Here is a 52,090-nt window from a genome sequence, read left to right as displayed (position 1 = left end):
CCAATATGTATTAGACAAATGACCAGTCAGTTCTTGAAATTGATTTGTTGGAAGCAGGAAAAATGAACAAATGTAAGGATCTGAGCGATTTTGACAAGGGGCAAATTGTGATGGCGAGACAACTGGGTCAGAGCATCTCCAAAACTGCAGGTATTGTGGAGTGTTCCCAGTATGCACTGGTCAGTACCAACCGAAAGCGACCCAAGGAAGGGCAAACAGTTAAACGGCAATGAGGTCATGGGCGCCCAAAGGCTCATCGATGCTTGTGGGGAGGGAAGGTTATCTGTCTGGTCTGATCCCACAGGAGAGCTGCTGTAGCACAAATTGCTGAAAAAGTTAATGTGGGCTGTGATAGAAAGGCGTCAGGGCAGAAAGGTCACAGTTCCTGTTGTGCTTTGGGAAAGCGACACACAAAGGTATACAGGAACTAGAAGAGTTCCAGACAAGATGGCGCACAAACTCGGAACCAGGAACTAGATTCGTGAAATTCAGTGGGAAAGCAACATATTCTTCTATTCATGTTTGTTAGTTAACCGTGTTAAGGAAGCTGTCCAGTGCCGCCAACAGGAAAAAGGACACATGACGCTGAAGGAAAAAAAACAGGCATGCGATGGAAAAATGTCTTTCTCCTGTCACGGTGGAATCATGCAGTAATTACACTCAGGGTCGGCTCTAGCCGCAGGCAGGAACGGGGCCGGCTCTAGCCGCAGGCAGGAACGGGGCCGGCTCTAGCCGCAGGCAGGAACGGGGCCGGCTCTAGCCGCAGGCAGGAACGGGGCCGGCTCTAGCCGCAGGCAGGAACGGGGTCGGCTCTAGCCGTAGGCAGGAACAGGGCCAGCTCTAGCCATAGGCAGAGTAGGCAGTTGTCTGGGCCCCCAAATTACATGCATTTCAGAGGAATCAATTTTCTAGGCAGGCGGGCCTCCCAAGTAAAGCTTTACCTATGTCCCCTGAAGAGGTAGATCCGGTACCATCCATGTTATTGGTTGCACTTCAAGCACTGTTATATGCACACAGCGGCCATGCCAAAGCTCTTGGTGGGAGTATGACCCTCCTTGGTCACAGGAGAATGTCCGAGCCACTGAAGGCGGCGTCTGAATGACACTCCACCGGTCCCTCCGTTTAATTCCACCCTGAGCTTAGAAGAACACGGATCGGCCTGCTGGTTTAGCACCGTGCCGCTCCACTAGCTGGATGAACTGGCACTGCAAAGAAGATGCAAGCATCCAAAGTTTGAAGCCAAACAGATGCTATCGTTGCTAAAAATGTGCCGCATAATTTTCAGTACAAGTGGACTAGGTTAACCTTTTTAAAGACACATAAGGTGATGCAACGGATGAGATCTTTTGTACCATTTCAGACCCGTGTAAACAAGTCTGATGACCCAGTTCTGCATCTTGTCAAGGTTATACCGTCTGTTAGTGTTTCTGGCTTGCAAATTCATGCACATAACTAGAGCTCGACTGAATAGTGTATGAGATTTTTTTTCCCCAAAATTGTATTAAATCATTCCCCGTTTAAGTGATACAGCTGTTTTTTTTTTTTAAACCTGAAGTAGGCCATACATTTCTTGCCCATTTTAAGAAAACTTTTGCTGTAAGGTACAAAACACATAGTGATGCCAAGCATGTAGAGAAATAGTCACTGGATGTTCGCTATTTCATTTCTGCTGGGAGGGAGGTGTCCAGGTGTTCAGTTAATAAACCATATATTACCCTAATGGTAACAGGCGGCTGAAGCTTTTCTCCTAAATTATTGTCTCACTCTCGCTTCCTCTAACCCCACACAGACACACATTCACACAAATTTACAGGGTCTGTTACCCTTACAATGAAAGATGAATAATGTTTTTTTAAACGCCTCCTTTTCGGAATAGTTCCCCTTCTCCTACACCTTCTTTATGCACAAATAGTCACATCTGTGCCATTTATAAGCACTCATTTTATCGACACTCATTGAAAATATTCAGATGCACAATGTCTGTTTTTCTTTAGTTCCTCACTCGTAACTGTATGGACTGCTAGCTGGGCGGGTAGGTGGGCTGCAAATGGTAGCTGTTGCAGACACATCAGTATTTCCTGGGTAAATTTAGAAAATACCTGAATACGGGCCCATTGCCACGAGTTGTAAAGCCCAGCCAGGAGGGAAAAGAAACCTATACACAAATAATAATCAGTGACGGCGAGTTCTCAGCCATGACAGTGAAAGCCCACCATGTACGCAGTGATGCCATCCAGCAGCCAGCGGACCTTGTGTTTGTGTTGGCAGGGAGGAGGAAGCAAATCCAGAGGAGCCCACAGGAGGAAGAGTGAAGCGGCAGGAAACACAATATATACTAAACACTATACTTTCTGAATATATCTTGCATAGGGGTGAGTTTACTGTACATTGCATGGGGCTTTTATTTTTTTCTATTATTGCTTATTTATAGACTATTTTAAACATGAAAGGAAGCTTTATTTGGCATTTGCACAAGCACAGATATATTGGAATGCTTATTTTAGTGCAGTGTTTCTCAAGGGACCCGCAGACAGTTCACGTTTTTTTTTTGGAAACTGGGAGGGAGCAAGAATGTGGCCCATCTGCGGGTCCCCAAGGAGTGGATTGGGAAGCACTGCTTTAGCATATCCCATCATGAGACACATGCATACACACACAGTTGAGATTGAAGGGTAATATTACTCATTGCAGAAAAAAATTAATAGAAAGGGATTCTAAGAGGTCTTTACCTTTTAGAAAGAGTTCCAGGATGTCTGTGAATCGTAAGTGACTTGGATCTAATGGTGCTCTATATTCTACAGGGAGTATCTGCAGCCCATTGTAAGAGAGCTGTGTCTTGAAAGAGACTTTGTTTCTCAATTGAGACGATCAGTCAAGCAAACGCAGAGGGCAAAGTACATTTGTCAGTGCATGTCTGAGCAGTGGGCTGAGATCCTGTCTCTAAGTTGTCTTAGACAAGGTGCACTTCAGGAGACCACAACTGCAAACATCTATTAGTATGCACCATACAATGGGAACCAGATACCTCCATTTTTTAATCGTAGCTTACCCAGTGGAGAGAGTGAGTCTGGAGCATGTTCCAAGAATATACCATGGTATATATAACGGTATACCATGGACGGGATGCCAGCCCATCAGAGGGCACAGGGCTGGTGTACACACTGGACGGGATGCCAGCCCGTCACAGGGCACATGCACAAAAGGAAATTTAGAGACAATAATTCACCGAAACCACCTGAACCATGACCTAAAGACCGAAATCACATTTTTGGTTCTTAAGGAAACCCACAAAACTGAAAGGAGAATATGCTCCACAGACACATACAGATCCTGAGAGGAAATCCTGGACTACAAGCGTGCAGGTGTGAAGCCCACCATGCTTGCTGCTGAGGCGAAGTGCCTTCTTGCGGATTCCATTGCTACACATAAAACAGGTTTATTATGACAAAGGCATATATTTGGGTAATTAAGGTGACTTCTCTTGGCCACAAACAACACAAACAAGCTTCTACTGGTTAACAGTGCCAATGGCTCGCTCATAGTCTGTGGAAGCCTGTTCAGGGGTCTCTGTTCTCTGTTGAACCTCAGCAATGTTGAGCTGCCGATCTACTACAATGACAACAAGGGTGAGAAGACTTATGTGGCCAGCATTGAGGAGACGGTGTCTGTGGTAGGCGTGATGGCAAACTTTGTCAAAGACTCTGAGACCCTGCCTGTCTTTGTGGTGGGGAAAGGTTACGGAAGCCAGGACAGCTCCAAGCTGATCAGCACGCGCATCTTGCAGGACTATAATGACTGGGTCATCTTTGAAAACATCGTGGATGCTTCTGGTGTGCAGGCCACCCCCTTCATCACAAAGTACTTGCACAATTTTCGTTACTCCTTCAAGGAAAATTGGTTTTTGTACTTCTTCTTCACCCGTACAAGGGGAGAATCAGACAACAAGAATGACACCTTCATCTCACGGCTGTGCGAGAATGACCAAAACTACTATTCTTAGATTGAACTTCAGCTCAACTGTAGCCAAGACAACAAGTACAATAAGGCACAGACAGCCTACATTACCTCGGCTGGGGAGGAACTGGCCAGCAATTTGAGTGCGTCTGGTCAATATGGTGTCATATGGCCAAAACACAAGGTTCTGTTTGTGGTGTCCAGCACCGATGGGGACGAAAGCCGTTCAGCACTCTGCATGTACCCTCTGAATGCCATCAATGACCAATTCAAGGAGATCCTTCGTGCCTGCTATTTAAAGCAAGGATATGTAAATAACAAAATAGCTGATGATTCACCATACTCAGCTCGTCCATCTTCATTTTGTTCTTTAGTTATGATGAGGGGTCATTTCACTACGGGGTATTTCTATAGATTCTGAAATAAAATTATAGGCTGCTCTTTTATTCTAAGATTCAGTAAAAATCCAACAGTGAATCTGGCTCCCAAAAGTTTAATAGTGAGTGTTATGATTTTCAAATGACACGTCTTCATAACCATCTCCCTAAGTGTAGCTGTAAATGCTTATCTGCCGAAGTTTGTTTTAAAGACTCGGACATCAGCCAGACAGACTGTCACAATTCGAATGCGGTGCCGACTTCCTGCTGTCACCCTTGGTCAGCATGCAACCCTTCGTTTTGACCTCTGAAGCCGTCTATAAGAAAAGTGTCCTACTCGCGCCTGTAGGGGTTGCTGTGGAGAACCAGCATAGCGTGGCATTTCTGGGAAGGGTGAGCAGAGTAAGGTGCTCCATCACAGTCCTGTGCCAGGTGCACTGGGCGGTTTGCCGAATGGGGTCGATTTACAAGGTGAGGTCTTCAGTCCCTTCCTATTAAAAGTTCCCATTAAGAGATGAATAGAGAACAAACATCAGAATGTTTACCTCCTGGAGATTCTGGTTTTCCTGATCCACTTCTCTGCACCTTCCAGCTGCCCAGAGGTCTACCAGACTATTACTATATCCAACTCTGATGAAATGGTCAACAAACACCTCTTCTTTGACACAAGTCACACTCATCTGTACATCACCCCACAGAAAAAAAGGTACAGTTCCAGAAGACAGGTTAATCTTTTCGATTTTGGCTAGTTTTTCATTCATCCATACATTCATACATACTTCTACCTTCCAACTGCTTATACAGTACATGGTTCTGAATTAGTTTTCTGCAAGTATAATTAAGTATGCTACGGATTCATTTGGCAATTAAACAGATCTCCAAGGTGCCAGTGCAGGCATGCCATCAAAAGAAGGACTGCATGGCCTTGAGGGACTCATACTGTGGCTGGTGTGTGCTAGAGGGTAGGTAGGAACCAATTCCCCACTCATATTTACTACTTTCTATACTAATCAGTTTTTGCTTCTCTTTTTGCAGAGGAGTAACATATGTGTATTTTGGGTTGTGGGGGACCATCTGAACATTTTTCTTCAAGAAACTGCATCTTGGAATTTCACTGGTGCAACGTCTAGGTCATGATTTTATAAGAGGCCAATCTAACCTCCTGCATTGAGTTTGGGAGCAAAATAACTCCGAATGTGCCATGACCTGGAGTATCATAATCATATTTCACTGCTTCATTTGAATTTATAATGTGTAAATGTGTAAAAAAAAAAAAACATTTGCGAATTGACAGTAATTTTCTTGGAGCAGTATTTAGCTATTACAGTATCCAGTACATCATGATAGTATACCTGCAATTTGTAACAGAAACTTTTCTTTTTAAAATATTTTAATATTCTGGTTTATCACTGTCCTCTTGTGTTATATGGTTTAAAGCATTTAAAATGTCTTTACCATTTGCAGAACTTTCTTTTCTTGTAAATACTACTTTATACAAATAGTAACACCTACTTGAAAATATGAACTTTTTCATAGTTTTTAAATTAAGTGCTAATACATGCACTGTATACATGCTCATTAACTAGCAAGCAAACAAGACTGAACATGTTATTTGCAAAATCCATACTACTTTTCACTATAGTCATGTCTGCTGAAATGTTCTTATTCATGGTTAGCCCTTCTGGAAAATCTCCCAGAATTTTTGTGCAATATCATTCACTGCAGGTTACTATAGATGGCAGGGGATCATCTTCAAATGACTGCCAAAAATTTCCTTTTTTTTTTTTGGTGTGTTGTGTCTAAATTCCTATGTGTGTTGGTAGTATTTTTTATGTGGAAAGTGGTCAGGGTCTAGGCTGAGTACGAACACTGGATAAAAATGATGACTGTCCTGTCCTCTGCAGGTGCTCCCGGAAATCTGACTGCCAGAGGAGAAAGGAGGGAGATGCACACTGACACTAGGGCTCCGAACTGCAATGTTCAGTGTAGGAAACGGGATTATTCCAGGAGGAGCATGATAGCATGAGTCATCATAGGCTTCCAGACCCTGCTTCCCAGAGCAAAGTTATCATAATTGCTTAAAAGCATCAATTTTCATTCTTATTATGAAAAGCTATTCTTGGTTCAGTTTCTGAGATTTTTTTTCTTGGTTCTTATTCTGCTCTTTAGCTTAAAGGCAAAATCAAACAGATATTCAAACAACCAAGACATTATTTGATACTAGAATTAAAGGGCCAACTAATTTTCACTTTAACTTTTTAACTGATACTTTATCGATCCTCATGGGATCAATAAACAACATTATACCTATTCATAATTTTAGTTAAGGCTGACAGATACAATTGTTCCCAATACTAGTACATTAATACCTACAAAACATGGATATACCACTAATCTATTTACTATCTTACGTCATTGTAAGACGGCAATAAAAACAACACCTAACCAACACAGATAACACAATAACAGACACACACAGGAGTGGATATGTTTAGAATACGCCATTAATCTTTCTGTCTTTCTTCAGTGCGTTAGTTACCAGCTGAGGCTCTCATACCTTTCACACCTCAGTCAACTCATGGGTGGACACTTATCAAGTGGGCGGTCGCCGCATGGAATGATGGGAAGAGGCCGGCTCAGGCTTACCCAATCCCCTAGCTCCATGCGCACGAATGTTTTATGGTGTGGCAAATACAGGTGTACAGAAAAAATAACTGACGGGGGAGTGCTTAGGGCATAGGGTGATGGTAAAATTTGCCGATCTGGTGGGGCAGGGCTATGGCGGTCAAACTTTTTTCCGGTTAGCCTTACTGCCGCTGAACAGCTGAGCGACAGATTTCCGGGACACTGTGCATCATTCGCGAGTGTCATGGAGCTGCTTTCAGTTTGCGGGACTCCCTAAACTAGTTAATTGTAGTTAAATAGTATATTTTTTATTGCATGTATCTTTGCAGAAACTGATATAATCACACCCAGGATCTACCAGAAATATCCATCCTGATGACACTGAAAAGTACTCTAGTGAGTACTGTCATTAATGTTTTGAGTGAACTGCTGGCTGACAAATTTCCTTCTCCATCTACATACTGACTTCATAATTATAATTTTATCAGGATTGTAAGCAAACCTTACATTACTCCCTCCAAAACTTCAGGCAGCTTTTTATGTTTTTTTTTTTTTTTTTTTTAAAGTGACTGGGCCACCAGGGGGCAATATGGGGTTAGGGTTGGCTAGAAGGACCCACTTTTAGCACTGAATCTTACTGGTGCAGCACCAAAGACTTGGATACGGACGTCTATCTAAATAAACTCAAAGCTTTTCACTGGGGAAAGAGAAGAAGAGGACAAGAGAAGGTCACAGTGTGCTTCCAGGCCATGGCAAGGAGCGTTTTGTGTGTGTGTGTGTGTGGGGGGGGGGGGGTCCTTCTTCCTCACTACAACTCGGTAATCAAACACAGTGTTCTCACGCTGACAGCTGGGGTTCCCTGAGGCTCTGCTGAGTTAAGCTCTCCCCCAAGGGAGGTTGTAGACCTCACCTCGTGGCAGGGGGAGATTGGGTATGGATCCCAGCTGTTTAAAAGGGGGGGGGGGGGGGGGGGGGGGTTTGTTCAAACAGCAGACACCATCTCCAGTGTTATGTGTTCAAGTCTACTTTAAACATACCGTAGGCAGAGTTCTGCCAGGACATGTGTGACTTTTCTCCACAAGCACTAGGCCAGATGCAACTGAGGCTGATTGGTCGCTTTAGCTTTCCCCGAGTACTGCTGTGCGTGTTCGCCATTGCTGTACTTGCCATATTACAGAGGCATGCCCCGCCTTTCGCTTTCCTCGTCCCAGGATGAGCTCCCGGTCATCATGACCCTTACTGGGCTGTGATTGATGCCTGGAAGCTTTTCAGCTATTAGTGATTAAATCTTGCTCCATTAATATCTGCCTCTTGGCTCGTCACTTGCAGTTTCATCTCTCCCATCCGGCTCGCAGGCGATCTTATCACCTTTAATACACCGTGGCTCATCTCGTACAGGGTTTCCGATGCACATTGATGTGTGCTGTGCATGAGCGCCTTATCTCTTGGTATTTTTCCATCCTTCTCTCTTCTGACCATTTGCTGCCTGGACTGTATCCATGACAACAAGGGGTACCATAGTGGAGTACACCCTGAACACTATGCCAGTCCGTCACAGGGCACCTACACAGACTATAGGCAATTTCCATCCATTTATCCAAACTCTCTTGGCCTGTGTAGGGCCTTCGGGGGGGGGGGGGGGGGGTGCAAGGCAGGGAGCAACCCAGGATGGGGCACTGATACGTTGTTGTGCACACTCGCATACACCACTCATTCACACCTATTTGCTGACTCCAATTAATCTCAGCATGTTTTTGAACTGTGGGGGGAAATCGCCGTACCTGAAGGAAAGCTCATAATGACAGAGGGAGAACATGCAAACTCCCCACACGTGGAACCTCGAGGAATCAAGGAGGCTTGACCGCTGGTCCCAGAGGTCTGAGGCAATAGTGCTAATTCGCAAAGGGCCGGTGTGTATGCAAGGTGTTGGGATAAGCTTTAGGCAGATATGGGCAGTATTTCAATTGAATGTATTTAAAATATGTATTAAATTACTTTTGAGAAGTTCGTAATTTGTATTTTTTTCTGGACTGAAAAAATGTAATCTGTAACAAAATACTTTAACACATTGTATTATATGTTTTTAAACTATTTAAAATACTTAATAAAATATATCATTTTATTTATTTATTTTCTGTCACTTTAAGACCCTTCATCACCAGACTTACAGACTTTTAAACATAGCCCATCACCATCTTTGGCTAGATCGAAGTAAATCACGTGACTCATCCTGTTGGGCCCAACTTGCTCATTGTGAACTTCGTTTTCCCATGACTAGTAATGCAAGGAAAGAAGCTGATTTGAAGCTTGGTGCAAATTACCTAAAGGTAACATATGTACTAAAAACATACTGTCAGATCTTGCTGATTGAATGCCATTGACAGAAAAATAGGGCAATTAGCTGAATAGCAGTTCTGTGCTCTAGAACTTCCTGCTAGTGGCATTCTAGTTAATTCTAGTTCTAGTTCATTTCAACAGGTATACTCAGGCAGCGGCATCTTGTGGTTTGTCATATAAAGCTTCATTGACTGCGTTAAAATTAGGTAAAACATATGCAATATACGGTAACGCTTTACATAAAACGTTCAGCACACCTTCATAATGTATTCATAAAACATTCATAAACATCATGTATGTATACCTTAACATCCTAACATCCCTTAACAGCTGTAATATATATGAGTAACAAACATTATATAATAATAACAAACATTATAATTTTATAATCATGTAATGTTTGTTATTAATGTATATTAAGGCTGTTAAGGGATGTTAAGGTGTATTTGCATACTGCTTATGAATGTTCTATGAATGCATTATAAAGGTGCACTGAATGTTCTATGAATGCATAAAGAATGCATTATGAAGGTGCAGTTAACCTTGCGTTACCCAATATACTTTATTAACCCCATGGGGATTATTAAGTATGTACTTATGCTATTGGGATTTTCCAGGACTCCATCATTTTTGTTGCATAATGAGGAAACCCACAATCCCACAATCCCCAGCTCTAGAGGCTGATGCCTTAACCAATAGGCCACTGGGACTCCCTGCACAGAATGGGCCCATAAGCAGTCTTTGTTAATGCAGCTATGCTATTATGCAGCCAGGGATACACACCTCACTTCCTCGTTGAGATCATTGTGGTCCGGTCTAACCTCTATCTGATGGGAATTTGGATATTTCTCATAGTGCTGACTTTTCAGTCACTTGGTGTCCTACTTTTCCCCAGCGTCTGACTGGGGGAGCCTTCCCACGCCAGGAAACCTCATTCACCCCAGAGATGTGATCCTCTGCGCCCAGTCCACGCTCTCACTCTGGGCTTTTGTCGCATGGTAACCCTGGAGAACTGACATCACATGATAGCCATGTTGGGCCTGGTGCACAGACGTTGGTGTAGGTATCCTAATATGGTAAGATGGCAATAATGAAGCTGCAGTTAGAGTCAAAAGTCTTTATTGTCAATTCTGCCATATGTACAGGACACAGAGGACTGAAATTACGTTACTCTCAGACCCCATGGTCAGTGCACTAACCACGACAAGCAAGACAGACACGCATATCCACTCCTCAATTAACGGCCGACTTCCATTCCGATGGCCTGGTCATTAAGTGATAATCACGTTAGCCAGGGCCTGTACGGGACTGTGCTTGCCACTTTACTTCAGCCGTTCATGCTTGATTTCTTTGATCCTTCATAAAGTACATATTTTCAGCAACATTTTGTACATCCTGCTTCAAAGGTCTCTCTCACTCCACTTGTGCATGTTTGTCAGACATACAAATGTGGTCGTTAAATGAACCGTGTTCGTCTGAAAATGAATTGTTTTATTATTGTGGTATTTGTGAATGGTTGCTAACCAATATAGCCGCTAAATGAGCAGTGGGTGTGCACACTCCCAGTTACGCTCCCAGCATGTAAAGTCCCAACCCGTCCTGAAGCACGAGGCACCAGTTCAGCATCCTTTCTCTGTTGATTTTGTGAATGAGCGATCCATCCCTTGACCTTCTTTGTGGTTTGGTGCCAGTTTCCCCTACAATGTCATCAAAGGGTGCCTCTAACTACTAACTAAATGTCTTCGTATTCGATTAAGAGAACAAAGGCAGACCGGTTCCCTGGGGAACGGCCATATTGTCGGATATTAGCCTCTGTGGATAAAGAACAAAGTGTCTGTCTAATTCTCAAACGCCTTTTCAGGAGGGTTCCCCTTCTGTTTTCAGCACAGTAAGCAAACTACCCCAAAAGCAAACGGAAAGAGTTAAGGGCCTGAATTCAGTCCCCTCTGAGTCAGACAAACGGAGGGAGTGATAAATAAGTGTGCGATCCCGGCTGGACGTGTCGTTATGATGTTTCCCATGCTGGTCGGAGAAGGAACAGCTGAGGGAGAACAGGGCCCCAGTGAGGCCCAGGCCACAAATGTTTGTGAATGAGGGCATCCTGAACTTGGGAATTGTGTGTAACAGCTCAGGAATAGGCTGAAAAAAGGCTTCAGATTCAAAACCCAGGATGGAAATGGCCTAAAAAACATCAGCAAATACACGACTATAAGAGTGAAGAAAAGTATACCAGCCAGCATACTGGCTTGGGTAAAGGTGGGTCTGTCCAGTATATAAGCAAGTAATGTGATTCGCTATGTGACGAATTGCAGAGATGTAGTACTGCTAATGGATTTTGGATCTGGTGAAATATGAAAATTCATCCTTTTAAAAGCATTTGCTTTTTAATGAAATGGACCAGTGTCTTATTACACATTCAGAGAGTTTTAAAGCATATGGAGCAGGTTCTGTAGCCCCCTGACATAAACCTCTGATAAAAAGCAAAACGCGATGGAAAGCACTCTTTATACATTACAGGAGATTGATGCTGAAGCAGCGGTCACAGAGAATTGACTCTTTCATTGTTACATCATGAAAAAAAATGAGGGTAAGAGCAGCTCAGTCCCACAAAGTCCTCAGGAGTCACCAGCACAGACCAGTGACTATTACTGTTCTGCCTGTATCTGTCTCACCTGTGGGGATTCGAGCCCGGTGAGCTTCAGCTCACGTATGAACACAATGCTTACTGGTCGGTATCTGTAAATGTCTGGTCACCTGATTCAGTTCAGCCGGTTACTAGAGGTGCGCAAATTCTCCCCTACGCTGAACTAGCAGAAAGCAACAGAACAGAAGACCCTAGATCCAACTACAGGTGGAGCAATGTCCTCCAGTCCTACTGAAAACCTTGAAAAATGTATCCATCCATCCATCTCTCCATCCATCCCACTAATTCGCTACAGGGCTGCAATAAGCCTGAGGTCTATCCCAGGAATCTCAGAGCTGATGGCAGGGGTTGCAAGTCCATCACAGAACACTCACACACAATTACATGCTGTAACGGATTTAGATACGCCGATTTGCAATGTCACTGGAATTGCGGGGAACCAAAGTATCCGGAGAAATCCACATAAACACAGGGAGAACATGCAAAGGTCACTGGGATACATTTCTTATGGTTTTAATGTTAAGTATTGCTTTAACCTTGTAAAAATAAGGGCACCAGTTCCCAGGTATATATGGAACACCCCCCAAAAAGGTCATTCTACCCTGGTTATACAGTATTATAAGGGACCTGTGTGCATTACATAACAAATGTATTTTCTCACCACCATGAGAGAGACCACAAAGTGATCAATTAAATGTTAGGTGGTATTGCTTTGCGTTATTCTAGTCTATATCAATTGCGTTATTATTTACATTTCAATATAATACATATAAATAAATATGCATTATTCAGAGTTCCGTTTCTATTGGCCAAGAAAGTCATTTAAGTGTATTAGGCATTGTTAAACATTGCCCCCAACTCTTATGCCCTTACAGTCCGTATGACCTATATATGCACCGTCGGCGCTGTTACATCCCCGTCCCCCGAGCTCCGGAGGATCCTCCGCAGCTCAGGACTCGGCGGGATGCTGATGCAGGGCGGGTATGCAGTCTCTCAGCTTCAGCTACCTCGGAGCTACATTTATCTCGACAACGCGTGCAACATCACTGCACAGCGATGCAACGCCGAGACGCAACGACTGTGAAGGTGCCCGACCACGCTGAACACGCTAGATCGCTGATGCAGCAGACCAGGATGTAATTAAGTGAGTGCGATGGGGAATATGGCGATTTTTGGTGTTCCAATTCACTGTCGCTGAAAGTCACACAGCCCGATGCGGCGATGAATGGCCTTCGGTGTGATTCTCTGCTGTAAAAGCAGGAGATCCTGCAGTGCTTCATTCATCGAAATGGTTTAAACGCTTTCTTCCTTTCTGGTTAGAAATGCACCGCTTTTCATTCTTAAAACGCGGGTGACACTGGATGTAAACACAAATGCGCATGTGCGTTAAGCGACTCACCTTTATATGACATTACTCAATTTCTCAGTTTCTTATGATAAAAAAAACTGCCGTTTATTAATTATTTCATTAAGTATTACAATTTCTAAAGTGGGCCATTACGTGGTCTCTTACAATGTGTTGTCTAAGGATGGCGCAAGTACGAATGTCATTATTGCAACATGCCGCATCTATTACTGCAGAAATATATATGTCCTTTCTTCCCATGCCAGATAATGTAAGGTGTCTTTTCCCAAACAGAACCTCCCTGGTCGACTGAAAAGCTCCATGCTGTTGGAAACTTTGTCCCAGTAGACTTGGACAAGTTTGGAAACCCGATAGGAGACGGCAGTGTGAGCAGCTGATTCGCCTGGGCTAAAAATACCCCGCGTCCGATACACCGACTCCGCTAGTCTGCACTCGCTAAAAATCCCAAAGAAATTATGGAATACTGTCCAAAGGTACACAAGGTAAGATTCATTTAACATTTACATTGCCCTGGATATCGTTACTTCACTTAGGCTAACTTTGTCCACTAGTTCACTTTCAGTGTAGCTGTTACTGGAGTTTTCATTTTGTGTCGTATACAGAATCGTATATTGAATGAATGTCTTATAGTATCCATGTAAATATTAGTTTCATATATGTATGTCCTGAAAATAATATGGCAATAATCAAAACGAAAAAAACAGTTAAAAAATAAATAATAATATTAATGTACATTAATAAATATGTAATAAATTTAATGCTTGTACCGACCACAAAGAAATTGTTAAACTGTGCATTATGAACTGGTATTGTTTTGATTTTTTAGTTTTAGTTTTTAAATGAAGTTAATGTTAATTACATGCATACAAACATACGTACATAAAAATACAAACGCAATTTGCCTCTTATGCCTTAAAAATTCACAGCATCTCTCAATTAAGGTGAACTACTAATCTGCCAAAGGCAAAAATAAATAAATAACAGTTTAGGTTAACTAACGCCTTGTGTTATGAATGTGTGCATACCTTCCTTTTTTGGCCAATGTTTCTGTTGTAATAAAAATACAAGAGCAGTTAATTTCTATAACAGCTGGGGGTTTGGATAATGTTAATAATGTCGATGGCAGGAATCTCCAAAAGTGAAGGCAAAACACCATTCAGCCATCTTCTACGTTATACACAGCCTTGTGATTATGCTGATTATTATTATTATTATTAGTATTATTATTATTATTATTATTATTATTATTATTATTAGCGGCAGTAGTAGTAGTACTTGTGATATTAGTATATATTATATTGTTTCTACTATTCAAACACTTTCAAAAACAGTTATCTTTTATGAATTATGAGTGGTTTACTGAGATGTTTTATTCTTCATAGTTATTAATACAAGGATGACAAGATGTTGCCTCTCATTTGTACATCGGCTTGTTTGTGCCTTTTTCTTTAAATACCTGCTTAGTGTACATATCCTTTTGCATTTTTGGGGGCATTCAGAAAATATGTTAAGGGTTTCTGTTAAAGAGCATCATGCACATATTGGTAGGTGACACATGATGCTGATGTCACGCTTTGTTTTTTTGGCCCCGCCTCTGGGTTCCCTAGGACCAATCAGTCGCCTTGGCTCTCTCCTTCTGTGGTGACGACAGGAATGATTCCTACAGCGTGGACAACGGGGTCCTAAACAACGCCTGTTTTGTGGACGCTTTGAACCTGGTCCCGCATGTCTTCCTCCTCTTCATCACCTTCCCTATTCTCTTTATCGGTACGTCACTTAACCTTCCCTGCTACATCTTTCAGTACATGCATCCACCGTAATAGTGTAAGACTTTATTAGATAAGCAGCTGTAGGAGGGATGAATGTAGCTCCTCACCGAAGTCTCTGTACTACATTTGAGGTTTGCTTATAAATGCGCAGCTGCAGTCATTTGCTTTCCAAAGTACTGTCAGATAACTGTGGCAGTCTTTGGTTAAGCCACTTGCAATAGTGTAGCTCAGAGCTTGGCTCCACCCCTTTCTGATGTCACGCAGAATAGCATGGTTATGCAGTAATGAAGCATTTTTATTTTTAAAGAAACAATTAACTTGAAAGGTGTTCTGGTATTCTAAGGGCCTAAGCCATCATAGCACACAATGAAGTACATTAAGTCCTCCATGTCTGTGGAATCAGCAGAGTAGCCAGCTGGCTGTCAGTATAACCCGTCTCTGTTTCACCTGTCTACAAATGTGGTTGCTTCAACAAGAGTGTGTTCATGGGATTGCGGTCATTTTGCGTTCTCTCACTGTTGATGGCCTATGCATAGTCATGGTTTATGGAGGTTCAGGAAACGTCCTTTTCTTGAAAGCAGGGGTTCATTTATAGGCACTCAGTGGCCTGTCTGCTTTGCTCTCAGAACTTCTTAATTCACGATTCCAGGAAAAATCCTATCGTGATGTTGTTTTGATGAGCTCCGCGCATTCCGAAGGTCCCAGAGCTACTGCCTATTTGCGTAGCTATTTCTGTGTTATGCAAAGGGAAATTACTTTAAGTTAATATCAAAAAGTGACCAATTTTTTTCATTAAACGGAAACCGATATAATTTTGCAGCTTTTAAGCCATGTTGTCATGTTTTCGTTTAAGAATGACTGTATGTAGGCCTAGCGATGACCTATATATGTACCCAGAGAGACAGTGAATTTCTTTGCTGTCTCTCCCCCCCCCCATTTAGGTTGGGGCACCCAGAGCTCCAAGGTACAAATCCATCACAATACATGGTTGCACTTTCCCGGACACAACATTCGATGGGTTCTGACGTTCACCCTGCTGTTCGTGCATGTGTGCGAGATCGCCGAGGGAGTCGTCTCAAACGGGTGGGGCTTCAGCTGTCCTTACCGTCCCTGGATAGATGTTTTACAAGCTCTGTCATGCCCAGGAAGATGAGATGTTGGCCTGAGAGTCACAAATCATTCTATATGTTAAGCGTTTGTTTGAGTTATTCTAAGCCCCCTTATTTGTAATGCCACCAATTGCCATAGTTACTTCAGATAACTAAATCACTGCTTGATGGTTCATTATAGCAATTTATCAGTATATATTGTGTTGGCATTGACATGTTCTATTCATTAGTTTGAAGACAGTATTACTTAGTAGTTTGAAGAACAAAAAATGTGTTTGTCCAGATAAAACTGTCTCCCTGTAGTCAGACTCCAGGTCTTCTGTTACCATTGTTGAGGTTATGAAGTTTGAGAAATAGTCATAAAATAATTATGGCACTTATTAGTTTCCCATATATTGAAAAGGACAATGTGTAAGGAATATCTCCGTTTGCAGGATGGTCGGTTGTGTAATGACAAATGGTGTTTTTGTTCTTCTCACGGACTGTCAGGCACATGACCACGAACCACCTCCATCTCTTCATGCCCGCGTTCATAGGCTTCATAGCCGCCACCACGTCAGTGATTTACTACCACAACATTGAAACCTCGAACTTCCCCAAATTACTTCTAGGTAAGTCAACCATAGGCTGTATGTGAAAATTTGAGCTTTTCTTTTGAGAGATGCCAAACGGTGATGAGAAGAGTGAAGGCTGGGGCTATACATCACTCCATTATATAAAGTATTGCTTGATTCCTTTAGTGGTTGTTTTTTTTTTTCCCAGCCAGCTACTTGTTTCTACAGTTTGAGTCTTCAGTTCCTCGGATAGATAATGAATTGTAGTAATAAGTTAGAAAGCATCAGTGACATGTTTAAAACACTTCAGAACAAAGCTTTCAGTGGTGAAATAATGACCTCCTTCATGAATTCCATTTGCAAATGCTGTCCAGCACTCTTCATTTACTGGGTGCTGGCCTTCATCACCAAGTCCATCAAGCTGTGGAAGTACGCCGAGTACGAGCTGGGCATCCAGCATCTGAGGTTCTGCATCACAGCGCTGCTGGTCATTCTGTATGGGCTGCTGATGGGCGTGGAGATCAACGTCATCCGAGTGAGGGTAAGCCTGCCGTTCTCTGGCTGTCATCCACTCTCCCAGTGTCCTGGGCTGGATGCTGTAATTGTAATAATATGAAAGGTTTTATTCTCATAATCAGAGAACCTGCTACCTTATTTTATTGTTCATGCGATAAAATGACGATAAAGTTCACTTTGACTTTGATGTAGGTCCTTGAGTTGGGTTAACAGACAAAAGTCAAGCCTAGACATTTTCTTTCAAAGTGATTAAGTTACATGAATTGCATGAAACCACGTAGGACTCACTAAAACATTCAGCAGAACATATCACATCATTTGGGCTCGCCTTCAACCCTGTCTTGCAGAAGTACGTCTTCTTTACCAACCCCCAGAAGGTCAAGCCCCCCGAGGACCTGCAGGACCTGGGGGTGCGTTTTCTGCAGCCCTTTGTCAACCTCCTGTCCAAAGCCACCTACTGGTGGATGAATCCTCTCATCATTGGTGCCCACAAGAGACCTATTGAGCTGAAAAAGATTGGCAAGCTGCCTATCGCCATGCGAGCTCTGACCAACTACCTAAGTCTGAAGGACGCCTATGAGGAGCAGAGGGTGAGTGGCTCCCACTCATGGGACGGATGTAGCTTAGTAGTTCAAGCTTTTCCCTGGGAAACAGAAAGCTGCAAGTTCAAGCTCTGATTTTGAGCTCTGGTTCTTGACCTGAGTTGCTTCAGCATCCGGCTGAATCCAGTTATGCAAACTGACAGGAGCATGTTATTGTAAGCTTTGTATAGCTAAGTCATTGACGAGAAAAGCTTGCTATGTACAGGAAATTGCATGAAAACTGCTATGATATAAAAATCTGTTCTTTGAAGAACATTTTAAGCACCCTAGAAAGGGTCGGCAGCCATTATATCAAACAGATGCTCTTTCAGTAAAGTTTCTAATACAGAACATTGAGCAGCATCCATAAGAGCAGAGATACAGGCTTCTTCCCTTTATTTATCCTGACAGCAGAATTCCGATGATCCCGAGAAGGCCCCCTCCATCTGGAGGTCCATATACCGAGCCTTCGGCAGGGCCATCCTGCTTAGCAGCACCTTCCGCTACCTGGCTGACCTGCTGGGCTTCGCCGGCCCGCTGTGCATTCTGGGTATCGTCAAGGGCCTGAAGAATGAAACCGCGACCTTGGATGCGGATAAAGTGCGTATGTCTGATCCTTTCGGCCACTACACTCACGAATTCGCTCACATGTGGCAGATGTTAATTTCACTGCTTGCACAGTGATTTACCAAAGTTGTTTACCGTTAAGAGAATTGTAATGTGTAACTAAGGGAAGTGCTCAAGACATGACGAGCCTGTCTGGTAGCATTTTTCCCAGGATGTCACTTCTATTCAAATCAGCTATTTATTTCTGATGCCAATAGAACGAAGCAGGATTTGATTCTAGAGCAGTAAAGAAGGTTTTATGTACTCTGTATAAGTCGGGAAAACACGTGAGCAATCCAAGTTCAGCCAGTGTGGTGAGTGCAGTTCTGTGCTCATGCGGCCGGGCGCTGTCTCCATGTCTGGATTGGAGTGACCTCCAAGGCTGAGCACGGAGAAGCCAGACTGCTGAAAGGTAAACAGGCGCGGAGGCAGAGGCCGAGCAGACCCGCATACCTGTGTGACATGGAAAATTCCCCCATCAGGTCACACTCTCTCAGTGGTTCCCCGCCCTCCTCCTAGGGCCTCCATGGGAATGCCAGAGACAGAGTTTTATGGGCCCTTTTATGTGACACCTGTTCTGTCGACTCCGAGAAAGTGATGCATCTTCGCCTTTGCTTTTTTGCGTCAGGGTTGCTTTTTCGGGGTGTACTTCCTGTCAACCAGCGAGCTGCTTCAGAAGACGACGGTCCTTGCCGTGCTACTGTTCTTGGCCCTGATCCTGCAGAGGACCTTCCTGCAGGCCTCGTATTACGTCACTATCGAGACGGGCATCAACCTTCGGGGGGCGCTTCTGGTGAGCAGGACCCATTTTCCGTCACGTGAGACAGCCAAACTTCAGGGGAAACACGGCCAGAAACAGGCGCCCCACTTAAGAGCCTGGGATTCCAGTGGGCTAGAGTTGAAGAGACTGACATATTTCCATTGAAGTGGTCTTATGAATGCGGGTGTAGTATAAAGTCGCCAAATTTGACATACAATTAACTGAAGACTAAACAGCGTTTTTGCCGAGTCTGGGAATGCTTTGGAAGAAAACTGAAGTGAACTGTTTGGTAAAGTAGATGTTAAGTGTGGTTAATGAGTCACTCCAGTGATCCTGCTTTGTCTTAGGCCATGATCTACAACAAGATCCTGCGCTTGTCTACATCCAACATGTCCATGGGAGAGATGACCCTGGGCCAGATCAACAACCTGGTTGCTATAGAGACCAACCAGCTGATGTGGTTCCTGTTCCTGTGCCCCAACCTCTGGGCCATGCCAGTGCAGGTACCTGGACACATCCTGTACCTTTTCCTCCTGCGGTCCAGTATAGATCTTAAGAAGATATGTGCATAAAGCAACCAGATCAAATGAGCAACTTATCACATTTAGGAAATATTACTATGTTTAAAATGAATGTAGCGTCATATTAGTCAAACCTGGTGGTTCTTCGGCTGGTGCTGTGGATTTGAGCTGTGTTTGGTTCTCCGTGGTCCTCAGATCATCATGGGCGTGATTCTGCTATACCAGTTGCTGGGATACAGTGCATTAATAGGCGCCTCAGTCATCGTGCTGCTGGCTCCTGTGCAGTACTTCATCGCAACCAAGCTGGCAGACACGCAGAAGAGCACGCTGGTGCGTACCTTGGCTGCTCCATACCCTGGCAGCTCCATACTAGCTTTTCTGGTTGAGTTCTGTTTAAAAGATGATTGACAGCTCTCATATTGTTGTGGGAGGAATTAGGATCCCCTGATGTTCCCATGTCACCTGCTGAACCCTTTAAGCCACTCCCCCCGCCCACTCGGTCCTGTACTGTGTTTCCAAGGATTATTCCACAGACCGGCTGAAGAAGACCACGGAGATCCTGAAGGGCATTAAGCTGCTCAAGCTGTACGCTTGGGAGAACATCTTCTGCGACAGCGTGGAGCACACCCGGAAGAAGGAGCTCACCAGCCTGAAGACCTTTGCCCTCTACACCTCCATGTCCAGTGAGGGGCTTGCTGAATATCAGGGGCTTTAACAGTACACAGGGGTCCTTGCGGAATGCAGCCCCTTCATTACTGTATTAACAAAACCAGTGACAATCTCCTAATGTCACCATATATGGGATGATCACTCTTGCTTTGAACCTAACAAATAATGAGATTTCCAGTCATGAATAACGTATACATTGTAGGGTTGTTGAACTCAAAGTTGGGCAGGTTAGTTTTGGGGAATAGATTCAGATGACCAGCTACAAAAGTACAGCCCGCTTGTTTTACACCGTTCACTGTGCTAAGCATCAGTAACCCTCAATCTCCTTCTTCACTCAGTTTTCATAAATGCTGCCATCCCTATAGCGGCAGTACTCGCGGTAAGACCCGTCTTGCAGCTTAGATTTCAGAATCTACCTTCTGTCCATCGTTTGCTTGTTTCTTTGTTTGTTTGCTTCTGCCCTCATAACAGTTTTGAGATGCTTCAGCTTTGCGGTGTGAATGAGGTATCATTCATTCATTATTTGATTTTGTGGACTCGGGTTCCATGGCGGCGCCCCCTGGCTGCAGACCTTCGTCACGCACGCTTATACCAGCAGAGACGTGCTCAGCCCTTCCGTGGCCTTCGCCTCGCTGGCTCTCTTCCACATTCTGGTCACCCCCCTTTTCCTTCTCTCCACCGTGGTCAGATTCGCAGTCAAGGCCCTGGTCAGGTGAGGCAGCCCCCAATCATTGTAATAATTTATTCAGCTTTGATATCCCAGGCTGTTTTGGTATCTGTTTGCAAAGCCCAACACACCCTATTGATGCGTCAGAAACTCCTTCAAAACACATATTTCCAGCTGTCTTTACTTTCTGCAGCGGTACTCTGCATGTATGAAAGATTCATTATCCGCAGAAATCTACGAGCCTGCCTTTAAGGCTGCAGGGGCCTCAGTTAGAGGCAGTGGCCACACAGTTTAAGAATGCTGTGTGCTGTCAGTAGCTGTTTAAGGCCGTGAGGAGTCAGTGATTGACAGCACATAATAATCTCACCACCTGTGGCATTTTTCTTCTCTCAGTAACATTAAACTCTCTGTTCTTCAGCAGAAATTGTCTATAATAACTGGGCCACTGGAGAACATCAATAGTTGATGGTGCAGCTTGAATGTTAATGGACTTTTGAGCCGTAGGCCTGAAAAAGCGCAAGGATTTTCTTTAATAAATCCACTGGAGGCAGGCTCGGGAAATGCTAGCTGATGTCCTGAGGTGTGGGTCCGACTCGTCGGGGGTGGGGGGGGGGGGGGCGGCCGGAAGAGAGACGTGTGTCGCCATGACAGCATGACCGCGTGTCGATGTCTCGCCAGCGTGCAGAAGCTGGGCGAGTTCCTCCAGAGTGACGAGATTGGTGAGGACAGCTGGAGAAACGGGGACATGTCTGTCTCCCTGGATTCCTGCAAGAAGCATCCAGTAGGGGTGAGTCGGGACCCCCCCCCAGCCCGGGCTTCCCCGCACCCTCTCCCCTTCTTTACCACCTCTAATTTGGGTCCGCTGACTCACTCGAGAGGAACTGGATTTTATTTCAGTTTTGAATAACTCAGACCAACAGCAGACTTGCATGCAAGCCTGATGGGGTCGTTATCATAATTTATTCGCTCATTTAGTTGGATAAATTGTTTATTCGGTTTGTGGCTATGTGAGCATTCCTCTGGTAAACATAACATATAGCTAAATGTGTAGCTGTATGTTCAAACCGGTATAAGCTGCCTTGCCTTCTAGCTGTGAAGAATTCTAATGAAACCAATTTGCTGCTGGAAGCTCTCAGCCAGGAGCTGCGTTTAGTGGGAAACGGCTCCTTCCGAAAGTTTCTCCCAGGCAAAAAAAGAAAAGTCTCCGAAGCGCTGTCGAAAGAGTGGGGGGAGGCTGGGGTTAGGGTGCTGGGACGTCCCCTCTTGAGCACGGTCTCTTGAGCTAGGGGCTTCCTTCCGGCCCCAAACTTCTCACGTATCTTCTCTCCTGTGTCATCCCGCCCCCCCCCCCCCCCCGTGGCAGACCAAAGCGGTGAACAGGAAGCAGCCACTCCGCTACCAGCTCGACAGTTACGAGCAGCCGGCGCGCAGGAATCTGCGCCCGAGCGAGACGGAGGACGCCGCCGTCAAGGTCAGAGGTCACCGTCGTTTGTGCGCTTCTTCTGGGGGTCATTCCCAGGCCCCGTGTCCCACACTGCGTGATCGCAGAAGCGCACATACATGACGCACACGCTTGTCCCGTGAGCCCGTTTTAATTACTCAGAGTAAGCTTTGCTCTTTGCTTATCACTCGCTTATTCATACAGTGCATGACGATGTGTATATATAACTCTGATATCTTCAGAGCGTCCTTTCCTTGGCAACAGGAAGTCCATCCTTTCCCTGGGTCAGTGTGTTTAAGTGCCCACAGCGACAAGTCCAGGGTTTCATGAGAAAGAAGATAACTACAATAACTGTTTGTTTTTGACATAAACGTTGGTCTTTGACCTCTGTTCCCTATGGAAGCCTGACTGTGACAATGAACCCAGTGACCCCGGTGGAGCTCTAAGTGCCTCGCGACATGTCAGCCCAGCGTGCCGTTATAATAATACACGCTGTTCTGACATTTTGTTCAGTTTCTACACTGACTTTTAAAACCACAGTGCATTTTCTCAGGATATTGCGCATCTGTTCCTAATTTATTTTCAGCTTGTTTCTTTTTTTCTCACAAACACAATAATGGGAATCTGAGTAGGTTCTTCACCCCAGTACAAATTCTGTGCTACACATTAAAGGATGGAGTTAGGAGAGTTTAGGCAGATGATTGGACCTGAAATAAAATAGGTAAACAAAAGCTCAGTGAAAATGGTGCAGATTTTCTTTTTCAGACTAAAAAGTAGAAGATGCTTATCATTTTACTTCATCGTACTGTTAATTGGTGGGGTTTGATTTGTGTATTTTCACTGGAGTGGAAGCCTGTTTCTAACAATACTCTGATTAGATTAAATTTAACTTAATCAAACCCAGTTTTACATTTTACAAGTAATTCAAATGCTTGAGGAGGTAACTGAAAGCTCATTTATCAATATGACTCACATGACTCACGAGTCACAGTAGGACTTCCCCTTTAAAAATCCATACCTCGTAATGTCTTTTCCTTTGCCAACCTTTTTATTTTCTCAGGTGACCAACGGCTTTTTCACCTGGGGGGGCAACCTGTCGACGCTGTCAGACATCAATATCTGCATCCCTACAGGTAATGTGGAGGGTGACGGGCCCCCGTGTCCGTGTCCGTGTCCGTGTCCCGCGAGCTGCCTGCGGTGGCCTCTCTCCGGTGTTGTTTCATGACTTCCGGACAGATATCCAGTTCCATTGCTTACAGTAAGATGAAAACCCATTGACATGATACTGACATTGCCTAAAAGGGCCAGAACACGTAACATAATATAGATCAGGGGTTCTCGAAGTGCCGGCCGTGGTCCTGGTGCAGACCAAACTGCAAGTTAATCCGGACCCAGGCGATAATGAACCTGATGAATCAGTACGCTTATATGTTGATGTCTATATGGAAAGTTATTGTTAATTCATTGAAGTTCATAAAATGCTGTTTTGTTACTGAAAATTGTTCCGGACCTCTGACTTTGAACAAAAGCGGGCCATTTATCAGAAAGTTTGTGACATTTGGGCATCTGTGGGAATATCAACGGAAATGCAATGAGTAAGTCAGTTTACCGTGGTGTTTTTTCCAATCACTTTTCCTGGTGAGGGTCATACAAGACCTCACTTTCCATGTTCCAAAAATAACACTTTCTGTGAATTCCATGTCTACAAGAATCTATGAACACATTCATGACACATTATAAGGCATTCATAAAGCATAAGAAACATGACTACAAATATTTACAAAAAGGTATAACACATTATGGGTAATGTATCACAAAACATCTTTAATTCTAATACTGACCATTATACTTAATTCTGAAGGTATCTATAGTGTATTATTGATGAGAGCATCATTGGAGCTTATGAAGTATTATAATCGACACTATAATGCCCTATGACTGTCAATAGAAGATGCCTTAATGCTTTATTAATTCTTATACCAACCATTGTAATGCATTATGAAGGTATCTATAGTGCATTATAGAGCTTCAAGTGTTACCGTTCTACCTTGTGAGGGTTCTCCAGTCATTTCCACACCAGCTAGCAGACACATCCCCTCCCAACTGTCCTACAGCTCCCTCACGTTTATTCACATTCAGCAGAATCTCATTGTTTTATCCTACAACACCCAGCTACAAGCATCTGTTTCAGTAGGTAGAACATCTATACAGACGTTCTGGTTAATGCAGAATTAAAATGACAGCCTGTATTCAAAATGCAGGTGAAAAAAACCAGAATGTTTATTGGGTTGCGTCTTTTTATTTTCCTGTATCTAGGTCTGCTTTGGTCTAAATAATCCTCCATTCTCTAAAAATATTTCAAGTTCCGCTTGTTCCCCAGGGCAACTGACCATGATCGTGGGCCAGGTGGGCTGTGGAAAGTCTTCACTCCTACTGGCCATGCTTGGGGAGATGCAGACTGTCAGAGGCGAAGTGTATTGGAGCAAGTAAGTGCTGCTGGATTCCACTGATCTCAAGTCGATCGAGGGCAGACAGTAGACAGTCCTTCAGAACACAAACCGGACCTAAGCTGCAAATGCTCCATTGTGCCACTTGTTGGTGATAATCTATGCATTACAGATGGGAAATATAAAAGAGGAGCCTTTAGATTTTATCGTTTCAGATCTACGCAGTAGTGGCTGTAATACATCTTGACAGTAGTTCTTTGGAAATATGAAGTCATTGACTCACTGAGTTTCCTTGTTTAACTGATGTCGATAGTTTGACGTCAACGCTTCTAAGGAAAGTTGCTCGGACTGGGAGGTGACAAGCTGCTTCCTTTGAGCGTCTGTCTGTACCTTGTCTTCTTCTCAAGTCTTTTCAATCATGCTATATGGTTCTTTGGGTTTTTCTTGATCTCTAGCTAGATTCCCACCCAGTTGTTCCACGGCTCTGGTTTTTGTCCTCCTTGCGGGTGCTTGGGCCGTCAGATTTCCCCTGAAACTTTTCCCACTCTTATTCAATTCCTTTGAGTGCAACCCAAACACCCCCTGCCCCCCCCCTGGCCTTCAAGCCCACTTCCTGCTATAATAATGCCCTCGATCCATACTCTCCCCGAGGATTTGTGTCGAGAGACGGTTCTATGTGTTCCTGCTTTGCTTTGCTTCTGATCCCTGTTAGGAATTAGAACTGTTTTGCAGCTAGAACTAACACATCAGCGGATTGAGTTCCACATTATTGATGTATAGATAATTGCCGAGTGTGCAGTTTGATTTCAGGTAAATGTCATTACTTTTAAAGTCACATAGTGTCTTAGCTTATGTTTAGCAAATAATATTGTAGTTAATGGTTAACATCACATGGTTAATGTTAATGTCAGTCGAATGTGTTGCATTTTGAAACATCTAAACCGCCTTGAAATGTGCCTGATATTTCCATTCTGCTCGTGTCAGCAGTGTTGTGCATTCAGCCACTTTAAAGATGGAGGTGTGCCGTCATCTCCTGTGGCCTCTTGTGTGGGTGGCATTTAGTGGCACTTCATGACCGCAGTTGATAGGGCCTTGAGTTTAGGGGCTTCAGTTTTGGTATGCGAGCACCAAACCCTGGATGCTGTGAACCCACCTTAGTCAAAGGGCTACATAGCCCAGGTTACGCGGGTTTGTTGGACAGGTGTTGGGCCTTCTGACAGCTGAAGCACGCCTAAGAGTCTCTCGGTCATCACACTAACCAAGGCCACGTCTGTTCTGTTTTCTCTTTGGTTCTCTGTTGAATCAGACTGCCTGAGTGTGAGATGGTCCACGAGGGGACTATAAGGTATTTCCTCATGGGTTTTCTTCCCATTCTGTCTTCCAGTTAGACCACCCATGCGTACATTGTCCTAGGAGAGGCCATAACTCAATTATGCTCGCACCACATGACGGGTCAGAGACAGTTACGACATAGCTAATGAAATTTAGCAGGAAGGCGCAGGAAAACAAATTAAAAAGTTATATCAAACAGATGGATTTTTGCACCCATAGAAAGTGAGAAATGTCACAGCTTGCCAATTATGCAGTAACAGAAAAACACTATAATTTAAAAATCCAATTACTGAACTGAGACACTGATAAAGATGGAGTGAATCATTCACTGTCCATCTAGAAGACTATATTATTGTGAGTATGAAAAGTGTCTTTTTGGTTTCCTCGAATGTGTTGACGTGACTTACAGTTGGAGCGACATGGATCCAACTTTTGACGCTTCTGCGAGGTACCCCTTTCTCACTTCCTCTTTTGAAACGAACCCCATCCGCCCTCACCTCCATTAACTATCGGGTCCACCTCCCCAGGTCTTCATGGCAGATGTCCTTATAAGGATTTGGGTTCAGGGGTGTCCCATCTTCACATCCATATCCATACATGCTTCTTTTTTGTCTTGGAAGATCTGATTTCTTTTACCCTTGGTTTGAAGGGGCAAACATTTCCTTTAATTGGGGGAGCAACGCATGGCATGAACTGTGGGTGAACAGATAAATTGGTTGGAGTAACAATCATTTCTTGTAGTTGTTTTGTTTTTACTGAACTATGCAGAGCCAATAAGCAGTTTTTAACTCTCAGCATTGACTCGTCTGTTCAGCGGTGTTGACATGTGTTGACTCCTTCAGCATCCCATCAGTGCGTGCCTGCTGTTCTCTCGTTGTGGAGTCGCTCGTTGCCCTCATCGCTTTTGATGTGCCTTGCTTTGAAGCCTGCCTCAGGTTTACCTTCCAGCACCTTCTCTCAGGTCCGTCTCCCTTCCTCACGCCCCCTCCTCCGCATCTCTTTCCACACTTCAGCAAGAACAGAAACTCTGTGGCCTACGCAACCCAGAAGTCCTGGCTGCTCAATGCCACCGTGGAGGAAAACATAACGTTTGGAAGCCCTTTCAACAAGCAGAGGTATCCCTGAGTGAGGAAAATGGGGGTCTGTTGCAGAGCATTCTTTCAATACTGCATTTCATTGTAAAATGATGTCACAAGTGAAAGTGCATTTACCATTTATATTTCTTCATGCCACGTATGGTGGGCGGAGTTAGTACCCATATTTATAACGATTCTGGTAAGAAATGTCGTAGTGCTAAATTTTAATATAGCTTCACATAGAATTTGATTGTGTATTTCAAAGGGGTGTGATACTGTAAGTGATTTACATTTTAGCCATGAGACCAGGATGCCCTTTGGTCTTGGTGCGTCTTTGTGGTGGAGGTGATGTCGTAAGCCATACCTGAGACGTCCCAGGTCAGTGATGAACGCTCATTTTCCAGATATAAGGCCGTCATCGATGCTTGCTGCCTCCAGCCAGATATAGACCTCTTGCCCTTTGGAGACCAGACTGAAATTGGAGAAAGGGTAGGAATCCTCCCCTTCGGTGTCTTGTGATTCTAACCCCCTGGACCTGACCCAACCCTGCTACCTTGGTGATGTAGACTCTTTAAACAAAATTGTATTATGGACCATTTTTGAAAAGTACCATTAAGGACAAGCATGGATCTTTTGCAGGGTGTAAATTCGAGTCTTCAGTTAGCTTTTAATACCTTCCTATTATTGCTTCTTTAATAATGGTTTTTCCATGTTGACATAATGTGTTTCCTTCAGGGGATTAACCTAAGTGGAGGCCAGAGACAGAGGATCTGCGTGGCTCGAGCACTCTACCAGAACACCAACATCGTCTTCCTGGTGAGCTTCGCTAAGCTGATTGCAAGCTCAGCATAGCTTGTGGAGTGTGTGTGTGTGTGTGTGTGGAGGAGGATGGGAAAAACCTGGTATGACGTCTTCAAGAGGAAGAGGAAGTCAACATTGTCCATTTCGGGGGCGTGTCAGTAGCAGATATACATGATTACTTGGAAATATGAGTTTTGTAGCCAAGCTTAGATAGCATGTTAGGCATCCAGTTGAGATAGCGCCGCACATTCCGAAACAGCAAGGGCATTTGTGGGTAGAGGGGTCGAAGGTCACATGGGGACACTGCTTGGAGACAGTAGTTAGAATGAGATTGTTGGCCCAGCTTTTGTGCAGTGGAAACAGGGAGATTCTCCAGACAAGCAGGTTGGATGGATCAGGATTCTCACGCCAAGGGAGCTGGGCTTGGTCTGCTCCACAGCCCTCTGCCAGAAACCGTCACAGTGAAAGCATCTCCTACCATCTGTCTACACAGCAGTGCACTGGTGTCGTGTTACCCCAGAAGGAAATGCTTTACATCACAGTCCTCTGTCATTAGTTTGTTTTCTCAGATTATTTCCTGTGGCCACAACAGATTTTAATTCAGTATTTTTCCTTGGCAAATGCGGGTACACATAGGAAGTACTGTACAAGATAAAATACACACACACACACAGGTTGTGATGGAGTTACGTTCCGATAAACCTTTTTATACAGCAGGCCAAACCTTACACATCTCATGGCTGGCCTTAGCCTGGCTTTAACATGCTTAGAACACTTACATTAGCCTGGAACTGGGCAACACCATTAACACGAGACCTACTGTATAATAAAGTGTTGAATATCTCTTGTAATTTATTGGATAATGTACTGAAAGTGAACAACAGAACGTAAATGGAATACACATCGTAAAGTCAAAATATCGTAACACAGACCTTCATAACCTGGGGAGTGTCTGTATTTAATATACATATCCGGTAAGGAACAGATGCACTATTGCCAGAGTAAAATGTTATTGTGTATGATGCAAAGTCTACCAGAGTTTAGTGACTATCTAGTTTCTTCCACAGTAAATCCATATTACTCTGATCTGAAAGGCTTTTTAATTAGTGAAACCGCAAAATAATTAGATGGCAGCTGTTGTGAACAGAGCTGACTTTGTCACAAGCTGCCCAACCCACCGTGTCTGCTCCAGGACGACCCCTTCTCCGCTCTGGACATCCATCTGAGCGACCACCTGATGCAGGAGGGCATTCTGAAGTTCCTGCAGGAAGACAGGAGGACCATGGTGCTGGTGACCCACAAGCTGCAGTACCTGATCCACGCAGACTGGGTGGGTGTGGGCCACTTGGATGAAGATGAAGGAGGATGTAGACCGGTCCTGCGGGACCTCATTGTCTGTCTGTGTCTGTCTGTTTTTTGGCTTAGCAACCTGCTCTGAACGCAACCCAAGGCACCAGGAAGAATATGTAATGCTCCACAGATGGGCATTTTTAAAATTTAATTAAATAAACAGTTAATTCCGTATTAAAATAGGTTTAAATATATTAAGCGTGATTGATACTGGTTCTCCATAGAATAAATGATTCTGTCGGCTGCTGCCTCTTGATTCAGATCATTGCTATGAAGGATGGCTCTGTGCTGAGAGAGGGAACCCTGAAGGACATCCAGAACAAGGACGTGGAGCTCTATGAGCACTGGAAGACTCTCATGAACAGGCAGGACCAGGAGCTGGAGAAGGTCATTCCCATGCAGCATGTGGCGTAATGGTTACGGGAAAGGCAGAAGCAGGCACATGCGAACGGGCACTTTTCTGAATTTAATGTCACCTTAGTCTGTAAATGGGAGTTTGAGCTGAACCGGACATTACTTGTCACGTGTCATGGTGCAGCAATGCATGTAACCTGAGGTGTTTCAGTAAATACCCAGTTATATAAAATGTCTGGTATTCAGATCACTTTTGGAAGACTTCTGCTTGAATTATAGATTGTGAACCTTAAGCATAGCATAAACGTTTGAGCCAGATTCCTAACTTTCAGTTACTGCAAAACTTAATAATCAGACTTGTTTCTTTTGTATTGTAGGATACTGAAGAGGACAACCAGACTGTCCTTGAAAGGAAGACTTTGAGAAGAGCTTTCTACTCTAGAGAAACTAAAGGCCAGATAGATGATGAAGATGAAGGTATGATGTTCCAGATGGTACCAGCAGGGCTGAGGGCATAGTGTTCTGTGTTCTGCAAGGGCTGATGAAGACCATATTAAGTCAGTCTTGCTACAATGCAAGTTACTGAAAAACCTCACGTTCATTAAAATCGCGTACTAAAATACGCATATCCAATGGGAAAAGCAGAGCTAGGGGAATGCAACTCCAAAGCTCAGTAACGTATGCCAAACAAAATAAGTAATAAAAACAGTGATACCATCGGCCAATAATGTAATCATATGCATTTTAAATATAACATAATAATTTTACATTAATAAATTATATCATAAACATCTCCTATGGGTCTTATGAGTCTCACGAGAATTTCCTAATAACTGCTTCAACCGAACATGCCAAACTTGCTAACTTTCCGAGAGTTTGGGAGTAGTGAGCCACAGCCAAACGTGCGGCCGGGCACGCGCATAGCCCAAACACAACCGATCGCGGTATGCGGAGGGGCACCGTGCGGCCGGGCACGGGCACAGCACAAACACAACCGATCGCGGTATGCGGAGGGGCACCGTGCGGCCGGGCACGCACACAGCACAAACACAACGGATCGCGGTACGCGGAGGGGCACCGTGCGGCCGGGCACGCGCACAGCACAAACACAACGGATCGCGGTATGCGGAGGGGCACCGTGCGGCCGGGCACGCGCACAGCACAAACACAACGGATCGCGGTATGCGGAGGAGCACCGTGCGGCCGGGCACGCGCACAGCACAAACACAACGGATCGCGGTATGCGGAGGGGCACTGAAGACAACATAGCTATAGAGCAAATGGAAGTCTTTTGATTTATGGTAATTTGTCAAATATTTTTAGATTTTTAGAATCGATGACTTTGAGCTGCGCAATGCATGGATGTACAAAAAGTTGTCGGACACCACTAATGTTCCATTGGATAGCTGCTTTTGCATGCAAGTAGTGTTTCTTGCTAAGACCACATCGCATTGTACTTGTATTGCTTTTCTCTCCAACTGAAAATCATTGGACTTGGCTACTAATATAGAATCATGTTAGAACAGATCCAAGGTGTGATATGCATTGTAGAACTGGCTGTATTTTTCATTGTGCATTGTCTTGGATTGTCACAGAGGAAGAAGAGGAGGATGATGAAGAAGATGCACTATCTACTATCACCAGTCGCCGTTCGAAGATTCCCTGGAAAGTGTGCTGGCGGTATCTGTCCTCAGGTGGCTTTTTTATGGTGGTCATGATGATCTCATCCAAACTACTCAAGCATGGTGTCATGGTGGCCATCGACTACTGGCTCGCCAAATGGACCTCCAAAGAGGGAAATGACGTGGATAGCTTCCCAAGAGGTGGCAACATCACTAAAGACGAAGAGGTAAGGTCTTTCTTCAAATCCCAACTCTTTGTTCTTCGCTGTGATTTTTTAGCGATCGATACGCTGCAGGCCTGGATTGAGTCTCTCTGTAAATGTGATGATGTCACAGCAATGCTTTTCTGTCTTGTCCTTGTGTGCAGCATCTGTCCTATTACGTTCCAGTCTTCAGTATCCTCTGTGGAGCTGGCATTGTGCTGTGTCTCATAACCTCGCTGACAGTAGAGCTGATGGGCCTATCAGCAGCCACCAACCTGCATCACAACCTGCTCAACAAGATCATCCATGCCCCCATAAGGTGCTCATCTCACGGGCTTCCCCTGTTTCTGCTTTCCGCCTCCAGGATTGTGGTTAAACCTAAACAGCATTTCGCACAGGAACCTGTTAGCAGGACACTTTGAAAAATCAGCAACAAGATCCTGTAGGACACTCATGAAAATAGGCTTGTGAAATAATGATTTTGTGCTTTGTGGAATATGTCCAGAGTTCATAATCCAATGAAGCAGCCACTTTGCCCAACAGCAAGATACATAAGCAGACAAAAATTGCATGAATGAGTCAAATGTGAAATATAAATCTTTGTAAGATGAAGGTTGTCTCATTGTACCCAAAAAGAGCTACGGGGTCCTGATTTCTGTGTGTCCCATGACAGTTGAAAATGTCATAAAACTGACCATGTTTCTGCATGTAAGATGAGAACTTTTTAAGTGTATTTCCAATGCATTTCCAGATTCTTCGATGTCACTCCGCTTGGTCAGATTCTGAACCGGTTTTCAGCCGACACCAACATCATCGATCAGGCAAGTACGCTGGAGGATTTCTGCCTCTTTGAATTCCTGTTTCATCACAGCGGGAATTAAGAAGGAAATTAAGGTTGTCATGTGAGACGTCCTCCACGCTGCGGGGGGTGGGGGAGTGGGTTCGCGGGGCTGATTGCTGTTCTTCTCGCCCCTCCTCCAGCACATTCCCTCCACCCTGGACTCCTTGACACGCTCCACGCTGCTCTGCCTCTCTGCCATTGGCGTCATCGCGTTCGTGACTCCGGCCTTCCTCATAGGCATGGTACCGCTTTCCATCGCTTTCTACTTCATCCAGAAATACTTCCGGGTTGCTTCCAGGTAATAACAGTAGAATCAGCTTCATCAGCTTCATCAGCTTCCTACTTCAGCCAATAAGTGTGGAAAAACATCACCTGATCCTGTCTGCTCCCTTTCCTCAGAGACCTCCAGGATCTGGACGACTCCACTCAGCTTCCCCTGCTCTGTCACTTCTCTGAGACTGCAGAGGGTCTCACCACAATCCGGGCCTTCAGGTGTCCAAACATTCGGTCCATAAACCCATGTTCCTCATTCATAATTCACTAACCTCCTACTTCTCCGTTTCCAGCCATTATATGAAAAATGATGATTTTTGAGAACATTATGAACTGCTTGCTGATCTTCCTTGCAGTGTTCAGTTATTATTAACATATTTTAGCCATTTGAAAATGACTTGCTTTGCTACAACAGTCATTTTTTTATGTGTTTCTGTTCCTTAGACACGAGTCTCGTTTTAAACAGCGAATGCTGGAGCTGACCGACACTAATAACACAGCCTACTTGTTCCTCTCTGCTGCCAACCGGTGGTTGGAGGTCAGAACGGTGAGTGCTCTTTCTAGGGTCATACTCTCAACCCATCTACCACCGAAATTCTGATCATTTCTGACACAATGTGACAAATGCACAAGAGAAGTAAGGTGGTAATTTTGTGCAGCTTTAATGCTACAGTGTTAAATCGTAACAAATGGAGAGTTTGTAATTTTTGTTAATAGATGAGAGGTAATAAACGTTACTATGAGAGTGTTTCATGAAACGTGTTCTGGAAAAGAATATCAGGCATGATGACATTCCGTAGGTGTGTACTCAGTATATTACGTCTCCCGCAGGACTACCTGGGGGCGGTGATAGTGCTGATGGCAGCATTAGCCTCCATATGGCACTCATCTGGTGAGCTGAAGTCGGCTTTGGTCGGGCTGGGCCTGACGTACGCGCTCACGGTGAGTCCAGACTCCCCACACAGAGCCGCGCAAGTGACTCTCTGCTGCAAATTCACGCACTGAGAAATGCAACAGCAAAGTGTATTGTGAACAATCAGCATATATGAGCCTTTTTGGCTAAAACCACTAAACATTCTACCATAGTTCCACGCTCTTTGTGTGTCAGAGTTCGTCTGGGGTGGTCCTTCAGTTCTAACATTGGTATCTGTTCTAGATTTCCAGTGGAGAGTCAATTCTCTTTAGGTAGTCAGTGTTTATACGTGAAGGTCTTACTCTTTCAGGATTACTTTATGGAAAATTCCTTTAAGACTGAGTAGGCATATACTGTCAATAGTTATCACATTTGTTTAAGTTGGTCCTATTTGCCTGTCATTAGTATGGAAAGCTTCAGTAATGCCTTAACTGAATGTCTTCCAGACTATAGATAGATGTTTTTTTTCTGTGCCAAAATATGCCATGTAATTTATTTTTACAAAAATAAAATGATAAAATTATCTACAAAGAAAGTTAAAAAAAATGCATTTTAAGTAATTTCCTAGTCTTTCCAAAAAAGCCTGCAAAGTAAACAGTATGGACTAATATTTTATTCTCCTCATGGCTGCTTTCCAAACCCTAAAAGCGCTCAGTGCCACCATCCAGCTAGATAGAACCTGTTCACTCTTGGTTTTCATTCACTTCTGGTCTCTGTTCACTCCCAGTCTTCGTTACTCCCAGTCTTCGTTCACTCCTGGTCTCCGTTCACTCCCGGTCTTCATTCACTTCCAGTCATTGTTCACTCCCGGTCTTCATTACTCCCGGTCTTCGTCAATCCCATTCTCCGTTCACTCCCGGTCTTCATTCACTCCCTGTCTTCAGTACTCCCAGTCTCCGTTAACTCCCAGTCTTTGTTCACTCCCAGTCTTCATTCACTCCCGGCCTCCGTTCACTTCTGGTCTTCGTTCACTCCCAGTCTTCATTCACTCCTGGTCTTCGTTCACTCCCGGTCTTCATTCACTCCAGGTCACAAATTACCTGAACTGGGTTGTGAGGAACTTGGCTGACTTGGAGGTCCAGATGGCTGCAGTGAAGAAGGTCAACAGCTTCCTCAGCACTGAGTCGGAGAACTACGAAGGCTCCATGGGTAAATATTACATTGCATATATGCTTGGCTTCCCAGACGGGTGACCTACGTTTTATCACTCCAGCAGAAAACCTTTTTTGACAACCTTCAGCTCTGTTGGCTAGTCGCTCCACCTCCATTTATAGACCAAGCTAGCTTGATCTGCTGACTTACTTTCCAAATGTTTACATTATATTACTATGGGGAGGGATCCTGAGTTTTTTTTAGGTTTGTTCCAAAGCCCAGTACACTATCAGTTTGCGTGAGCCATTGCCATGACATTATGATAAGACAGAAAGACCAATTTCTGGGGATGTAAACATATGTCTGAGATGATAGGACAGACTTGTCTGACAGAAGTGTTCAGTGCAGCAAGATCATCTCAGGAACCACAATGTGGTTCATTCCGGTCTATTTTCACCCTAAAATGTCTCCCTGCTTATATGACATAGTGGAAAAATGTCTCCGACTGTGGTTCCAAATTGTGGAATCCGGCTCATTAATTTACAATTCATCCAAAATTTATTCCTTTAATTAGCTATACTCTGTAGGTATGTTTTGTAAGATTATTTAGTAAGGTAAACAACTGAAAGAGCTGGAAGGCGGTGTACTTTAATCATGCTGGTATTTAGATCTGGATAATCCTCTTTAAAAACGCGTTCGGTTAAACAGATTGAAGCGTGTGGGCACAGATGTTGACAGCTGTTGGTGTAGATGTTTACAAAGTCATCATGTGGCCGCGTAATCATCTCCCGATGCCATCAGCATCAGCCGTCTTTTGGGCTGCACTGATGTTGCCACAGTATAGCTTTGGAGCTGGAGCTGACAGGAGATTACAGTGCGGTAAGATCTCTGCCCCCTCCAGACACTGCCCAGGTGCCCGAGGACTGGCCCCAGCGCGGGGAGATTAAGATACAGAACCTCTGCGTGCGCTATGACCCATCACTGAAGCCCGTCCTCAAGCACGTCAACGCCTTCATCAAGCCAGGACAAAAGGTGCTTCACGCTGCTCAAGGGAATGTTTTTCTAGACCATGCATTGCTTAGCTCTTTTTTGCTTTAATCTACTAACTAGAAACCATCTTCTTCCACTTTGAGATGATCGAAGTCAGGCTCCACATATTAGGTGTGCTGTGGTACCTGAACGGCGGCAGAACTGGGGCAGTCTTTCCGCGTCCCTTTGCAGATGCTGACGTTCTGCTGTGTCATTTGGCTTCCCGCTGCTCACAAGCAGGATCTGGAAGGCAGGTCAAAGGTCATGGGGTCTTTGGGCCTGCGGGAGGCTCACGACTGTAGGGAACATTGGCTGCCAGAGCAGAACGTGGGCGCACAGATGCCCGTGGCTGCTGCCAGAAGGAGAAGCAGGCTGTCGGCCGGTGTATGAGTGCTCTCTGATCATAGGTCCTGGCGATTCACAAATGCCCCCTACCTGCCCACCCACACGTCGTCTGCCTTTCAGGTGGGCATCTGCGGACGCACCGGTAGTGGGAAATCCTCCCTGTCTCTGGCCTTCTTCAACATGGTGGACATGTTTGAAGGTGGGTGTCCGTGAGTCACGGCCCGCCGAGATAAATCCCGCTCCAAGCACCGTGGGGGCTGTTTACACCAGTCGCAGCCCTTTCTCTATATTCAGCTCCGCGCCTGTTACATGCGTCTAGCCAGTTCCCGCGGCAACATTATGTAACACGATTGCAATGGCTCGCAGTACTGCTGTGTACCGTCACAAAGATTTAGACCATCGCCTGGATACACTTCGGTATGTCGGAGAGCATTGTTACCGTACAGTCCTGTCAGCGAGAACGCATTGACAATATTTATCCACCATGTCAGCATCGAACAATGCAATCATCTTTTATACTCACATACAGGAAAAAGATTTTTTACTAAGGAAGCACTTGAAGTATTTGCCCCGTATCAGTAAGCAATGTATAAATAACCAGCCTACAGTGGATATAAATGTCTGTCATGCTACTATTACCATCCATCAGGGAAGATCGTCATCGACGGCATTGATATTTGCAAGCTGCCGCTCCACACACTGCGCTCCCGGCTCTCCATCATCCTTCAGGACCCGATTCTGTTCAGCGGATCCATCCGGTATGTGTGTCATTGTGTGGGGGGGGGGGTTATGGGGATCACAGGCAGAGCGTTAGCATGTCTGCTTCTATGATATACAGCCATGATCACACACAGTAAACCAATAGATAAATTTATTAATCTATCTGACATTTTTATTCAAAAATACTTACACGTACAGTAAGACACAGGTTACAATTTACATGTGTTCCTGGCGATTCAAACCCAGATCCTTCGTTTTGCAAGCGCAGTACACCATTCACTGAGCCACTGGAGCTAGTGATGACCCTGGGTGATTATTTGCAGCATTCCATTCCATTCCGATCCTTTTCCGCTTGCCCGTAATCATGTGATCGCGGTGACCCCGGTAGCCGCAAATGTTTGGGTCCATAACAAACACACTCTCTGCCTTTGCTCAGGAAGTTATGAAACGACCAGAAACCCCAGTTGAACTGGCATCAGTCCAGGTTGTGTTTTCCGCCAGGCCTCTTCGCTAACGCTAAGCGCTCACCTCGTCCATCACGGACTCTCGCGCGGCTATCAGCTAACCGCATAAACCCCAGCATTAATGCACCTAGACGGCACTCGCACGTGGGGAAACCTCAAACTTGGATCGTTCCTTCGAGCCCTTTTTTCTGATCTCGCTGACACCACGAGGGTTTGTGGTGAAGCATCAGCAGTCCTCCAGTTGGTTATAATTAATGGAGGCAGTCCTGTCTGACCTCTCCAGACACGGTTGTTAGAATCTCGTCTCTAGTGCACATTGAAAAGAATATATTAGCCGTTAACTATCCAGATATGAGCTTTGCCTATTATGGTTATTCGCTGTGTTATCTGTCGCCAGTTAAATTAGAGGAATGACCTGTACAGTGCGTGTCTTTATTTTTTTGTAAACATGGGATGGTATTTAAAGCCAGCAGTATTTCTCATTATTTTTATGTAGGATAATAATTTTACATTAAGTGGTTTATTTATTACCTAAGTTTGATTTATTTTTTATTGTAAATCTTCCAGTCTAATAAAGACAAACCCCTTTTCCCAAATCACTTTGTAATAAGAGTAATCATATATGATATGGTAGGTTTAACTTGGATCCTGAGCGCAAATGTACCGACGACCGTCTGTGGGAGGCGCTGGAGATCGCCCAGCTGAAGAACATGGTCAAGGCACTCCCTGGGGGCTTGGGTAAATATGGCCGTAGACCGATTGGTCTTGGGCAGATCATTCTCAGGAGAAAGGAATGGGGATGTTTCTGTAACATCACCTGGGTATCGGAGAATTCAAACACAAATAAGGATGAGCCATGTTGTATGTTAACCCTATAAGCTCAGTGGAGGAGGAATGATTTTCTTATCAATAAATATGGTGCAGGCAGCTCCCGACTTACGTAAACCGACTTACATAAATGTGGACTTGCGCAAAAAATATACTAATATACAAGATACATAGAGCTGATGAAAGCACTTAAGGCAATATACACCTGTAAGTGTACACTTTATCGTTTTATTTAATATGTGTTTTTAAGTATATATTACTAGTATATTTTTGGCATATGTGATTTTTGTTATAACAAAGTTTCCCAATCCGGTCCTTGGGGACCCACAGACAGTCCACATTTTTGCTCCCCCTGGAGATGGGAGGGAGCAAAAATGTGGACTCTCTGGCTGGGAGCTGGGAGGGAGCAAAAACATGGACTGGGTCCCTGAGGACTGGGTTGGGAAACACTGTGCTATAAGGTATCTTGAATGGTGTGGGAATCCGATTTATGGAACATTTGACTCACGTAAGGGTTTGTGGAATGCATTACTTACATAATTTGAGAAATTGTTTGCTAACTGTACCTGTATCACAGACGCTGTGGTGACAGAGGGAGGCGAGAACTTCAGTGTGGGCCAGCGGCAGCTCTTCTGCCTGGCCAGGGCCTTCGTCCGTAAGAGCAGCATCCTCATCATGGATGAGGCCACGGCCTCTATCGACATGGCAACGGTGAGAGCACCTCTGCTGTTGCCATGGCGCATTCACCTTTGTGTGAAACAGGGTTATGTAGCTTTGATCATTTTTATTTATTTTCATTTATTTTGTTTTTCAATTGTTTGAAATCTAGTTTTGTTTTACTTATTATAAATGTGGTTTTAGTTTTCTTAGTTTTTATTTTCAAGATATATTCTGGTTCAGTCCCACGGAGGGGTGACATCACGAATGGGCCATACGAACTATATCATGGTGGGTGCGGCCTTCAGCCCAACGTGGAGAAAAGACCTTGGCCACTTCTCAGAGGCCAACATGAATAACGGACTCATTGATGGACTTTGTCTTAATCCTTAATCCCAGCATATACCTCCCTTTTAGCAAGCATGTCCACTCTTCTCTGTTTTTGGTTATGTTAGTATTTCGGCGGGGGGGGGGGGGGGGGGGGGGCGCAGCCAGTTGACCTTTCACCCCCAGAGGATTTTTTTCTCCTTACGTGGGAGTTTTTGGTTTCTCTCCTCCATTCTCATCTGGCTTTCTTCAGTCAATTTCTTTCCTTCCTTTTTTCCTCGTTCTGTATCTCCCTCTACTTCTGTTTCATGTATCGCAACACAACCCCGTAAAGCGCTTTGGGACGACTCTGTTTTGAAAGGCGCTATATAAAAATGAACAACATTTGTTTTTGTTATGTTTCAGTTAGTTTTCATAGCAATATTTATAGTTTTTTTTTTTAGTTGTGGGTTTTTAATCTTATTCTTGTATCTTGATTTATTTCAGTTTATGAAATACTTTTCTTATACTCCTAGTTTAAGCTTTAGTGGAGATTCTCCAGTGTTATGGAAATCAGGTAAATCCTATTAAATTGTTTGGCTATAAGCGTGATCTTCATGTTCTTCTCCCATGGCTTGGGACCTAATTTATCTAGGCAGTCAATATTTCTTTGGTCATCTGTCGGTTATTTCAGTTTTCCCAGCAGCCACGTCGCTATGGGTTTAACAACCGGCGGCTGGACTCTTGCTGCCAGTTCACTGGTGGCCTAATCGCTGATAAGTCGGGTTTTGAAAGGTGGTTATTAATCCCATCTATATTTTAACCTTGCAGGAGAACATCTTACAGAAGGTGGTGATGACGGCCTTTTCTGACCGCACGGTGGTCACCATCGCTGTAAGTCACGCTGAGATGGTTGTCACCTGTCCTCGCTGCTGTCATGCTAAACTGTGACAGCACTTTAGCATTTGCCCTCGGCCACTTTCCTACTTCCTACAGTCACAATTTCCCACCTTTTCCCAGTTCACTCTCCATCATCTGTGTCTAACCTTTCCGATTCCTTCCCTGTATTGTGCTCACTTTACATTTTGAATTGGAACCAAGCTTTGAATCGTGGGTCTTTTACCACAGGATTTCCCTGAGTACATTCAGGTGGCTTTTTATGCTTGAGACTCAGAGCATCAGACTCTGGTCGAGTTATGCTTCCATGATGGTAATGTGTCATGAGGAGAGGTGGAAAAACATTTAAAAAATTGAAGCTGGACACCAAAAGTGTATCCTGACAAGCCACACTCTACACACACAGACACACACACACACACACACACACACATATGCGCATATATATATATATATACACACACTTATATACATACATACATATATATATTTGTGATTTCATGGAAGCACTTTCCAGGCCTAAACTCTGCATGCCACAAGAGGCAGTTCTCCTCCTGCGTTCACTCCTTTTCTCTTCTGTTCTTCTCCATCCCTCTACCTGTCTGTCCACCTGTGTGTGCATCTCTCTTCGTGCAGCACCTGGTGGCCTCCATCTTGGAGGCTGAGCAGGTGTTAGTGTTCTCCTCCGGGATATTAGTGGAGTGTGACAGTGCGGTCAGCCTGCTGGCTCAGGAGGACAGCCTCTTCAGCGTCTTAGTGAGGACACACAAGTAGCCAGGCCGCGTCCTGTCCCGCGCCACCAACGCTCAGGCCCTGGTCGGTACTCAACCAAACCCCCCTCTTGACTTTCCACCGTCCCATTCCTTCATCACCATGGAATGCTCTTATACTCTCACCACTGTATGTAGCCTTTTACAGCCAATTAAGTCCCAAGTTGATGTCTAAATATTGCATTAACACAGAGTTCATTCTTCCTGGCTCCTTCTGGCCTTCGTTTGTTGAGGGTTTACATTCTTATGGAAGATTCATACCACCATTCTTCAACTTTAGAATGCTTTTGAGTACTACCATGTCTGGTATAGCACCTTTACTGAAGAATAGAAGGAGGAGAATGTTTTATTATACATTGTGTACACTTTCGGGCAACCCATGTAGGTTCTGTTTTAGTTAATTTATAGAAGTAGCAAGTATAAAGGAATTTAAGCCAAAAGATTGGCCTGTTAGCCTGCTAGCGCAAGGCTAACACTGTCGTGGAGGACTTCTCTAATGGTGTTCTGTGTTTCTGTGTGTGCGTGTGCCCCTTTGGGCTTGTGTACACGCGTGTCCCGCAGCATCGGGTCCACACCATCCTGACGGCGGACCTGGTGATCGTCATGAAACGAGGCAACATCCTGGAGTACGACAAGCCTGAGACCCTTCTGGAGGATGAGGATGGCCTGTTTGCGTCCTTCGTACGGGCCGACATGTAAACCCCCTGTCTTCAATACAGCGCTTAGCAGTCGGCCTGTCGGTTACCAGACGCATCACGTGACCCTGACGGCCGCCGGCCCACTCTGGGATTATGTCACGGCGTAAAATTCACACGATATTGTGGCTCACAAACAAGGAAGATCGGGACACCTAAGCCGAAACCTCAAATCCTCCCCGAGGAGTGACTGTTTGACTCTTAAATGTTTTATATAAATATTATTATACAGATTTAGAATCTTTTCGTACTCAAATTTTTGTTACTTTTGCCAAGTTGTATACCGTGTTTTACTGTTACTCTGAAGAAATATGCAGCCGGTACAGATGGTGTACAAAAGTTTAATCCTGAATTTGTACAAACACTGTCTTCCATACCTACTGAACCTGGAGGGTCTGTCCAAATATGCACCGTCTGTCTAAAATGTTTTACTGGCTGCTGTTTTAGTTAAACTGTTCACTGAGAAGGGAATCTCAGTCTGAATCGAAATTCAGTATGTTTAGGTTAGACACAAACCTTTAATGTTTTAAATTTCAAAACTCAAGCTTGTTTTTTTAAGGCAGAAAATACATGTAATCATACGCTTTTTGGTACTGTCTAGTGTACCTTTGCGGCCATTTGCTACCATGAAATAGAAATCCACCATGCAAGTGAAAAAATGCAGGAGTGCTGTTTTCTGTCACGTTTCTCAGAAACTCTGTTTTGCTTCCTACTTTAGACAGAGGCCAATATAACACTGTGTCGTCCCTGAAAACATGCCTTGAGTCCTAGTAGGATAAGTTACTGTATATAGTTGTAATGCATGACTGAAGGCATTTGTGTCATCATGGAGTTTCCTCCGGGGACTCCGGTTCCCCCCCCGCAGTCCCAAAACTTGCGGAGGTTAATTGAAGCTACTAAATTGTCCGTAGATGTGTATGTGTGAGTGAATGTTGTGCGAGTGAATGGTGTGTGAGATGGGTTAGGGCCCCACCCATAGATTCCAGACCCCCCCACGAACGTCAATAGGACAAGCGGGTACAGGGATGGATGGACGGACGAACGGACTGACTGAAGACATGGTCTGGTCCATTCCCATAAATATAAGTACATAATAAATTAATAAACCATGAATCCTGAAAATCCCTTTAGATGCGAATGATTTTTGAGTCTTCAGGGAACTTTGCCCGTGCATATCAGATAAAGACTGCATTTGTAAAAAGTTGTTTCACTTTTCATGCAGCCTATATTTTGCAGAGTGATACATGGTCTAATACTGCAGCAGTTTCAGCCGTACTCTGTATAATCTCCCGAGAAAGCCAGCCGTCCTTCCTGTAAATGTCTGACATCTGTAGCCTTCTTCTGAAATTAATTTACAGTGATGCTAAATTACTTTACACTCTTTGTTCTTAATCTGTAACTGTCACTGTCATGACATCTTATTACTAGGTTTTTTTGCATTGGACTTGCATTGGAAAATGCTCAACAGTTGATGTCGTAATTGTGAAATATTCTGCATGTCGTCATAAGTTCACGTTTTTAAATTTTGTCTTGATTTATAGCAATTTTAATATTTCAATCTGTCTTAACTGTACATATGTAATTATTTTTACATTGAAATGGCATTTAAGAACAATATCCTGTGTGCCTCATTTTTAAACACTTGAACTGCTAATAAAAGCACTTTGGGAGTGAAACTGTCATTTTGTGGTTTGTGATAAAACTGCAGTTTGTGGCTCAAATTAATATTTCATTCATATCTCATGAATACATTTCACTGGAACAAGCTGAACTGATTACACAATTCGTTCGAATTATAACTACTGTCGTTATTGTAAAGTGAATTCGTTTTTAATTAAACTACTTTTTGTATTGATTGCACTTTTTATTTTTTATTTGGGTTATGCTGTTTCGTTTTTCCATTAAAAAAGAATATCTGCATATTTCAGGAAGAATTATACAACAGTATAATTACTAATAGCCGCAAGTACGAGAAATTAGTAGCCTATAGAACTATGTAAACTAAATGATTTCGGGTAGACCTACTGTATGTAATGGTATTTTACTGAATTAGAAATGCTTGCCTCAGTTTTGTTATTTTGCGTTTATATTTGTCTATCTATATCGTCATATCCATAAAGTGGATTTATTTGCCACTCTAAACGCTAGAAGTTTTTTGAGACCGCCGTTTTGACAGCCGTCAGCTAAGATACACCGTCTGATGCGAACTGGCGCCATCTGTTGAGCAAAGAGGGTATTGTCAATATTTCAAATGTTACTGATAAACTTTACTCTCAAAAAATTGTAAAATTTTTGAGTAGAAGCGACAAAATAAATGTAATTTTGCACAAGTAGCATTATTCGGCACCTGGATGTACGTAATAATAATTGCTCGCTAAACCTCGTTTATGGCGTTGTTTTAACCAAATTTGCTTCTCATTGAATCAGAGAAAAATTGTCTATGGAGTGCAAGTTATACACAATTAAATTTGACAGTACGCAACGAACAAAACAAAGACTAAAGCACGGGTTAGTTAAAGTGTGATTTATCCCGCCCCTTGCCTGTACGTCAATAGGATTTGGCTCGTACGGAAAACTCCTGTAAACCCACCCTTCTTTAGAACTTATTCTAAAACGCGTATGGATGTATTTTCACATTATCTTTTGGAGGTAAACAATTTGAGTCGTATTTAGTGTAATCCGATCTTTTAAAGATTTTAAAGGTCGACTTTTCCCTGGACAAAATATACAACTATTATGAGTAAGTAATCCAAATATAGACTGTGTAAAATTCATTTGTTAATTATATTTTGTTTACATCTTCATTAGTGTGTCATAGTTTAATTGATGTTTTTGCTGTTATGAATTAAGACTGGAGTAGATCAGTAGTAATTTATTCTGTTTTGGAATTAAAGTTGTCCTGGGAAGTCGCATTAAAGTTTCTGTAGGAGTTTATATACTATGTAGCAGCTATGTTGCCTAGAAAGAGCATAATCCCCGAGGAGTTTGCGCTGCCGGGGCTCGTCTCCCGTATACCCCGAAAGCCTGTCTTTAGGGACCGCATAAACAAGGCGCGCTTCATAGCCAAAAGCGGCTCCTGCAACATAGCGCACAAGAACATCCGCGAACAGGGGAGGTTCCTGCAGGACGTCTTCACCACCCTGGTCGATCTGAAATGGCGCTTCACCTTGGTCATGTTCACCATGAGCTTCCTGTGCAGTTGGCTACTGTTTGCCATGGGCTGGTGGCTGGTAGCTTTCGCACATGGAGACCTGGATACCAACCGAAAAGCTGGCATCGAGCAATGCGTCACCAACGTGAAGTGAGTACACTTACCTTGCTATGCAAAACCATGCCCGGGCGCATTCATCACGATCGAGTATCTTATAATTAAATAAACTCATAGAAGCATGTAATCCTGTTGACTGGGGAACTATGGCACAACTTATTAGAATCTTTTTCTTTTTTTTTTTTTCCTAAAAATTGATTTTCCGCTGTGGTAAAATGTTTAAGTAAACATAGATAATTGGATTCTCACAGCAGGACTAATATGATTCTCAAATTCATGTTATTTCATCTGTTTTTTATTAGATTAGTCAATCCGACACTCTTAAGTTACCGGACTGGAATAATAAATGATAAATAAATTGCATGGACTGGCATGGACTAAGGAGGATTACCACTGCAATTAACTTAAAGTTAATTACCTAAATCGCCCCTTAACATGAATAATTACTGCTCCACCCACTCATCCCAAAAAAATCCGATAGGTCAGTTTTATGCTACTCGAAAGGTGTAAATAAGAAATAAACTAATTTACAAATTATGTGCAACAGACTGACCGGTTTAGCCAACAGCACATCTTCACATATTTTATGGAATTTATGTGGCTGAGGCACAGTCTTAATCACTGGTGAACTCAGGGGGGGGAGGGGGGGGCATAAACATCGTTAAAGTTTCCTCTAGAGGGGCAAAACTGCAGCTATTGGCTGACATTCACAAGCATGACTGAGTGCCACCAAGGCTGCCCCCTTCATGTCAGACAGCATGATGATGTGCTTTGTAGAGCCAGAATGTGAAAGAATGCCCTTCTAGTGATTCAACAAGCCATGCCATCATTGCCATGCTACCTGCTGCTGTTGGCATGCAGTGCCCTATAAGGTGCCCTTACAGTGGTCTCAACGTACCCCCATGGGTACCCGTCCAATGGAAATGGGTGCCATTATGAAGTGCCCTTCTAGTAGAGGAAATGTGATGCAGTGTTCTTTATATATATATTTTAATATAGTTGGGGTGAGGGTGGCAGCAAGGATGGGGGGGGGGGGTATTGTTTTTATTATGCGTTAACGATTTTAATAATAATTTTAAAATCCTGTTTTCCCTGCTATAAAGAAATTGCACTGAACCGTGAACCCAAAGTGGAAGTTTGTACTGAAGTTTGAATTTTGTGTCCCGTTGGCTTCTGTTGGTCTAATGTTATTTGTAAACTAATTTAGATGGCTGTCTGATAATCTGGCTAGGGCCCAGCGGGTTGGAGCAATAGCGAAAGTTACTCAACTGGATAGGTTGGTGACATTTTATGAACACAAAATATCTGTTGCATACACCGATTTCTAATAAAAGTATACTTTTATAGAACAGCACACATGCAATTCCGTGACAGCGGTACCTGCTGTAAACTGGGGAAAAAATCCAGAAGCAAAAAAAAGAAGAAAAAACAATTTTATTCTATTTTTTTTTGATTTGCAATGTATATTTTCATTCTGATACTTCAGAATTAGCTTGTAGTTTTCAAAATTTTGATTAATACTTTTGGCACAAAATGAACTCCTTACTCCTTTCAAGGAAGCAAACGTGAGTAAGTTCTCTCCTTGTGATGGATATATAATTTGACGTTAGATATTACTAATGTGTCATCACTGCCTTGATATTTGACTTATTTGTGCAGTTCAGCTCCACTTCCCCTGTTTTAACCTGTTTTCGGTGACCTCTGACCCCTGTCTCCACCCACAGGTCCTTCAGCTCAGCCTTCCTGTTCTCCATTGAGGTCCAGGTGACCATTGGGTTCGGGGGCCGCATGATCACAGAGCAGTGCCCTACCGCCATCCTGGTGCTGATCCTGCAGAACATAGCCGGGCTCATCATCAACGCCATCATGCTGGGCTGCATCTTCATGAAGACGGCGCAGTCGCACCGGCGTGCCGAGACGCTCATCTTCAGCCGCAACGCCGTCATCGCCGTGCGCAACCACCGCCTCTGTTTCATGATCCGTGTGGGCGACTTGCGTAAAAGCATGATCATCGGAGCCACTGTACGCCTTCAGGTGGTCCGCAAGACCACCACCCCGGAGGGTGAGGTCATCCCCATCCACCAGATCGACATCCAGACCGAGAGCGCTGCCTACAGCAATAACATGTTTCTGCTGGCGCCCCTCATCATTTGCCACGTGATCGACAAGGACAGCCCCCTGTATGACCTGTCAGCCATGGAGCTGCAGTGTAGCGACCTGGAGGTCATCGTCATCCTGGAGGGGGTGGTGGAGACCACAGGCATCACCACGCAGGCCCGCACCTCTTACGTGGCGGAGGAGATCCAGTGGGGGCACCGCTTCGTGCCCATCGTCACCGAAGAGGAGGGAGTGTACTCCGTAGACTACTCCAAATTCGGCAACACGGTAAAGGTACCCACCCCGAAGTGCAGCGCTCGGGAGCTGGACGAGAAGCCCTTCATCCTCATCCAGACCATGCAGAAGAGCGAGCTCTCGCACCAGAACTCACTGCGCAAACGCAACTCCATGCGCAAGAACAACTCCATGCGCCGCAACAACTCCGCCCTCATGATGCCCAAGGTGCAGTTCGTGACACCAGAGTGCAACCAGAACATAGCCGCCACATGACTGGTGGTCTCGGCCCCGCTGGCCGTCCTCCTCTGCCTCAGCACATTCAGGACCTCTCATCTGCCTTTTATTCAGCTAGATGTAACTGTTCTGCTCTGGCCTGTGTTGTCACACCTCTTGAGGAATCATTTTAGCCCCTGACTGACTCTTTATTTTGGCTCGATCTTCGTGAACATTGCACTCTAAAAGTCTCACTGTCTTAATATTTGGCTTTTCAGAGACAAAGATTGATTCATTTTTTTCCCCTGTATTATGTCACGCTCTCCACCAAGTAACACAGCACACTACACAAAACTCTGTAATTTTCTGTACTGACAACTACATAGTATTTCGTGTATTGACTAAATCATAATTCATTTCAGTTAAACTTTAATTTGTAATTAAGGAGATTAGTTTTATCTCTGTCGGAAGTAATTTATTTAAGGCATTGGTTTTTGAACATTTTACATTTTAATTTGGTTCAAAAATGCCCACTCAAAGTAACTGAGCTGCTAACATTCAAGAAAACTATAAATATATTTTACAAAGGCTGTTCTCAATGCACTGTTTAGATATTGAAATTCTTCAGTCTTTTGTAAAACCATCAAGCCAATGAATGATAGCTGACTGGTTGCTTCCTTTTATATTTGCATATTTCCCAGCATGCTTTTCATTTCTCTTTTTAGTTTTTTTTTCCTTTAGAAATTCACTAGCCCGCACATAACGCATGTGTACTGGTTTGCAGTAACGTGCAAGGTCTTATTTTTATATTAGACACTTCATTAAACATTTGTACTGTTACACAAGTATAGGCATCTAATAATACTTTTACAGGGGTCACTTATTACATACAGGACAGAAACATGGAGTAACGAGGCATGGAACCAAGATGATAATACGGTGACGACCATGTGGTTCGGTGACCATATGCACGCCTTTTCTCTTCCTTTTTGGGTGCTAAAATTGCCGGAAATGCTCGCGATTTCGCTTTAATTCACGTTGTCATCATCTTTCTACAGTCAGACTACTCTGTGTGTGAGATTGCCATCTAAGGTTACAAGAAAATGGTACCGTACTAACTTATAAGCACGTAAATAGGGATGACACTGGCACAAATTCCTAATATACATACTTTGTAGTACCTTATAATTGGCATCCAACAAACTTTTAAAAGTAACCACGTTTTTATTAATCACAAATGGGGTTACAATAGGTCGGACACCTTTTTGCTGTGACTGACCTTTCACTTACTTTACCCTTTTTACTTTTTGCAAAACATGTTACACTTGTTATACTACGATATCTTTTTAAATGCACGTATGTTGTAAATAATTCTCATGACAGGTTTTATGAATAAAACTGGCAACATTTGGATTTTTTTCTTATGCTTAATTTGTACTTAAAAAAATAATCTTTACAGTTCAGCGGGCGAACAGGGACAAAGTAAATGCCATTAAACAGAATATGAAATTAACCTGGTAAGTTAGTGCTTGAGACATTCGCTCCGTTTAGTAAATCTACAGATTTATCTGGAACAAAGCCATGATCTTTTCCCACGACCCGTGAATGAACTGAAAAATCTAAGAACTACACAAAGAGAAAATTGTTTATAAACGGATGATTATAATTCGTTCTTATTGTAAAAAAATAGATATATATGCTATATGACCAACTGAATCTTAATTTGTGCTGACTTCAGTCGAATATTTGCCAATAATCTTAGGCCTACTAAAAACGAGAAATGTGTGCACCCACCAAATGTGACAAACAACTTTTTAGCAAGAGCTATGTAAAGGATTAGGGTAACATTGAATAAATCTCATTTATCGATTAAATGGAATTGTTTGAATATTATTTTAGAAACACCTCCACGCGTCGCTAACTTTGGTCAGCTGGCTGTTTCAATTCGAGACAAGTCTGCACATTGATTTACATGTATTTACAAACTATCCTATCCCTTGTGATGTATACTAATTTTAGGTTTATAATGGAACAATATAAATTTGCCGTTTCTTGCCTGAGCGTTGTCTGAAAGCGTCACACCAGATTTGCCAACCCTGTCACCGATTGTGACTTTGAAGTAAATTAAGTTAATGAATAAAACACACATTTCTTCCAAAATGGAATTCGTGGAAAACAATCAAATGACCTCCAACAGAAAAGCTGTAACCTCCTTTAACGCAGATTTAAAGAGTTAAAAACTGCACTACAATACAGACCCGTTATGCTACCCGTTGTGCAGAAGGGGAATGTCTGTATTTATATTGTGAAAACAAAATTTAAACAGTATCAGCGACACGTCGCGGAAATGGACTCGGTAGTTTTTTTAGTCCACCGTTTAAAAGATACGCGTTTTAGGACCGCCCGGAAATCTACACTTAATTGCTGTAGATTGTGAAGCGAACAAGTTGTAATTCGCTTTTCTGGTGTATTATTGTAGTGGAACATTTAGTAAGATTAACGTTTTGCGTCGTGCGTTTAACCAGTCAAAGAACCATATTTCTTTACATGAAACATCCCACCACCGTATTTTAATGAAACCCACAAGAAATGCGACCTGGCTCTTTTCGTTTCGTTCTAAACGGCTTCACAACCGACTCAGATCCAGACCCCTGGGCGGTACGCAAACCGGCACGCGCGGCTAAGCGCATGCTAAAGCCATGCTGTGTTCCGGAATCCCATGATGCACCGGTGTCCATTCAACGCGAACATTTTTAAGTAAAACGTGAGGTTCTTATAACACAGTTAATAAATTTTACACTGTCTCTGGCGTAGCATTAAAAAAAACACCACATGCCGTAAATAAGCGGGACCCGTAAAGTGATGTAAATGCATAACCCGTGAGAGGGACAGCGGTGGGCGCGCCTGGCGTTCCCGGCCGACCCGTAGCTCTGTAGCTTTGCGCAGTGGCAGTATCGTAGCCTATGAGGTTTATCCGAGGCGCGATTATTGCTAGTTGAAAACTTTACCCAATACCCCGCCTTGACGACTTGAAATATAGTCGGCTATGGCAATTTTTGTAGGTCTCTACGGAGACTATCATTCTGGTGAAAAACAAGATAATGGAATGTTGGTTTATTTAAAATATTACCCAGTATTGGTGGTTGTTATGGTTGGTAGTTAAATTGTATGAGTGAGTAAGCTTTACGTCTTAATCAAGCATGTAAAATATTTGATTTATTTAAGTTTAAACACGGCATAGATCGCCTTAATATTATAGCTGTGCTGGCCGGTGTGTACTTTACCGGGGCGACGTGCTTGTGAATAGATCATCTCACGGTCGTTTGAGTGATTTAATCGTGGGGCTCTTGTGCAAGGTCCCTTTGCCGACTCTGTTGTCCCAAGTGCAAGTGGATAAAAGCTTCTGCTAAATGAATCAATTAAACGGACAAATACTTGCTTGGACATTACACCTGAAGTTTCAAATTTCCAACAGCATACGGAAAAGCAACAGTGGAGTTAAATTTTGATTTGAACTCGACGAGCTATCAGTGTGTTAGGGCAACTGAAGTACGATGACTGTATTTGTTAAACGTTTAAACGCATTTTCTTTCACATAAGTAGTTTAGTACAGTTGCATCAGTACTGGCTACCAAAAGAGGTCGCTGTTCACCTACATTAAGAGTTTCCCATAATAGCCGATAGGGGGCAATATTTTACACATTGTCGCTGTATGCCCAAAGATATAAGAAGGATTAAATGAGAACTGCAGTTATAGCTACTCATCATAAACTGCATGTCCTGCTTACCTTTCTGACTGGCTCCATGGTACCACAGAACTGCATCAAGATTTCTCCACATGTCTGTTTGACAGTATCATGTTATGAACAATGCGTTATTCGTTCAATTAAACACTGAAAAAAATAATAACTGGGCAAAATATGTGTAATTGCACATCCAGACAATTGCTTTGTATGTAAAAAAGCTAGATATTATGACTTGATATTTAACTGGATTTTCCTCATTGTCAGAATAGCAATGGTTATATTGTTACTAAGAGGCCAGGTTTTGTGATCTCAAAAGGACTATGTATGTATTTTAGAGTGATTATACATCAATCAACAATTATCAGTTGTTTTTACCTTTGTTGGAGGTTTAAGCTATATTTTGTTTGTGTTTTTCAAGGACTCCTGCAAAAAAAGTTTGAAAAGCAGTGCGGACCCAGGAGGTTAATTAAAAGGCAACAGTATTGTTGCAAATGTGCTACTTGGTGATTCAACCTGGAATTTACAGTAAGTGCTTGGCTGTGAGTTAGCGCATTGCAATGAAGCTCTCAGCACGAGGTGAGCGCCTGCAGCACTCCCACCTGCTGGTACCTGGTTAGTCGCAGAGTGAGATTAGACCCTATGACTCCCTGTGTTTAGCTTGCTGCTCGGCACCACAGGTGCCCACTGGGCGACTGCGTGTTGCTCTTTGTCAAGGAGCCCAACCTGATTGGTGCCTTGTTTCACCTGGCACACAAAGGTCAAGATGTGCCCAAACCAAAATTCTGACACATCATGCAGAATCAGGTGAGCTGTGTTTACGTCAGAGAGGACTAATCAGCAGCAGAGCCGAAAGTGTCCTGATTGAAGCTGTTTGTTTGTGACTCTTTGGGATCCAATCAGCAGCCTCCACAATCAATCCAATCAACTTTCTCTACAAGTCACTCCACTGTGTGTCAGGGCAGGTGTGTTACATTAGTGAGGCTGTCGCTTCCTAATTTGAATCCTGATGCTAACCCAA

At 43.6% G+C, this 52,090-nt stretch overlaps 2 protein-coding genes, 1 long non-coding RNA gene and 1 other non-coding gene across 11 annotated transcripts; all 4 read left to right on the top strand.

The window, feature by feature from the left end:
• The first annotated feature begins 2,697 nt into the window (after positions 1 to 2,697).
• On the top strand, positions 2,698 to 7,479 carry LOC140578490 (uncharacterized). Its single transcript, XR_011982701.1, has 3 exons — positions 2,698 to 5,037; positions 5,206 to 5,293; positions 6,236 to 7,479. It is a non-coding gene; the product is annotated as an uncharacterized lncRNA (long non-coding RNA).
• Positions 7,480 to 12,827: 5,348 nt separating this feature from the next.
• abcc9 (ATP-binding cassette, sub-family C (CFTR/MRP), member 9) lies at positions 12,828 to 43,187 on the top strand. Of its 8 annotated transcripts, none has more exons than XM_072699478.1 (42): positions 12,828 to 13,081; positions 13,577 to 13,785; positions 14,911 to 15,070; positions 16,014 to 16,155; positions 16,671 to 16,792; positions 17,110 to 17,276; positions 17,599 to 17,841; positions 18,244 to 18,432; positions 19,067 to 19,231; positions 19,546 to 19,701; positions 19,915 to 20,049; positions 20,240 to 20,402; positions 20,727 to 20,767; positions 20,958 to 21,100; positions 21,734 to 21,842; positions 22,419 to 22,526; positions 23,557 to 23,629; positions 24,877 to 24,982; positions 26,250 to 26,288; positions 26,685 to 26,723; positions 27,289 to 27,390; positions 27,756 to 27,840; positions 28,087 to 28,167; positions 29,345 to 29,482; positions 29,764 to 29,889; positions 30,234 to 30,333; positions 31,452 to 31,705; positions 31,846 to 32,000; positions 32,433 to 32,502; positions 32,663 to 32,820; positions 32,922 to 33,014; positions 33,240 to 33,342; positions 33,627 to 33,737; positions 34,737 to 34,857; positions 35,702 to 35,832; positions 36,295 to 36,373; positions 36,824 to 36,932; positions 37,993 to 38,096; positions 38,764 to 38,897; positions 39,981 to 40,043; positions 40,683 to 40,862; positions 41,378 to 41,517. In XM_072699478.1, the coding sequence occupies exons 2-41, from the start codon at positions 13,759 to 13,761 to the stop codon at positions 40,818 to 40,820; spliced, it is 4,782 nt and encodes a 1,593-aa protein (XP_072555579.1). In that variant the 5' UTR covers positions 12,828 to 13,081; positions 13,577 to 13,758; the 3' UTR covers positions 40,821 to 40,862; positions 41,378 to 41,517. The 8 variants fall into 8 exon arrangements, with proteins under 8 accessions (XP_072555579.1, XP_072555613.1, XP_072555743.1 ...); XM_072699512.1 differs by having other exon boundaries at positions 12,839 to 13,023; XM_072699642.1 differs by having other exon boundaries at positions 12,839 to 13,081; positions 18,247 to 18,432.
• An 817-nt stretch (positions 43,188 to 44,004) lies between these two features.
• Positions 44,005 to 48,739, top strand: kcnj8 (potassium inwardly rectifying channel subfamily J member 8). The gene is made up of 2 exons (XM_023791277.2): positions 44,005 to 44,812; positions 46,504 to 48,739. The coding sequence occupies exons 1-2, from the start codon at positions 44,463 to 44,465 to the stop codon at positions 47,384 to 47,386; spliced, it is 1,233 nt and encodes a 410-aa protein (XP_023647045.1). The 5' UTR covers positions 44,005 to 44,462; the 3' UTR covers positions 47,387 to 48,739.
• A 1,521-nt stretch (positions 48,740 to 50,260) lies between these two features.
• LOC111833327 (U4 spliceosomal RNA) lies at positions 50,261 to 50,401 on the top strand. Its single transcript, XR_002835736.1, has one exon. It is a non-coding gene; the product is annotated as a U4 spliceosomal RNA (small nuclear RNA).
• The last annotated feature ends 1,689 nt before the right edge of the window (positions 50,402 to 52,090 follow it).

The sequence above is a fragment of the Paramormyrops kingsleyae genome, chromosome 1 (assembly GCF_048594095.1).
Source record: "Paramormyrops kingsleyae isolate MSU_618 chromosome 1, PKINGS_0.4, whole genome shotgun sequence".
Taxonomy (NCBI): Eukaryota; Metazoa; Chordata; class Actinopteri; order Osteoglossiformes; family Mormyridae; genus Paramormyrops; species Paramormyrops kingsleyae.
Note: the sequence above shows the minus strand (reverse complement) of the source record. Positions and strands in the feature narration are given on the sequence as shown.

Bases quoted from the DNA above. Each gene is read 5' to 3' on its own strand.
- abcc9 (XM_072699605.1), top strand. From the start codon at position 13,759: ATGGAATACTGTCCAAAGGTACACAAG. The intron at 22,527-23,556 runs GTCAGAGGTCAC...TTATTTTCTCAG, and splicing joins CGGAGGACGCCGCCGTCAAG to GTGACCAACGGCTTTTTCAC. The intron at 38,898-39,980 runs GTGAGAGCACCT...TTAACCTTGCAG, and splicing joins CCTCTATCGACATGGCAACG to GAGAACATCTTACAGAAGGT.
- kcnj8 (XM_023791277.2), top strand. From the start codon at position 44,463: ATGTTGCCTAGAAAGAGCATAATCCCCGAGGAGTTTGCGCTGCCGGGG. The intron at 44,813-46,503 runs GTGAGTACACTT...CTCCACCCACAG, and splicing joins CAATGCGTCACCAACGTGAA to GTCCTTCAGCTCAGCCTTCC.